Source organism: Loxodonta africana, chromosome 12, assembly GCF_030014295.1.
Source record: "Loxodonta africana isolate mLoxAfr1 chromosome 12, mLoxAfr1.hap2, whole genome shotgun sequence".
In the NCBI taxonomy this organism is placed as follows: Eukaryota; Metazoa; Chordata; class Mammalia; order Proboscidea; family Elephantidae; genus Loxodonta; species Loxodonta africana.
The window spans coordinates 49,535,963-49,608,051 of NC_087353.1; the positions used below are offsets into that span (position 1 = coordinate 49,535,963).

The window sequence follows — 72,089 nt, forward strand, 5'->3', positions numbered from 1 at the left end:
TTTTATGAGAATTTAGAGTCTGCACCCCACTGCTCTCCTGCTCCCTCAGGGGTTCTCTGTCATGTTCCCTGTCAGGGCAGTCATTGGTTGTAGCTGGGCACTATCTAGTTCTTCGGGTCTCAGGATGATGTAGTCTCCGGTTCGTGTGACCCTTTCTGTCTCTTGGGCTTGCAATTACCTTGTATCCTTGGTATTCTTCATTCTCCTTTGATCCAGGTGGGTTGAGACCAATTGATGCATCTTAGATGGCTGCTCACAAGCTTTTAAGACCCCAGATGCCACTCTTCAAAGTGGGATGCAGAATGTTTTCTTAATAGATTTTATTATGCCAATTGACTTAGATGTCCCCTGAAACAATGGTCCCCAAACCCCTGCCCCTGCTACATTGGCCTTCGAAGCATTCAGTTTATTCAGGAAACGTCTTTGCTTTTGGTTTAGTTCAGTTGTGCTGACCTCACCTGTACTGCATGTTGTCTTTCACCAGGGCCCTTCCTGATGTCCCTAGTTTCTTCTAGCAGGTTCCAACAAGAGCAGGTAATCTGTATCTCTGCTCAAGAAGCACTCGTTTGACAATGCCTTATGGTATAGTTATGTTTCCATAACTATACACATGTTATACATATGTATAACATAACTAAACATATATTATACATATGTTATGTAACCAGTTGCCATCAAGTCGATTCTGACTCATGGTGATCCCATGTGTTTCAGAGGAGAACTGCTCCATGGGTTTTTATGACTATGACCTTTTAGAAGCAGACTGCCAGGACTTTCTTCTGAGGTACCTCTGGGTGAGCTACAGTTTGTACCATCCAGGGAGCCTACACCACAACACTGCTTTCTGGCAATAAATAGAAATATCAAATTTTGATAGTTTTCTCTTTCTTAATAGTACATAAATAATGGTGTGTTTCATAATAGAAGACATTTTAGATTTATTAAAATGTGGTACAGGACCAAAAACTACCAAAAAAATTTTTTTTTGGTCCTGTACCATATTTTAATAAATTTACAAAACAATAATTACCCTTATTATGAGTAATGTTCTCTTATTTATTATTTTGTTCTATTTCATTAGAAAAAAAATGCAGGTCATAGTCCAGCAAGATGGGTCACACAACCTGCAGTTTGAAAAACTAAGGAAAACTGAAACATTTTACAGCCCCACAATAGGATTAAGACTGGCTAAATTAACATAACTTTACAATTCAAGTGTCTGCATAAACATAACTTTAATTCCAAGATATTCTTGCCCAAGAAGATAAGCTTGCCTCCTTGTCTCGCTCACACTCATCCCTCCGCAGGAACACTTTCCCCCTCACCTCCTCTAGTCTATAGCTCCTTCTTGCTCCAGCTGAAAGGCCACCCATGACATCCTCTCCAGGAAGCCTTCTGCCAGCTTCTGACAGAATTAGATTTTCTCAGCACTTGTCCTTTAATTTGGGTGTCCTTTAATACGTTTGCCTTGTACTTCAGCTCTTACAGCCTTTCAGTTGATCTTGAAGTCCGGCCTTCCTGCTCCCGCCTAGGCCCTGGAGGCAGAACGAAGGCCAGTTTGTTTTGGATTGGCCAATGCCTTGCATGTAGTAGGTGCTCAGAAAACGTTCGCATGTAGTTTAGTCACTTCGTGCCCTAGGCCGGGCAGGCTGTCTCGCAGAGGCCGGGCAGGCAGTCTCGCAGAGCCCGCCCAGCTCCCCCGCTTCCTGGCCAGGCCACAGCCGCAGCCCACCAGAGGAACTAACTCGTGCCCTCTCCGGCCGCCCCGGAGACGCGCGGAACCCAGTCACCGGCGTTGGAAATTCCGGTGCGTGCAGGCGCTCGGCCGGGCGGGGGAACCCGTGGAGTGAGCCTGTGACGTGACGGGGGCGTAACTCCCAGAGGCCCCGCCCTCTCTCGCGGGTCGGGGTTACATGGCGGCGACTGCGGCAAAGCGAGAGCCTCGGAGACGCCGCTGCCGCCAGCACAGCCGGAGACCTGAGCGGATCCTGGGGCTGTCTGCAGGCCCCGCACTCTCCCGATGAGTCGGAGAAGTCCCGTGAGTGTGTGTGTGTACGCGTGCGGAGCGGTCGGCGGGCGGCTCGGGAGGGCACCACGGCGGGCCCGGCGGCGGCGGCGCCGGCTCCCGCTCCCGCTCCCTCCTCCATTGTGTGTACCCTCCGGCAGCCGTCGCTCAACAAAGGCGCTTTTGTTCCGTCTCCCGCCCGCCCCCCTGTTCGCCAGTCCGCGGCTCGGGCCTGCCCGGCGCGGGCAGTCGGGCCAGGGTCCCCTCGTGGGGCCGGCGCGCCCCTCCCACTTGGCACGCCCCTCGCTGGCCGCCGGGCCCCGCAGCGCCTGGCTCCGGGACCAGCACTGCCCGCTGCGGAACCGCCTCCCGATCCCGGCTTCGCGGGTTCGAAGCCCGGCCAGGCAGCGGGCGAGGGGCGGCGGCCGGGAGGGGCAGTCCCAGGGCGCGGGAGGTGGCGCGGAGTATAGCCTTCCTGGCAAGCTGCCTTTCGAAATGCTCCCGCGTCTCCTCCCCCATCCCACTCGGTGACTCGGCCTCAGCTGACTCCTGCCGGGCAAAGTCTCCAGTGGACTCGGCCGGCTACGTAACGCGCGCCACTCACCCAGCTCGGCTCAGCCCTGAAGCCCTTACTCTGCCCAAGTTTTGAATCTAACCATAAATGAGGTACAGAAAACTCGTCAGAGACCGAATTCTTAAACACCTCCCCCCCGCCCCCCGCCTTTCCTTCGCATCAGCTGGACGTTGTTGAGTGGTGGGCTGTAGAAATACCCAAAGGAAAACTTGTTTTGCTCACTGAAAAGGTCTTCCTCACTTTGCTATGCATTTTTATCTGACTCGTGAGGTGCGTTGGAAAGTAAGGGTGTTTGGGCCGCCTTTTGTTCCTTGGCTTAGTAAGACGACTGATTCAGGTGTTAAGTAAGAGATCTCTGAAGAAGGATCTTTTGGATTCCTTTCCTTTTTCTTTAGCTCGGTCGTTGGAATAGGTCCAGTGAGGGGAACTGGTGAGGTGGAATTAGAAGCCTACTGTTTTAGAAGCAAAATTCATGTTCTTTCTTTCAATGCTAAAAATGTTCTGAAGTCAGTCTCAGTTTTAGTATTAACTCCTACGGGTACAGAATGATTTGTCAGGGGAAAAAAATTAACAAGCGATAAGATGGAGAGCAGATAGCTTCAAAGTAACTTTCGGATTGCTGCTGCTTTTCGCTTGTTTGTTTTCTAAAAGTTCTGATGGGAACTTTTCAACGTTGGTTAATCAACATTGGGAAACTAGGATGGAAAGAATGATCTGACTAGAGAATGAATGTAGGGTCGGTCCGATGATAGGACCTGGCCCTGAAGGGAAACTCCCTCGAGAGTTTCTTCTTAGAAATGTCAGGTTTTAATGTATGGAAAATAATTTTGAACTGGGTGGAAGAAACCTTAAGATAAGTTGTTCATATATGTTTATGAGTGCTTGCTATGTGCCAAGGGATGTAAAGTCATATATATTCTTATATGTATATGCATGTATATGAAATATATTACATCATTTAATAAGAATTGCTTTGTGAAACTTGTAAAATTGCTTGTTGGCATCTTAAATTCAGTAATTGGGGTTATCTAAGAAATATGCCAGGTTTGAGCAGGGCATGTTTAATCACCTCGATATTGTTTCCAGGGAAAAAAACCTGGAAAAGGGGGAATTGTTTTAAACAATATATGAGGATATTTTGGATTTAAGTTAATTTGCAGTAAAGGATTCAAAGTAGTCCTTGGCTACTTTAAATGATTAAAAAAGAAGTTTGAGAAAGATTGGTTTGAAGATCAGTTAAATTTGCAAAAGGAAAAGCACACATTCTAATGACAAGTGTTAGTAATAAAAGTGTTGCCACATTTTACATAAACTCATTTAAGCACCATGAGAATTCATAAACTGACAAAATAGTGAGGTTTGCTGACTTAGGGTACCATGCTGAAGGGGTTGGGTGTGGGTAGGAGGAAGCTTAGAAGTGGTGCAAGTTTTGAGTTTGGTGATGACTCATCCTGCCCAGGACTGCTACGTGGCCTTTTTTTTTTTTTTTTTTTTTAATATGCTGTATTTTTTTAAATGATAGGCTAAGTTGTTTAAATCCACACTGTAATTCTCTCCTCTTTTATTTCTCTAAGGAGTAACAGTGGTTTCTCTAGAAAAAAAAAAAGCAATGGCTTCTTAAATTTCATTTTAAAAGCTCTTTGTGTTGTGTTTGAAAATAAACCAAATGTATGTATAAAAAAAATTTTTTTTTCCACTATGTATATATATTTTTGTTTTTAGATAGCATTTACCCTACAGGTGGAATTGTGTAACATTTCTTGAGAGGAAAGGTAAGATCAATTGCTAGGCATTTGCTAAAGTTAAATGATAGATGGAATTACTGAAACATGATTATACATAGGGCTTGATCATATCATCTATATAAATTTTATGTTTTAGTAAAGACAACTTAAATAAGTTGTTATGGCAATAGTTTTTTATCAGCCTCATTTAATATAGGCCGAATGTACCGTTTCAAATTTAAGACTTAAGTTGAAATTTGGCAACAAGATATTTTGACTGATTTTAAAACAGCCCATATTTAGCAGGTTGGCTTAAAATAAAATTGAGAATGGCAGTTTGTTTTAAAAGTGAAAAGAGAGAACTCTCCACCCCCGTGTCCTAGTTTTTCTGTGTATACTGTTTAATTTTCCCAAAATGATTTATTTGAGGAGTTTTGTGGGCAGTGAAATGTATTGGTGTATTGTTAATGTGAATTCAGTCTTTGGAGAGTTTTTTTTTTTTTTTTGCATTGTATGATTTGTAATAGTAATTTGTAAATTTGTAGAAGTTTAGTTCAGACTTTATTGAAGGTTTTCAAAGCCATCCATCACTGATTATTGACTAAATACAGGTTGAACATGTATTTCCAGTGTTGATTTTTTTTTTTTTTTAAAGAATATAGATGATTGGCTGTATGTGTAATTTAGAATTTATAAACAAACCAGCCTGTCTCCTTTCTACAGGGTATTCCCTTCTAAAATGGTGAGCCTTTTCACCACTGCTATCCAGTTCCTTATTTGCATTGCCCATCTGAAACTTGTATTACTCTAGGGCCCCCTGTTAAAACAGAAGGTGCCTTAAATGAAGATTCTGTGTAGTGTCGTTGGCTGCCCTCTGTCAGCTCCCCCATCAGCCAGTTTTGTTGTCTGTCATATATAACACTATGGCTTGCTAGTGGTACAGGGATTTCGATCAGTTTTATTGTTCAGGGCCGTGACTGAAACTTTACAATAATAATAATAATGTTATGGTAGCTAATGGCTTTTTCCAGGGGGTTGCTTCTCATGTGGAGCTGTAACGTAGCAGAGCCTAGTCCTGGCATTGGTGGGGTTTTTTTTTCCTTCCATAAAGTGCATTTATGGAAGATATTGAATGCCCTTTGATAGAGTTTTAAAATGTTTTTCATACACATCAGCCTTTTAAATCCATTCCTTAAAAGTTGTACAAAGAGCGAATTGTTACATAGTAAATCATATTTTCCTGCCACTTTTTCATTTAAAAATATGTTTTCTTATAGGAAAAAAAAGTATTAAAAAAATAATTTATTAGGATCCTAGCATTTTCTTCAGGGAAGAGTCTGCTTCTGCAGAATGTGAAATCTGTATGAATTTAATTTTGTGCAACCATGTTGTTGTTGGAGACCCCAGATGTGCAGAGAAGAACTGCTTCATAGGGTTTTCAAGGCTGTAATCTTTTGGAAGCAGATTGCCAGACCTGTCTTCCGAGGTGCCTCTGGGTGGGTTCAAACTGCCAGCCTTTTGGCTAGTTGAGCACTTAACTGTTTGTGCCAGCCAAGAACTCTCTGTACACTGGTAAAACTATAAGACGTTAGTGTGAGAGAGGAGTCATGGATATCATCTTGCCCCGGGTGCATCATTTGACAGCTAAGCAAACTGAGGCCCAGAGAGATCTAAAACCATGCTACTTAAAGTTTGGTTCATGGATTAGCAGTATTAACATCACCTGGGAACTTGTTGGAGCCCTGCTGGCACAGTGATTAAGAACCATGGCGAGCTATGGCAGCTAACCAAAAGGTTAGCATTTAAGCCCACCAGCCGCTCCTTGGAAACTCTGTGTATGAGACAGTTGTACTCTGACCTTTTGGGTTGCCATAGGTCAGAATCAACTTGAGGGAAAACAGGTTGGTTTGGTTTTGGGAACTTGTTAGAAGCAGGGCTTTGAACCAGTTTGTTCTGGTTCAAACCCCTGCTGAGAATTTACATTTCTGCCCCAGATATACTGAATCAGAATCTACGGTTTAACAGTACCCCAGGTGATTCTTATGTATAACAAATTTTGAGAACCACTGCTATACTGGTGGTTCTCGGAACTGTCCCTAACCAGCAGCCTTAGCATGGCCTGGGAACTTGTTAGAAATGCAGATTCTCAGCGCGGATTCGAACCTGCGTTGGAAGCCCTGGTTGTAAGTGCAGAATCTTAGGCCCCATTTCAGACCACTGAATCAGAATGTGCATTTTAACAAGATTCTAAGGTGTTTCAAATGCACATTCAGTTTGAGAAGCACTGCTAAGTGATGTACACATAGTTGCTCAACTGGTTAGTGACTGATTTGGAAAACCCAGGTCTTCTGGTTTGCTCTTCCCTCTGGCCCTCCTGAAAAAAGTGAAATAAAAAATTGAGGCTGTAATTAGGACTGTCGAGTGGAACTTTCGGAGCCCTGGTGGCACAGTGGTTAAAAGCTTGGCTGCTAACCAAAAAGTCGGCAATTTGAACCCACCAGCCACTCCTTGGAAACCCTATGGGGCAGTTCTACTCTGTCCTGTAGGGTCACTGTGAGTCAGAATCGACTCAGTGGTGATGGTTTTTAATGGAACTTTCTGTGATGATGAAAGTATTCTGTGCTGTCCAGTAAGGTACCTAGTAACCTTGTGGGACTGACTGTTGAGCCCTTGACAGGTAGCTAGTGCAGCTGAGGAACTAAAGTCTTAATTTTGTTTAATATATATTTAAATAGCTGCATAGGCTTCCATATTGGCCAGCGTGGATCTGGGTGATCTTTGATAATTTAGTAGCTGAAGAAGCTCCATTTAGTTTTCCCCTCTTCATTTGCAAATTGGAGACATAGTAGGTTTTATAGCTGTTCCTTTTTGTTTTTTATTCTTATTTAAATAGATTGGTGACCCCGCGTTATGAAAACAGTCGCTTATTTGGATGATTTCAGGTTAACTTTCAGCTTTCATCTAAAAAGGGACAATTTTCAGTTCAACAGAGTAAATGCAGATATCTGGGAGCTCTTTTTGCTGTGTCATCAAAAACATTCTCCACCTGAAATGAGACATTATTTTGATGGAAAATATCCAGACTTTTGTTACATAAGTGTTTGCGTTTATGTTGTCTTTGATGGTCTATGTGTTGCAGTGGTGTGCGAGCACAGGCCAACCTGGTACTTTCAATTGAGTTTCAGTTATTGCTGCATGAGATATTTAAAGCGCCTGGTTATATATATACTTATTGGCCTTTAGTTCTCTTTTTTCTCTTTGTTTACATGGTGTATTAGAGAAAAGAGAGATTTCTTTGTTGGTTCTCAAAAGAATTTTCATTTTAGAGAAAATTAATCCTAAGAAAACAGCCATCATTTCCAGTTAGCCAATAAGATTTTTCATTTTTAATATTGTTCATATCCATCCCTTCCTTTATATCCTCATTGTCAGGTTTGAATCAGTCTTGAGTAGCCTGTGAGTTGTGTGGCCTGAGATATAATTTCAGAATGAAAGATTGGGAGACTGCTTCCCTATTGTTACTTTTCTAGTATGTCTGAATATTATTTTAGTGATTATTATAAAGCAGTGCTGATTTTCTGATTGACACTCCTTTGTTCAAGAAAATAGATAATCTGAGTTGAAAGAATGTGTACATTTTTCCACTTGCCTTAATCAAGATATTTTCACTTGAGTTAAAAAATAAAATAGCTGTTAATATTTTAGGTTTTCTTTAATTATCTCTTACATAGGGCTGAATGGAAGGCTTTTGCCGTTGGCCTAGTACCTCCAGGCCTGCTGGCACTTTTTGAGAGTGAATTGATGGGCCATTTGTTATGTTATTTCCAGGTGCAGAAACAGAGTGGTTCTTTACCTCCCCACCTTATGCAGTGGGAAGATTCTAACCTGAGAGTCAGACTGGTCTGTGTCCAACTTCTGGCTTATATATTTACTGTGCATGTGACTTTAGTTCTTAGAGCATCAGTGCTTTTGTTTGTAAAATGAAGTTTACAGGGTTGTAGTTAAAAGTAAAAAATAATTTGTCACTTAGAAAATGCCTGGCACGTAATAGATAGTAACTGTGAGTTACCTTCCCCTCCTCTGCTGTTTGGCTTTCGTAGCCTTCTGTAATTTAGTCTTATGCTTGAGATTCCAACCAGGCTTAAATATACATTTTGTTTTTAAGTCTTGTTGGTCCCCATCAGTTGCTCTAACTTCCATGTCTTCATCAATGTTGTACTGCTTGCAGATTCTTCAACTTGTGCTCTGGATTCCTTCTCTTGACATCTTAAGGACTCATCTCCTCCTTGCCTGCATCATGATTTTACCCTTTCGGTTGGATCATCTTCATTCATATACAAATGTGCTCTGAAGCTCCACTGTCCAATGTGGTAGCCACATGTGGCTATTTAAATAAAAATTAGTTTAAAAAAATTCAGTTTTCCTGCTAGCAAGCAGCCATCTAAGATGCATCAATTGGTCTCAACGCACCTGGAGCAAAGGAGAATGAAGAACACAGAGATACAAGGTAATTATGAGCCCAAGAGACGGAAAGGACCACATAAACCAGAGACTACATTAGCAGAGACCAGAAGAACTAGATGGTGCCTGGCTGTAACCAATGACTGCCCTGACAGGGAACAGATGCGGCAGGAGAGCAGTGGGATGCAGACCTCAAATTCTCAGAAAAAGACCAGACTTAATGGTCTGACTGAGACTAGAAGGACCCCAGAGTCCAAGGTCCCCAGACCTTCTGTTAGCCCAAGACTGGAACCGTTCCCAAAGCCAACTCTTCAGACAGGGATTGGACTGGTCTATGGGATAGGAAATGATACTGGTGAAGAGTGAGCTTCTTGGATCAAGTAGACACTTGAGACTATATGGGCAGCTCCTATCTGGATGGGAGATGAGAGGGCAGAGGGGGTCAGAAGCTGGCTGAATGGACATGAAAATAGAGTGGAGGGAAAGAGTGTGCTGTCTCATTAGGGGGAGAGCAACTAGGAGTAAATAGCAAGGTGTATATAAATTTTTATATGAGAGACTGACTTGATTTGTAAACTTTCACTTAAAGCACAATAAAAATTTTTTTAAAAATCAGTTTTTTAGTCGCGCTAGCCGTATTTCAGTTGTCCTGTGGGCATGTATGGCTAATGGCTACTGTATTGGAGCATCTCCATCATTGCGGAAAGTACAGCTGGACAGTGCTGCCCTAGAGAGGATCCCTTCTTAAAACCCTTCCCTGGTCCACATTCTTCTCTAGCTACAGCCTCATTTCCCTGATCCTCTTCCGAGGGATTTTTGAGAGTTGCCTTTGTGTGTTCTCTCCATTTCCTTTTACTCTTCAGTTTATTCCAGACTGTATTCCATCACCATCGTGTCAGTGAAACTGCTCTAGTCAATGTTACCATTGACTTCCTGAATTACCAAATCCATCTTTATTTCACAGGACTGCAAGCATTCAAAATAGTGTCCACTGTTGTTTGCATATTTACCTGCCTTTCTTGGCTTATGAGATAGATACATATTCTTTTATAGGCTTCTGTCATTAACTTGCCTATAAGAATTGACATATCCCAGGATTTAGTCCTGTGCTTTGTTGTTTCATTTTTCTAAATTCTTTCCCTCGGTTTTCTTATTCAACTTACTGTCTTAAGTACCACTTATATGCAGGTAATTTCTAAATTTCCCTGGTTTAGACTTCTCCGCTTAGCACCAGACACATCTATCCAACTGCCTAGGTGACATTACCACGTAGTTATCTAAATGTTGTTGTTAAGTGCTATTGAGTTGATTTCGACTCATAGCGACCTCATGTGACAGAGCTGCATAGGCTTTTCTAGGCTGTAATCTTTACAGGAGCGGATCTCCAGGTCTTTCTCCTGCAGAGCTGCTGGGTGAGTTTAAACCACCAACCTTTCAGTTAGCAGCTGAGTGCTTAACTGTGGCGCCACCAGAGCTCCTTAGTTATCTAAATAGGCAGCTTAAATATAACATGTTCAAAGTAGAACTCCTTCTCCCATATTGTTTTTCTCCCAGTCTTTCCATCTCAGTAAATGGCACTTAGGAGTTATCCTTGAATCCTTTTACAGTTAGTTTTATGTGTCAGCTTGGCTAGACTATGGTACGCAGTTGTTTGGTTAAAGACTAGTCCAGATGCTATTTTGAAGAAATTAACATGTGATTAAATCTGTTTGCCTCAAGTAAATTGACCTTCGGAATGTGAGTGGGCCTCATACAATCAGTTAAAGACCTTAATGGCAAAAAGAAAGTTTTCCTAGTGTATTCTGCCTTCAGACTATTAATAGACATTTTGCCAGAATTCTCTCACCCTCCATTCACCTGACCTCAGGCTTTTGGGACATAAGACTGTAGGTATCTGTAGCCTGTCATCTGACCTATGGAGCCAATTCCTTAAAATTAGTCAATCAGTACCTCCTCTCCCTATCTATCTGTATATTTCCTGGTTCTGTTTTTCTAGAGAACCCTGACTAAGACAACTTTCTCATATTCCTCATTTCTGATCTATTGCCAAGCTCTCTTGGTCTCTATAAATACATTTGAATCTGTCTTTTGTTTTACATCACCATTTCCAGCGCCCTAGTCTCAGCCACTCTCATCTCATCTAGCCTACTGAAATAGCCTTCAGTCCATTCTCTTCCTGGTAGTTGGAATCGTCTTTTAAAATGTTCCGTTTAAAATGTAATTATGGCAGTTGCCTACTTAAAACCCTTCAGTAGTTTTCTTTACATATAGAATACAGAGTCCTGGCCAGGATGTGTAAGGCCCTGCCTTGGATGTCTTTCCTACATATCCAGCCTCATCTCTACCTCTCTCCCCACTCATTTGCCTTAGGTGCTCTAGCCAAGCTGACATCCTTTCATCTTCTCCAGAATGCCAAGTCCTGTCCTGCCTTAGGTTGTGTGTGCTGTTTCCTTGGGCTGGAATGCTCTCTTCCCATCCCTTAGTAATGCTGGTACTCTCTCATTATTCCAGCCTCAGCTCCTCATATGGCCATTTCCAATCACAGCACAAGGCGAAATCCGAAAGTATGTTATTTATTAGTTCACTTATCAGTCTTTCCTCACTAGTATATAAGCTCTTTGGTAGCAGGGGAACCTTTACTGTCTTATTCTCCACTATAATCCTCAGTCAGTGCCTATCATGTGTAAATTTCTGTGGACTGTGTAAAACATTTGTTTTATTCCCTAAAACTTCTAAAGGAAAAAGTTACATTAAAAATTGCACTGTAATTAATATAGCATGTGATTCTGGACTGGGTCCTTTAGCTACCAAACACATTATTGGGACAATTAGAAAAACTTAAAAGTGGTCTGAGTGTTAAATGGTAGCTATATTTTTTCTTTTTTTTATATACCAGTGATAGTTTCCTGATTTTGGTGGTTGTATTTCTCAATCATTTTTTAAATTTTAGGGAATTTCCAACCAAGCATGTTGTTCTTTCCATTTGATGAGACTCCAGAAATGTTTTGTATGGCCTTGTACAATGTGGCCTTCTTCAGACCCTCATCAGGCTTACCTTGAAAACTACAGCAGTTAGATTTGATGTGCATTCTGAAAAGCTGTGGTGATAGATGCCATAGACCACGCTAGAATGGAATGAAGAGTAAAATGAGAGTAGGGTCAAGGTCCTGCATGATATCTACTTGGTATTGTATGGACTGATAGAATTTTTTTTTAATATAATTTTTATCGTACTTTATGTGAAAGTTTACAAATCAAGTCAGTCTCTCACACAAAAACCCGTATACACCTTGCTACACACTCCCAATTACTCTCCCCCTAATGAGACAGCCTGATTTCTCCCTCCACTCTCTCTTTTTGTGTCCATTTCCCCACCTTCTAACCCCCTCTACCCCCTCACCTATGCCAGCATAGCCTCCAGTGTCCACCTGATCCAAGAAGCTCACTCCTCACCAGCATCCCTCTCCAACACATTGTCCAGTCCAATCCATGTCTGAAGAGTTGGATTCGGAAATGGTTCCTGTCCTGGGCCAACAGAAGGTCTGGGGCCATGACCACCGGGGTCCTTCCAGCCTCAGTCAGACCATTCAGCCTGGTCTTATGAGAATTTGGGGTCTGCATCCCACTGCTGGCCTGCTCCCTCAGGGGTTCTCTGTCATGTTCCCTGTCAGGGCAGTCATAGGTTGTACCTGGGCACCATCTAGTTCTTCTGGTCTCAGGCTGATGTAGTCTCTGGTTCATGTGGCCCTTTCTGTCTCTTGGGCTCATAATCACCTTGTGTCCTTGGTATTCTTCATTCTTTGATCCAGGTGGGTTGAGACCAATTGATGCATCTTAGATGGCTGCTTGCTAGCGTTTAAGACCCCAGATGCCACTCTTCAAAGTGGGATGCAGAATGTTTTCTTAATAGATGTTGTTATGCCAATTGACTTAGATGTCACCTGAAAGCATGGTCCCCAGACCCCTGCCCCTGCTACGCTGACCTTCAAGGCATTCAGTTTATTCAGGAAACTGCTTTGCTTTTGGTTTAGTCCAGTTGTGCTGACGTCCTCTGTATTGTGTGCTGTCTTTCCCTTCACCTAAAGTAGTTCCTATCTACTATCTAATTAGTGAATGCACCTCTTCCACCCTCCCTCCTACCCCCTCTCATAACAACAAAAGAATGTTTTCTTCTCAGTTTAAACTGTTTCTCAAGTTCTTATAATAGTGGTCTTATACAATATTTGTCCTTTTGCAACTAACTAATTTCACTCAGCATAACGCCTTCTAGGTTCCTCCATGTTATGAAATGTTTCACAGATTCCTTCAGCGATGCGTAGTAGTCCATTGTGTGACTATACCATAATTTATTTATCCATTCATCTGTTGATGGGCACCTTCGTTCCTTCCATGTTTTTGTTATTGTAAACAGTGCTGCAATAAACATGGGTGTGCATATATCTGTTCGTGTAAAGGCTCTTATTTCTCTAGGATATATTCCAAGGAGTGGGATTGCTGGATCGTATGGTAGTTCTATTTCTAGCTTTTTAAGGAAGCGCCAAATCGATTTCCAAAGTGGTTGTACCATTTGACATTCCCACCGCAGTGTATAAGTGTTCCAGTCTCTTCACAGCCTCTCCAGCATTTATTATTTTGTGTTTTTTTGGATTAATGCCAGCCTTGTTGGAGTGAGATGACATCTCATTGTAGTTTTGATCTGCATTTCTCTAATGGCTAATGATCGTGAACATTTCCTCATATATGTGTTAGCTACGTGAATGTCTTCTTTAGTGAAGTGTCTATTCATGTCTTTTGCCCATTATTTAATTGGGTTATTTGTCTTTTTGTAGTTGAGTTTTTGCAGTATCATGTAGATTTTAGAGATCGGGCGCTGATTAGAAATGTCATAACTAAAAACTTTTTCCCAGTCTGTAGGTAGTCTTTTTACTCTTTTGGTGAAGTTTTTGGTTGAGCATAGGTGTTTGATTTTTAGGAGCTCCCAGTTGTCTAGTTTTTCTTCTGCATTCTTCATAATGTTTTGTATACTGTTTATGCCATGTATTAGGGCTCCTAACATTGTCCCTATTTTTTCTTCCATGATCTTTATCATTTTAGAGTTTATATTTAGGTCATGGATCCATTTTGAGTTACTTTTTGTGCATGGAGTGAGGTATGGGTCTTGTTTCATTTTTTTGCAGATGGATATCCAGTTATGCCAGCACCATTTGTTAAAAAGACTGTCTTTTCCCCAATTAACTGTTTTGGGGCCTTTGTCAAATATCAAGTACTCATATGTGGATGAATTTATGTCTGGATTCTCAATTCTGTTCCATTGGTCCATGTATCTGTTGTTGTACCAGTACCAGGCTGTTTTGACTACTGTGGCGGTATAATAGGTTCTAAAATCAGGGAAAGTAAGGCCTGTGACTTTGTTCTTCTTTTTCAGTAATGCCTTATTTATCCGGGGCCTCTTTCCCTTCCATATGAAATTGGTGATTTGTTTCTCCATCTCGTTAAAGAATGTCGTTGGGATTTGGATCAGAATTGCATTAAATGTATGGATTGCTTTTGGTAGAATAGACATTTTTATAATGTTAAGTCTTCCTATGCACGAGCAAGGTACGTTTTTCCACTTACGTAAGTCTCTTGGTTTCTTGCAGAAGTGTCCTGTAGTTTTCTTTGTATAAGTCTTTTACATCTCTGGTAAGGTTTATTCCTAAGTATTTTATCTTCTTGGGGGCTACTGTAAATGGCATTGATTTGGTGATTTCCTCTTTGATGTTCTTTCTGTTAGTGTAGAGGAATCCAACTGATTTTTGTATGTTTATCTTGTATCCCGATACTCTGCTGAACTCTTCTATTACTTTCAGTAGTTTTCTGGAGGATTCCTTAGGGTTTTCTGTGTATAAGATCATGTCATCTGCAAATAGAGATACTTTGACTTCTTCCTTGCCAATCTGGATGCCCTTTATTTCTTTATCTAGCCTACTTGCTCTGGCTAGGACTTCCAGCACAGTGTTGAATAAGAGTGGTGATAAAGGGCATCCTTGTTTGGTTCCCGATCTCAGTGGGAATGCTTTCAGGCTCTCTCCATTTAGGGTGATGTTGGCTGTTGGCTTTGTATGAATGCCCTTTATTATGTTGAGGAATTTTCCTTCTATTCCTATTTTGCTGAGTTTTTATCATGAGTGGGTGCTGAACTTTGCCAAATGGCTTTTCTGCATCAATTGATAAAATCATGTGATTCTTGTCTTTTGTTTTATTTATGTGGTGGATTACATTAATTGTTTCTCTAATGTTGAACCATCCCTGCATACTTGGTATGAACCCCACTTGGTCATGGTGAATTATTTTTTTGATAAGTTGTTGAATTCTATTGGCTAGAATTTTGTTGAGGATTTTTGCATCTGCATTCATGAGGGATATAGGTCTATAATTTTGTTTTCTTGTGGTGTCTTTACCTGGTTTTGGTATCAGGGATATGGTGGCTTCGTAGAATGAGTTTGGTAGTATTCTGTCCTTTTCTGTGTTCTGAAATACCTTTAGTAGTAGTGGTGTTAACACTTCTCTGAAAGTTTGGTAGAACTCTGCAGTGAAGCTGTCTGAACCAGGGATTTTTTTTGTTGGGAGTTTTTTGATTACCTTTTCAATCTCTTTTGTTATGGGTCTATGTAGTTCTATCTCTCTTTGTGTTAGTTTAGGTAGGTAGTGTGTTTCTAGGAATTCATCCATTCCAGGTTTTCAAATTTGAGTACAGTTTTGCATAGTAATCCGATACAATTCTTTTAATTTCAGTTGGGTCTGTTGTAATATCACCCAGCTCGTTTCTTATTCGAGTTATTTGCTCCCTCTCCTGTTTTTCTTTTGTCAGTTTGGCCAGAGGTTTATCAATTTTGTTGATTTTTTTTTTTTTTTAAAAACCAGGTTTTGGTCTTGTTAATTCTTTCAATTGTTTTTCTGTTTTCTATTTCATTTAGTTCAGCTCTAATTTTTATTATTTGTTTTCTCCTGGTGCCTGTGGGTTTCTTTTGTTGCTCTCTTTGTTCAAGTTGTAGGGATAATTCTTTGATTTTGCCACTTTGTTCTTTTTGGACGTGTGCATGTATTGATACAAACTGGCCTCTGAGCACCACTTTTGCTGTGTCCCAAAGGTTCTGATAGGAAGGGTTTTCGTTTTCTTTGGATTCTCTGAATTTCTTTATTCCATCCTTAATGTCTTCTATAATCCAGTCTTTTTTGAGCAGGGTATTGTTCAGTTTCCAAGTGTTTGATTTCTTTTCCCTGCTTTTCCTGTTACTGATTTCCACTTTTATGGCCTTATGGTCAGAGAAGATGCTTTGTAATATTTCAATGTTTTGGATTCTGCTAAGGCTTGCTTTATGACCTAATATGTGGTCTATTCTAGAGAATGTTCCATGTGCACTGGAAAAGAAAGTATACTTGGTTGCTGTTGGGTGGAGTGTTCTGTATATGTCTACGAGGTCAAGTTGGTTGATTGTGGCATTTAGATCTTCCTTGCCTTTATTGAGCTTCTTTCTGGGTGTCCTGTCCTTCACTGAAAGTGGTGTGTTTAAAATCTCCTGTTATCGTGGAGCTGTCTATCTCACTTTTCAATGCTGATAGAGTTTGTTTTATGTATCTTGCAGCCCTGTCATTGGGTGCATAAATATTTAATATGGTTATATCTTCTTGGTTATTATTGTCTTTTTAATCATTATATAGTGTCCTTCCTTATCCTTTCTGATGCATTTCACTTTAAAGTCTATTTTGTTGGAAATTAATATTGCCACGCCTGCTGTTTTTTGATTGTTGTTTGCTTGATATATTTTTTTCCATCCTTTGCATTTTAGTTTGTGTGTCTAAGGTGTGTCTCTTGTAGGCAGCATATAGACAGATCTTGTTTTTTAATCCATTCTGCCACTCTCTGTCTCTTTACTGGTGCATTTAGTCCATTTACATTCAGGGTAATTATGGATAGGTATGAATTTAGTGCTATCATTTTGATACCTTTTTTTGTGTGTTGACAGTTTCTTTTCCCAGTTTGATTTTATGTGCTGAGTAGATTTTCTTTATATATTGTCCTTTCCTCATATTTGTTGTTGTTGATTTTGTTTCTGCTGAGTCTGTATTTTTCCCTTGTATTTTATTTTGATGAGTAGCATAGTTTGTCTCCTTTGTGGTTACCTTATTAATATAAAATTATATTTTACTGCTTTTTTTCTAAATGTTAAACTTTTATTTCTTTGTATCACCGTATCTTCCTCTCCGTATAGAAAGTGTATGATTACATTTCTTAGTCCCTCTTTATTATTTTAATGTTGTCTTTTTTATAATAACATTGCCGTTACCCTGTGTTGGGCTTTTTTTTTTTTTCTTTAAATCTTGCTTTGCTTTTTTGGATTTCCCTGTCTGGGTTGACTTCTGGTTGCTCTGGCCAATGCTGTAGTCTTGGGTTGATACCTGATATTATTTATTTTCTAACCAAAGAACTCACTTTAGTATTTCTTGTAGTTTTGGTTTGGTTTTTACGAATTCCCTCAACTTGTGTTTATCTGGAAATGTCTTAATTTCACCTTCAAATTTAAGAGACAGTTTTGATGGATATATGATTCTTGGCAGGCAATTTTGTTCCCTAAGTTTTTAAAATACGTCATTCCATCGCCTTCTTGCCTGCATGGTTTCTGCCGAGTAGTCCGAGTTTATTCTTATTGGCTCTGCTTTGTAGGTGACTTTTCATTTATCCCTAGGTGCTTTTAAAATTCTCTGTTTACCTTTGGTTTTGGTAAGTTTGATTATAATATGTCTTGGTGACTTTCTTTTCAGATCCACCTCACGTGGAGTTTGATGAGCATCTTGGATAGATATCTTCTCATCTTTCACAATATCAGGGAAGTTTTCTGCCAACAAATCTTCAACAATTCTCTCTCTATTTTCTCTACACCACACAGCTGAAATGGTTAGAGTTTGCCAACAAGGGCCTATTCTCCCGAAATAGTCCCACAAAGGTCCATGCAGAAGGGAAAGTTGCTCAAGGTCCATGGACGGTTTATGCCTGGACAGGAGCCGCTTCTGTCCTGAGCTCCACTGGTTAATGGAGCTAGCAAATTATCTTTTCCCCCAAATTGCAAATTTTTTCCTTCCCCAAGGCCGGGAGGATGGCTCTAGGTTCTCAACAGGGCATATCTCAGGCCCAAGGATTCAGCCACTGAAGCCGGCTTGGGGGTGGGAGCGTGGTAAAATATATGCAAGTACTTAGCTTTTGCTGAGAGCGCTGTTCTTCTCAGGTTCCGGAGGTGTGAGTAGGCTGTGCAGCTGGCTGCTTCTCCCTGAGGAAACTGCATCCGAACACTAGTATCAGCCCGCTGTCGCCCCCGCCACTGTACCGGGAATGGTGCTTGAGGGCTCCCCGCAATTCAGGTCCAGTAACTCCTCTCCACTTCGGAACGGTCCCTTCCTCTCCCTGCCCCTCAGTTCGTTGTCTAAGCTTGCCTTTGATGCTCAGCACTCCCAGCTTGTCACAAATGTACTCGTTTCAACTGTGTTGTAAAGAGGGCTCGCCGGAAGCGTCTGTCTATTCCGCCGGCTTGGCTGCTCCTCTGATAGATTTTTTTATAGAGTCTTTGCTCATCCGGTTACATAGGACACTATTTCTGTGGCACAATACCTCCCCTACTACCTCAGCAAAACAAAACAGCTATAGCAAAGCTTAAGAGTTTTTGTTACTTTTCAGTATGAATGGGCTGAAATCAACTGCTTTCTTCATACTCTTGGCAGACCTATGTGTATACTATAGGATGAGGCGCTCCTGGGAAATGCCTGGGAAGGAAAGTAACATATCTAGGATCTTCATTGAGTTTTCTCACGAAGAAGTCCTTCCTTCATTGAGGGTAGTACTTTTCCAAAACTTCCTACTATCAAGTAGAATAGGGTACCTACTGTGTACCAGGTACTAGGCCCAGAATACGTCGGTGAAACTACGTAATTCCAAATCTTTTATTTTAAAACAGAGCTACAAAAAAAGGGAGGAGGAGGGCACCCTGGAAAATGAGAGTGGAAGACCTGAAGAAGAAGGATTAGATTAAATGGGGAAGGATGAGAAAAGACTAGGGAAAGAGAATGCTATTAGAGAAGAAAGGAGAAAGAAAAGTGGGAGAGGGAGGAATCTATTACAGTGCTCTAGGAATATATGCTCCATAAGGTCAGGGTTTTGTTTTGTTTTCATTATTTTGACCTTGTCTGTACCTTAATGCTTGAAATGATGTCTTGCACATGGCAAGCATTCAGTACAATTTTGTTGGATGAAAATGTAATGGATGGATGGAAGAGTCAATTAAAGCTGTTGAAAACATCTTGGTTCTCTTTGCTTCAGGATCCATTTTGGGATTGCACTTCCCCACTCTCTTGAAGTAAGTGTGGCCGTGGGACTTGCTTTGGTCAATGAAATACCAGCAGAAGTAAACTATCATTTTTGAATGGAAGCTTTAGGAGCCAGTGAGATAGTCGCACTTCGTCTTTCCCTTTGGCACATTGAGTGTCAAGTGTAGAGATGGTAGCTTCTTAGACAGCTTAGATGACAGCTATGTTGGACATGTGGCATGAGCAAGACTTCAAACTTTGTTCTGAGTCACTGAGTTTGGGGCTGTTTGTTACGGTACCTATTCCGATTGCTATAAAAGTTTATATTTTTATCTGATTGGGATCCTCAGATGTCTGTTGGCACTGGGGAAAAGAGGCTGCCATACGTGTCCTGATCTGTATTTGCTCCAGTGTTTCCTTATGTTAGTTAGGTGAGGAATCTTAGAAATGAGGGCTTGAGCAGTTGGAAGAGAGGGAATGGGGTGAAAGATTATTATCATTATTTTTAAACCTCTAGCCAGAAGTTTGTAGAAGGGATTTTATCTGTTTAATGTTTAGTATACTTCAGTTTCAATCATATCTTGCCCGTTCTGGGCATACCATCATAAGTGCTTTATAACCAAACCCAATGAAATAAATGACTTATTTTTTGCTTTTGTGGATCACAGACTTCAGAATTGGAAGGGTCTTTAGAGGGCCATTGACAATTAGTTTATGTGGTCGGTAAAGTTTCGGTATTCCAACATGAATACACCCTATATTAAATACCATCTAGGGATGGGCAACAAAATAAACATAATGGCTTTTTTTTTTTTTTTAATAATGGCTTTTTAAACAGTCCAAGGGAAATGAAAACCCCTAATGTTAAAATGTATTTAGGCAAGGGTTCAGATAATTTCAGAATAGAAGTTTGGAGTTGTGTTTGTCTGTTTTTTAAGTTGGATACTTTGTTAAAAAAAAAAAAAAAACTTTGTTAGCCACTATATAATCACCTGTCTTTGTCTAACTTTGAAAGTTTTCTCTGTAGCTGGGAGTAGTTATTGATCCATCCCAGGAAAAACCTGTTTGTCTCTGATGTTTTAAGAACCCCCTCCCCCCAAAATTCCTAAGATCTTTCACTGATACTAGTTTATACTGCCACCTTCCTTGAGGTCCAGATCCTGAAAGCACTCCCTTATCAATCTTAGGACCACCCTGTGTTTAGGAGAAAGGGCTCTGTTAAGAATACAGATGAGCAAGCTGCTAAGTGTAACCCTTGGCCTTCTCGGCCCTAGAAATTTAGTAGCTTTGATGAGTAGCTTGAGACTTGATCTTAGGGACAGGTGAATTTGCTGTAACAACACCTCTCCATGCCAGAGTTAGGAGACAGTCCTAGGTGAACATAAGTAGAACTCAGTCTTTCCAAAAGCAACTGGGTTCTTGGCTGAGGAGATGTGTGGCTGGCTGATTCCAGTTAACTCAAATTACTTGACTCCGGACAAGAGCAAAATAAGCAAGAGTGGGTGAGAATTGGGGGAGGGGTGGTGCTGTTAGTGAGTGTAAGCAGGCCAGATGACCCGTGTCAGCATTCAACCTGATAAGCAGCAGAGCAGATGGTAGAAGAGGAAAACAGAAAGCCTTTAAGACCCTTACCTCTCAAACTTGCTTTTTGCACATTCAGACTCCCTTTCTGACACAGGCTAAATTATTCCTGGATAAGAAGGAAAAGAAAATCAAGTTTTATAGAGTGGGGCAGATAGAACAGAATGAAGAAGGTATTCTGCCTTTTTTCCTTTCTTTTGGCATGGAGATAGGCCAGGAGGTAGTTCTGGCTAGGCAGTTCCAGGGAAGGGGTGCCCAGCCTGGCCTGTCTAGGGAGCTTTTACTTCCTTGTTATGGCAGACAATTGAAAGAAGGCTCGAGGTAAAATATAAAGCCAACTTCATTCTTGCAAATCAATTTATTTACCAAATTGTTGTTAAAGCATTGACCCAGCTAACTGAAACTTAATAATCCCTCTCCAGGCAGCACAGAATCAGCACTGTGGTTGTTAAGAATGGATGACATTTATTTTGGGGCAGAGAAAGTGGAAGGATGTTGGGAGAGGTAGTTTAAGTTACTGTCTTAGTGTTCCTTTTGCTCTCTTGAAGTGTGACGGAAGTGCCAAAGGAATAAGGAACCCTAGTTCTTTCCTGAATCTAAGCTCTGAACAGGAAGGTGATGGAGAAAATGGTGTAAATGTGACATTGGTAGAGGTTACTGATGTGGTTGGAGGTTGCCATGGCCAGTAGTCTGCTGGTCCAGTTTGGTTGTACCTGCATGCCTTCCTTTGGCTGAGGAATTGGTTGGAGAGATCAAGATTTGGAATTTGACTGCTGTAAGGGTCAAGGTGATAATGGGGAAACTTTTTTTTCTCTAAGGTCACTAAGAGTAAGCACAGAAGGCCTCAGCTTTTTTATGGCTGCCAGAGGCACACACCCTGACCTCCCTAATGTTCCTTGTTTCCTGTTGTAAACAGGGAAACTCCATGACAGCAAGGGCCCACATCTATTTTTGCTCAACATTTTATCCCTGTTGCTGTTAGTTGCAGTCAGGTCAATTCCGACTCATGACAATCCCATGTGTATCAGTGTAGAACTGTGCTCCATAACAGTCTTTAATGCTGTGTGACTTTTCTGAAGCAGATTGCCAGGCCTGTCTTCTGAGGTGCCTCTGTGTGGGTTCAAACCACCAACGTTTCAGCTAGTAGTTGAGTGCGTAACTGTTTGTGCCACCCAGGGAGGCCTAAACCAAAACCAAGCCTGTCACCATCAAATTGATTCCTACTCCCTAAAACCAGAATACCAAACCTGTTGCCATGGAGTTGATTTTGACTCATAGTGACCCTGTAGGACAGAGTAGAACTGCCCCATAGAGTTTCGAAGGAGCAGCTGGTGAATTCTGACTGCTGACTTTTTGGTTAGCAGCCTGGGCTCTTAACCAGTGTGCCACCAGGGTGCCTAGTACCTGGGATATTGACTGGCTCGTAATACTTAGAAAATAACTTGCTGAATGAGCCGTGGCCAAGCTGCAAACACTTACGTGTATCCACTTTGTGATGCAGAGGTATAGTATTACCCCCAATTTACTGATTAAAATGGACTTAATTTCCAAGCTCCTGGTTGAAAAGGTGCTCCAGTAACTTTTTGTATAAATGGCTGTTGAAGATGCTGGAAAATACTATTCACAGAGCAGTGAAACAAAATAAACGGGCAAAGCACTGCTCTCGTAAATAACTTTTTTTTTTTTTTAATTGTTACAACCCTCTCTAGAGGAATTACAGTTTTTTTTTTTTTTTTTTTGATAAATACTACCTTCTCGCTTTAGGAGGAGCCCTTGGGGTGCAGTGGTTAAGCACTTGGCAGTTTAAACCCACCTCTGCTTTGTGGGAGAAAGATGTGGCAGTCTGCTTCCATAAAGATTTCAACCTTGGAAACCCTATGGGGCAGTTCTGCTCTGTCCTATAGGGTTGCTGTGAGTCAAAATCAGCTCTATGGCAATGGGTTTGGTTTGGTTTGGTCTCACTTTAGAGTGGTCTCGTATTTCTGGAAAGATTCTGATACAGTCTTGATCATCTGAGTACATAATGAGGACTCCATAGTTCTCAGCCTAGGCACAAGCTCCTTACCTTCCCCAATGTGAATTTTTACCCACTCTTTACCCATGTTGACCAGTCATTGAGATTTCTGGTAGGGGTTTTCATCACTGTAATTGTTTCTGGGTTGTGGTGTGTTTTGTTCTTGACCAAAATTTATTGTGGCAGATATAGAAGGAGGAATTCAGTAAGGAATCCCTCATTCTTGTGGCTACCTATAATAATCTCGTTGCAATTTGTACTATAGTGCTATTCTGTCAGGTACTAGTGGTGCCGTTTTTGGCAAAGCATTATTTAAAAGTACCTGAACATTATTGCTGTTATTAGTGAAATTGAAGCTTAAGAGAGAACAAAAGAGATTTTACTGTTGTTTCAGTTTGAGTCTATAGAACTGATTTAAAAATGTAAATTTATCAAAAACTTAAAAGTTGACTGAGTTTTAAGGGGTTGCTAGAAGAAGGTGGATTTGAACAAGCATTCTAGTTCAGGTGAAGTCTAGAAATGCAAAATTTCAGAAATATTGGAGTCTTTGAAAAATACTGTTTTTCTAGAGTATTTGCTGGGGAATAGGAAATATCAAACTGTAAAAATTGAAAACATGAATATGCAGTATTATTTAAAGCCCTTTAAAAATCTGAAGTATTTTTTAACTGAAAAGTTTATTTAGTGCAGACTTTTAACTTTTTTAATGTTTTACTACAAATAGACTGGTAAACTACAGAATTTTGAGGAGTCTGCTTTTTTTTTTGGTCTGCCTTCTGAGAACCAGGCAAAAACTTGCAAACAGAAGAAACCATTTCTTTAATAGTAAATCAAAGAAAGCTGTTATGCTATTAATGTCCTTTACAAGAAGCACTCATATATTTATTGAAAGAACTAAGGGATAATGAGTATACATTTTTATTAAATAAAATTGGCATAAGGAACATTTATTTACTTACAACTTCTGTGTTACCAATATCCTCAGTTTTCTCTTTCGCACATTTTTAACATTTGTGCATTTGTTAAAATTGAACGTTTGCTCAGTTTGAGGCAAATGTGGTTCCTTTTACTACATTTCCCACAAACTTGCATTTCCACATGTGCAGTATGTAAGAGGGCAAATCAGGCACGGGTAAAGACAGATTCCCTGCTGTGCAGAAAGCCACCCCTCTGTACTGCACAGCTGATGTTAGAGAGGCCTAGCAGTCTTTTGAAACATCTCAAGGTGTTTGAAAGTCATCACACCTTCAAGTCAAGTTCAGAATAAGCTGCTTTATTTCATAATCTGACATAGTTTATCCTTGCCTTTAAATGATTAAAAAAAAAAAACCCAGTGCCGTCGAGTCGATTAACTCTTTGAATAATGTTATACTATATCTTATTCCCAATCCCATTAGACTCAATCAGAAAATAATACTGTATATACACCTGTACCAGCTTCTAGATCAAAAATCAGCAACAGAAACCTTCCCATTTGAGAGTGATGCTGTATTGTCTTTATATTCTTAGACACTTAAACGAGATACTACACTGGCATCCTTCTTGGTTCTTGAACATGAGACACACACCCCCTTCAGTGGCTAGTCCTGTCTGAAACACTTTTCCCACCTGGCATCCCTGTGGCCCATGCATTCCCTGACTTTCCCCTTTAGCGTTTTCTCCAGTACCACTTTGTCAGAGAGGTTTTCCCCAACCACCTTCCTACCCAGCCCTTTCCTGCTTCATTTTTCTCCATAGCATTTATTGTCATCAGATATCTGCATATTTTGCTTATTTGTTTGCCACTCTTCCCCTACTACAGCATGAGCTCCATAAGGGGGAGGGATTTTTGTCTATATCCCCACACCAAGAACATTACCTGATATATCGGTAACACTGTAGGTAGGGGCTTGTTAAATACTTGTTGAATGAATGAATGACTGCACTCGTGTTTTATATGAATAAGAACTATATAAATATTTTAAACTATGAATATGTATTGGATAATTTGTGATCTTAGAATATTAGAGGTTGGGGTATAGTATAAGTTATGTGCCTTAGTTCATTATTCAAATGAATGTAACTCATTGTCTATTCTGTTGTTGAAAGTTTAGAAAGTTTGTAATTTTTTGCAATTACAGAAAAAGAGAAGAAAAACATTTGTATGTTCATTTGCAAGCATTTACCTAGGGAGTATACCTTGAAGAAAAATTGCCAGGATATAAAATAGGGTATCTATTTACTTATTTATGCCAAGTTGCTCTTTGAAGTTCTTTTACTAATTTAAATTCCCACCAGTATTTGTGTAAGTTTCTATTTTTCTTCATTCCTCCTCAAACTTGACATAACAAGTTCTAAAAATGTTTTTCCAAACTGAAATGTTATCTTCCTGAGGTAATTTGATTCTTCTGGCTACCAGTGACATTAAACACCTTTTCATAGGTTTATTCACTGTTCAGGCTCACTCTTTTATTAATTGAGGAGCATGCTCTGCACATTTATCTCATTTGTACTGTTAGATATTTGTTCATTGGGTATTGATAGGCATGCTTAATAAAAAATCATATTCTTCAATAAATTGACTAACACATTGCAGGATTATTAAATGTTCTTTTAGAGAAATGTTACTAAATTTTACCCCTCAAAAAATTCTAAAGGGTTCTGTAAAAATGTTATAAACCCTCCCTGTACTTAAGAAATGATACAACGTGATGGGTCTAACTGTTAAAAAGAATCTAGTGAGGTGAGGTCTAGAGCCTGGGTAAACGTATGAGTTGCTTTCAACATGAATAACTATTTTCGATTAAGGGTAATATTTTCACCTAAGGAGTATAAATAAGTTTAATATAACAGTAGTAGTTTATAGCTAAATGCACAATTCTTGGCATGTTTTTTATGTGGTAACTAATATATCTAATAAATTGTTTGCATTCATGACATTTTATAAAGTTGAAGAAAAAGTACATTTCCTGCAGTTGTGACTCTTCCTTCTTTTTATCATCCCCTAGGTTGTATCAGAGTAAGATGGACGGTAGCTTTGATTGTGATTGTGGTGAGGTGGAACCACCTGATCACTAATAAAAGACATCTGTTAACCAACAGCTACCAGGGCTTCCTGTTGAAATATATAGCAACAAAGGAAGAAAAGAAGCAAAACGGAAATAGTGCTTACCAGCACCTTAAAAAGATGCTGCTCAGGACCAGTCCAACACTGAATGTATCTGCACTGTGAGGAGAATGTTCATAGAAGCCTGTTGTGTGCATATTTATTCACATTTTTGTTAAATGTTAAATCGTTTAGCACAGTAAATCTGAGTGCATAGTATGTCATTTCATTCCGTTTGAGTTTCTTGAGTGTTTTCTTTAAATGTCTGCAGAGTTGCTGCCCCTTTCTTGAGCTATGAGTACTGCAATCTTTTTAATTCTCAGTATGAGTAGAGCTTTTTGAGCTTTTAAATCTAAGGGGAACGCAACGGGCCTGGTTGGCATATGCAATGAACATCAAGAAACCATCTTGCTTTGGAAGCAAAATTATTTTTCTTCTCCCTTTTTGAAAGATCTTTTCCTTTAATGCCTGTTTTCTTCCTTGTTTACACAAGTTCAACAGTTTGTAAGGAAAAGGCAATAGTGGGGGTTTCAAAATGGCGGAGAAATTTGAAAGTCTCATGAACATTCATGGTTTTGAACTGGGCTCTAGGTATATGGACTTAAAACCATTGGGTTGTGGAGGCAATGGCTTGGTTTTTTCTGCTGTAGACAATGACTGTGACAAAAGAGTAGCCATCAAGAAAATTGTCCTTACTGATCCCCAGAGTGTCAAACATGCTCTACGTGAAATCAAAATTATTAGAAGACTAGACCATGATAACATTGTGAAAGTGTTTGAAATTCTTGGTCCCAGTGGAAACCAGTTAACAGACGATGTGGGCTTTTTAACCGAACTGAACAGTGTTTACATTGTTCAGGAGTACATGGAGACAGACTTGGCTAATGTGCTGGAGCAGGGCCCTTTACTGGAGGAGCATGCCAGGCTTTTCATGTATCAGCTGCTACGTGGGCTCAAGTATATTCACTCTGCAAACGTACTGCACAGAGATCTCAAACCAGCTAATCTTTTCATTAATACTGAAGACTTGGTGCTGAAGATAGGTGACTTTGGTCTTGCACGGATCATGGATCCTCATTATTCACATAAGGTATGTGTAAAGCCATCTGAGACAAGCCTTTAAACTGGTACACATCGCCAAGCATAGTTACTCGTATGTCCTTTGTATTTCGTTTCAGAATTTTTTTTGTCAATCGTATTAAACTTTACATTACTATCTGATACAGATCTACTTTCTTTCACAATCTCCCTGTGTTTGAAACAAAGATGGAGTGAGATCCTAATTACATACAAATTCCCAAAACTGTATACAGTAGTTATTATAATGAGTTGGTGAAAAATACTGGAATTCTCCTATAGTTATTTAAGAGTGGGATATGTTTTATCTGTTTGAGGCATAAATGTGGTCCAATCTGAAGGTAGATTTTCAATCTCTTTTGAGTCTATACCTACTCATCACTTACAGACTGTCTCATCTGACATTTCACATTTATCACGTTAGTAATAAAATCTACTCTCCAACTATTTTGTGCGTTAACAACGTACATCTGGCAGTAACAGATGCCAAGGCACAAGGCAAGAGTAACACTGGATGTGATGGTTATGTGTCAGCTTGGCTGGGCTGTGATTCTCAGTGGTTTGGCAGTTATGTAATGTAACTTAGCAGCAATGTAATGATGTATTCATCCTCCATTTTGTGATCTGATGTGATCATCCTCTGTTTTTGCATGATGCCAATTTTCACATAATGACCTGGTCTTTGGAACCTAACCATGTCTATAAGTGAAGACTGGGTGTATACTGTTCAGATATACGTTCTTTAAGCAAACCTAATTTAACATTCCCCCATGTGTGTCTGTCAGTTTGTTGTACTGTCGGGGCTTGCATGTTGCTGTGATGCTGAAAGCTATGCCACCGGTATTTAGATACCAGCAGGTGGAGGTCAGGTTTCAGCTGAGCTTCCAGACTAAGACTAGGAAGAAGGACCCGGCGGTCTACTTCTGAAAAGCATTAGGCATTGAAAACCTTATGAATAGCAGCAGAACATTTATATAGTACCAGAAGATGAGCCCCCCAGGTTGGAAGGCACTCAGAAGACGACTGGAGAAGAACTGTCTTCTTAGAGTCGACCTTAATGATGTAGATGGAGTAAAGCTTTCGGAACCTTCATTTCCTGATGTGGGACAACTCAGAATAAGAAGAAACAGCTGCAAACATCCATTAATAATCAGAACCTGGAATGTATGAAGTATGAATCTAGGAAAATTGGAAATCGTCAGAAATGAAATGGAACATATAAACATCGATACCCTAGGCATTAGTGAGCTGAAGTAGACCAGTATTAGCCATTTTGAATCAAACAGTCATATAGCCTACTATGCAGGGAATAACAGCTTGAAGAGGAATGGTGTTACATTCAGCATCAAAAAGAACATTTTAAGATCCATCCTGAAGTACAACACCGTCAGTGATAGCATAATATCCATACACCTACAAGGAAAACCAGTTAATACGACAGTTATTCAAATTTAGGCACCAACCACTGAGGCCAAAGATGATGAAGTTAAAGATTTTTATCAGCTGCTGCAGTCTGAACTCTATCGAACATACGTTGAGGATGCATTGATAATTATTGGTGATTGGAATGTGAAAGCTGGAAACAAAGAAGGATTGATAGTTGGAAAATATGGTCTTGGTGATAGAAACAATGCCGAAGATAGCATGATAGAATTTTGCAAGACCAACGACTTCATTGCAGATACCTTCTTTTACCAACATGAACGACGACTATACACATGGACCTCACCAGATGGAACACACAGAAATCAGATTGACTACATCTGTGGAAAGAGACGATGGCAAAGCTCAATATCATCATTCAGAACAAGATCAGGGGCTGACTGTGGAACAGACCATCAATTGCTCATATGCAAGTTCAAGCTGAAACTGAAAGAAATCAGAGCAAGTCCATGAGAGCCAAAATATGACCTTGAGTATATCCTACCTGAATTTAGAGACCATCTCAAGGATGGATTTGATGTGTTGAACACTAACTGACCAAGACCAGTTGAGTGGTGGAATGACATCAAGGACATCATCCGTGAAGAAAACAAGAGGTCATTGAAAAGACAGGAAAGAAAGAAAAGACTAAGATGGATGTCAGAGGAGTCTCTGAAACTTGTTCATGAACATCGAGCAGATAAATCAAAATGAAGAAATAATGAGGTAAAAGAACTGAACTGAAGATTTCAAAGGGCAGATCGAGAAGACAGAGTAAAGTATTACAATGACATGTACAAAGAGCTGGAGATAGAAAACCAAAAGGGAAGAACATGTTCTGTGTTTCTCAAGCTGAAAGAGCTGAAGAAAAAATTCAAGCCTCGCATTGCAATAGTGAAGAATTCTATGGGGAAGATATTAAACAATGCAGGAAACATGAAAAGAAGATGGGAGGAATACACAGAAGGAATACCAAAAAGAATTAGTCGATGTTCAACCATTTCAAGAGGTGGCATATGATCCGGAACTGATGGTACTGAAGGGAAGAAGTCCAAGCTGCTCGGAAGGCATAGGTGAAGAACAGGGCTTCAGGAATTGACGGAGTATCGAGATGTTTCAACAAACAGATGCAGCGCTGGAGGTGCTCACTCGTCTGTGCCAAGAAATAAGGAAGACAGCTTCCTGGCCAACTGACTGGAAGAGATCCATATTTATGCCTATTCCCAAGAAAGGTGATCCAACCGAATGTGGAAATTATAGAACTATATCATTAATATCACACACAAGCAAAATTTTGCTGAAGATCATTCCAAAACGGCTGCAGCAGTATATCAACAGGGAACTGCCAGAAATTCAGGCCAGTTTCAGAAGAGGGCGTGGAACCAGGGATATTGTTGCTGATGTCAGATGGATCCTGGCTGAAAGCAGAGAATACCAGAAGAATGTTTATCTGTGTTTTATTGACTATGCAAAGGTATTTGAGCGTGCGGATCGTAACAAATTATGCGAAGAATGGGAATTCCAGAACACTTGATTGTGCTCATGAGGAACCTTTACTTAGATCAAGAGGCAGCTGTTCAGACAGAACAAGGGGATACTGATTGGATTAAAGTCAGAAATGGTGTGCGTCAGGGTTGTATCCTCTCACCATACCTATTCAATCTGTATGCTGAGCAAATAATACCAGAAGCTGGACTGCATGAAGAAGAATGGGGCATCAGGATTGGAGGAAGACTCATTAACAACCTGCGTTATGCAGATGACACAACCTTGCTTGCTGAAAGGGAAGAGGACTTGAAGCACTTACTAATGAAGATCCAAGACCACAGCTTTCAGTATGGATTGCACTTCAGCATAAAGAAAACAAAAATCCTCAAAACTGGACCAATGGGCAACATCATGATAAACGGAGACAATGTTGAAGTTGTCAAGGATTTCATTTTACTTGGATCCACAGTCAACAGCCACGGAAGCAACAGTCAAGAAATCAAAAGATGCATTGCATTGGGTAAATCTGCTGCAAGAGACCTCTTTAAAATGTTGAAAAGCAGGGATGTCACACCTTGAAGACTAAGGTACACCTGACCCAAGCCATAGTATTTTCAACTGCATCATATCCATGTGAAAGCTGGACAGTGAATAAGGAAGACCGAAGAAGAATTGACGCCTTTGAATTGTGGTGTTGGCAAAGAATATTGAACATACCATGGACTGCCAAAAGAACGAACAAACCTGTCTTAGAAGAAGTACAACCAGAATGCTCCTTAGAAGCAGGGATGGTGAGACTGCGTCTTACATACTTTGGACATGTTGTCAGGAGGGATCAGTCCCTGGAGGAGGACATCATGCTTGGTAGAGTACAGGGTCAGTGGAAAAGAGGTATACCCTCAACGAGGTGGATTGACACAGTGGCTGGGATAATGAGCTCAAGCATAGCAACGATTGTAAGGATGGTGCAGGATCAGGCAGTGTTTCCTTCTGTTGTGCATAGGGTCGCTATGAGTCAGAACCAACTTGATGGCACCTAACAACAACAACAATTTAATTTGAAATCTAAATTGCCATAAAGATAAAATAGGCAGTAAAAATTAGTTAAAAGGATTTATAGCAACTTTCTCTCAGGGTTACAACCTACCTTTGAATAAGAATTTAATAATATTTTTCAAGCAGGACCCTGGTCTTTTAGTTTTCAAATGAAATCTTAGCTGGTACCCTGATGTTTAAAATATAAAAATGTAGCAGCTTTGGTTGTAGCGAACCTTGGGAGTCCTGCTTACTTCACTTGCCATGTTTTTGCTAGTTGCTGTTGAGTTGATTTCGACTCATGGCAACCCTGCAAGTTGCAGAGTAGAACTGATCTGTAGGATGTTCTCGGCTATACTCTTAACAGAAGCAGATCTCCAGGCCTTTTCTTTTGTGGTACTGCTGGGTGGGTTTGAACTGCCAACGCTTAGGTTAGCAGTGGAGTGCAAACCTTTTGTATCACCTAGGGACCTTGACTTCCTATAATGAGTCTAAAACAGCAAACAAGCTAGAAGAAAAAACCTTGACTCATATGAATCATCTCACATTAAGTATATCTTAATATTTTAAAAACTTTAACATAGAAATTAAGTATTAAAATGAAATGGATGACTACATCCTTTTTTTTTAATTTTTTTATTGTACTTTCGAATAAAGTTTACACAGCAAACTAGTTTCTCATTAAACAGTTAGTACACATATTGTTTTATGACATTAGTTAGCAACCCCACGACATGTCAACACTCCCTTCTTGACCCTGGGTTCCCTACTACCAGCTTTCCTATCCCCTCCTGCCTTCTAGTCCTTGCCCCTGGGCTGTTGTGCCCCTTTGGTCTCATTTTGTTTTGTGGGCCTCTCTAATCTTTGGCTAAAGAGTGAACCTCAGGAGTGATTTCATTACTGAGCTAAAAGGGTGTCTGGGGGCCATACTCTCAGGGTTTCTCCAGTCTCTGTCAGACCAGTAAGTCTGGTCTTTTTTCGTGAGTTAGAATTTTGTTCTGCATTTTTCTCTAGCTCTGTCCAGGATCCTCTATTGTGATCCCTGTCAGAGCACTCGGTGGTAGCTGGGCATCATCTAGCTGTACTGGGCTCAGCCTGGTGGAGGCCATGGTAGGTGTGGTCCATTAGTCCTTTGGACTTATTTTTCCCTTGTATCTTTAGTTTTCTTCATTCTTCATTGCTCCCGAAGCAATGGGTGAGACCAGTGGAGTATCTTAGATAGCCACTCACAAGTTTTTAAGACCCTAGAGGCTATTCACCAAAGTAGAATGTAGACCATTTTCTTTATAAACTATATTATGCCAGTTGAGGTAGATTTTCACTGAGACCATGGTCCCCAGAGCCCTCAGCCCAGCAATCTGGTCCCTCGGAGAGTTTCAGTGTGTTTGGTAGCTTCCATGACCTTGTCTTATACCTGTGTTGGCTTCCCCAGTATTGTGTACTGTCTTACCCTTCACCAAAGTTACCACTTACCTACTGTCTATTTAGTTTTTTGCCATCCCTATCCCTCTCCTCCCTCATAACCATCAAAAATTATTTCTTTTTGTGTGGAAACCTTTTCATGAGTTTTTACAGTAGTGGTCTCATACAGCATTTGTGCTTTCATGATTGACTTATTTCACTCAGCATAATGCCCTCCGGATTCATCCATGTTATGAGATGCTTCACAGATTGATCTTCGATCTTCATTGTTGCATATACTCCATTGTGTGTATGTGCCATAGTTTATCTATTCACCTGTTGATGGGCATCTAGGTTGCTTCCACCTTTTTGCTATTGTGAACAATGCTGCAGTGAACATGGGCGTGCATAGGTCTATTCATGTGACGACTCTGACTTCTCTAGGATCTATTCCTAGAAGTGGGATTGGTGGATCCAGTGGTATTTCTATTTCTAGCTTTCTAAGTAAGCGCCATATTGTTTTCTAAAATGGTTGTATCATTTTGCATTCCTACCAGCAGTGCATACGAGTTCTATCTCCCGCAGCTTCTCCAACACGTGTTATTTCCTGTTTTTTTGATTCGTGCCAGTAATGTCAGTATGAGATGGTATCTCATTGTGGTTTTGATTTGCATTTCTCTAATGGCTAGTGATCTCGAGCTTTTCCTCATGTGTCTGTTGGCAGCTTTAATGTCTTCTTTGTGAAGTGTCTATTTCCTTTGCCCATTTTTTAATTGGTTTATTTGTAATTTTTAGACAATCCCAGTTATTTCGCCTATCTTCTGGAGTTTGTGTTGACTGCACCCTTTTTATGGGTAACAATAAGGCATAGTGGATAGAACACTGAGCTAAGAGTTACACTATCTAAAATTGTGTTTCATTTCTACATCTAACTAGCTATATGACCTTAAACATATCCCTTAATCTATCTCAGTGTTATTAAAACCAAAAAATCAAACCCATTGCTGTCAAGTCAGTTCCGACTCACAGTGACCCTATAGGACAGAGTAGAATTGCCCCATCGGGTTTCTAAGGAGCGGCTGGTGGATTTGAACTGCCAACCTTTTGGGTAGCAGCCAAGCTCTTAACCAGTACGCCACCAGGGCGCTCCCTAAGTGTTATTACACCTGTAAAATGGAGTTAATATCTACCCTCATGATTTCTCAGGGTGTTTTCAGGATTAAATGATTCAATATATGTGTAAGTATTTTTGTCAATTACTCTATAAAGTATTAAAATAGATTGGTTAGGAATGAGCTATATAATAGAGCCAGGTACCCTGGGTTGTCAGTAAGGTGGTTGACACTGTGGATAAGTTGCATCTCTGGTGCTCTTCCCTATCCTTCTCCCACATACCTAAAGAATGTCTGCTCCTTCTAGGTCCTCTTCTGAAGTGTGTTTTGAATGCATGGCCTACAGTTAACACTAAATTCTTACAATGCATTTTGGTCATGTGACTGTCATCTTACAGATGATACATCCATCCCAGGGAGAGTTTAACTGCGTTCAGCCTCAAAAAGTGCGTAAGCCTTGAAAACAGGCTTAGAAATCAACAGTCTTGTTTTAGGATTTCACAATTACTGTGTTTTTAGATTAAGGATTCTTTAATGAATCAAGTGTTATGTACTATTCTTTGGCTAAATTAAAATACGTTTTTTGTTTGTTTTTTAGGGTCACCTTTCTGAAGGATTGGTTACTAAATGGTACAGATCTCCACGTCTTTTACTTTCACCTAATAATTATACTAAAGCCATTGACATGTGGGCTGCAGGCTGCATCTTTGCTGAAATGCTGACCGGTAAAACCCTCTTTGCAGGTTAGAAATTTAAAAATATATTATGTGGGAAAAAAATTAAGTTGTCCCAAAGAGGCATAATTTTGCACGTGTCTATGAAGCAAGATCTGTATAAGATTTAAAACAATGTATTGTAGTCTGGAATATTAAAATGAAAATATCGCATTGTACTATTTAAAAAGTTTATAAAACTTAATCAGATATTTACTGATTTGGTCATTTAATTTAGTCACAAGTCTAGTTTTTTTTTGTATATGGCATCTTATTTCATAAACATAATTTCCTGTTTTGTGGATCCGTAATACTTGTTGGTAATCTGTGTTAAACAAGTTGATAATCTGTGTTAAACAATACCTGGGTTGTATGGTGTTGTCAGTGTTAGTCACTTCCTGTGAAATTTTTTATTGTTGAGAACCCATTCTCTTGGCCATCTATCACTCCTGGGTGGATGCTCCAACTTCCATATCCTGTCATCTCACTGCTGTGATCTTTCAGAAACAACCAAACAAGTAATTTTTTGCTGGGTTTGGTGCTGTGAAGGAGTCTTAAGGAATTGTGAAAGAGTAAGCTTAACCAAGATGGGAAGAGATGAAGCAAAGTACAAGTTTGTGTAAAACTATTTAGTTTAGACTGTAAGAGCCATAAGCTTAGAGAGGAAATATCAGTGATGGCTAGAATGGAAGGCATAATGGAGTCAAAAGAACTTCCACTACATAGGAATAGTGAAGAATTTTGATACAGGGAAAAGGAGAAAAAGTGGTATTTATCTAAAGGTACCATATAAATAAAAGCATGATCCTGGTGTATCTATGAAATGAGTGAGAAAAGTTTGATGAAAGCAAGGTTAATATTAAAGATACTTACGGCTAGCTAAGATGAAGCCAGAATGGTAATTCTGAGAAAGTAGGCAGAGGAGTCTCCATTTGAAAAACTAGGAAATAGTGGGGTACCGAAGAATTGTGGGAGTCCCTGGGTGGTGCAAATGGCTAACGTGCTCAACTCCTAACCAAAAGTTTGGAGGTTTAAATCAGCCCAGAGGCACCTTAGAAGAAATGCGTGGCGATCCACTTCCAAAAAATCAGCCTTTGGAAGTCCTATGGAGCACAGTTCAGTTCTCCTCTGACACACTTTGGGTTGCCATTAATCAGAGTTGACTTGATGGTAACTGGTGTTGGGAGATTTTTGAGTTAGGGAAGTGACTTGATGGTGATTTAGGACCTTTCTTCTCTTTTGACATTACTTTCTTTTCTCTCTGACCAGTTTTCAGAGTGGCCTTCTCATCAACACAACCCAGATTGTGTTAAGAGCAAAAGCAAGGGAGTGGGGCAGTCTGTGTACAAAAGAAAGATTAATAAAAGAAAGGTACATAGAGGAGAGCATTGATGAAGAAAAGGCAGTGTGCATAAATGCCCTTAAACATTTTTTTAATGCCGATACTTGTTACACTGTCCAGCTTACGTAACATTAACCAATCCTTACAATATTTTCTCTGTACTTCTTGGAAATTTCTTTCATGATATGTGATAGTGATAGGGTTTCAATTTAGAAAGTTATGAGAAAATACCAGTGATTCCTGGAAACTAAATGGTTAAGTTGACTGAATTTTTCCTAGGAACAATATTGTGATTAGAAGTTACATTCATATTCTCATCCCTTTTGGCATATATAAAATAATTATTATTTGTTGCTGCATAACATATTACCCTAAAACTTAGTGACTTAAACAGCACATATTTATTATCTCACAGTTTCTGTGGGTTAGGAATTTGGGAGCAGCTTAGCTACATGGTTTTATTTTACCTCAGGTTCTCTCAGCCCTAAAATGTTGGGTACGGCTGCAGTCATTTGAAGGCTTGATTGGAACTGGAGGATCCACTTCTAAGATAGCTGACTTACATGACCATTAGCCAGAGGCCTCAGTTCCTCACCACGTGGGCCTTTCTATAGGACTGCTTGAGTGTTTTCCCAGTATGGCAGCTGGCTTCCCCCCTCCAAAATGAGTGATAAGCAAAGAGAAAACCAAAAGACCCTTTTTTAAAAACAGTTTTTTTGAGATATGATTCATGTGCCATGTACTTCACCCATTTAAAATGAATTTAACAGTTCAGTATTTTTTAGTGTATTTACAGTGTTGTGCAGCAGTTACCACAATCTAATTTAAAACATTTTTGTCCCCCCAAAAGAAACCCTGCAGCCATTAGCAGTCACTTCACGTCCCATCTCCTCCTTCCGCCACCTTCTAGCAATAACTAATATACTTTGTAGCAATACTTAATACACTGTCTCAGTAGATGTCTATTCTGGACATTTCATATAAATGAAATCATGCAGTATGTGGCCTTTTGTGATGTGCTTCTTTCACTTAGCATAATTTTTTCAAGATTCATCCATGTTGTAGCATGTATCAGTACTTCATTCCTTTTTATGGCCAAATATTCTACTGTATGGATATACCACATTTTGTTTATCCATTAGTCAGTTGATGGACATTTGAGTTGTTTCCAATTTTTAGCTATTCTGAATAATGCTTCTGTGAACATTTGTGTACAAGTTTTGTGTGAACATGTTTTCAGTTCTCTTGTGTATGTATACTTAGGAGTGGAATTGCTGGGTCATATGGTAACTCTAGTTTAACTTTTTGGAAAAAATGCCACACAGTTATCCAAAGCACTCCTTTCCCGCCAATGAAGGTTCCAGTTTCTGCAGATTTTCCTCAACACTTACTATTGTCTGTCTTTTTGAGTATAGCCATCCAAGCATGTGTGAAGTGGTATCTTTTGTGGGTTTGATTTCCATTTCTCTAATGACTAATGGTGTTGAGCATCTTTTCATATATTTATTGGCCATCTGTATATCTTCTCTGGAGAAATGTATATCCAGATATGTTGCCCATTTTTTAAATTGGGTTATATTTGTCTTAAATATAGAATTATTAGAGTTCTTTATATATTCTGCATGCAAATCCATTATCAGATATATGATCTGCAAATATTTTATTCCGTTCTGTGGGTTGTCATTTTATTTTTTTTAGGTTATACTTCTTTTCATTTTTACTATCATTCATTGTTGTTGCTGTGAGCTGCCGTTGAGTCGGCCCCCTACTCATAGCAACTGTGTGTGTGACAGAGAAGAACTGCTCTATAGGGTCTTCTTGGCTATAATCTTTACAGGAGCAGATCACCAGGCCTTTTGTTTTGTGGAGCCACAGGGTGGGTTTGAACAGCCAGCCTTTAGGTTAACAGCCAGTTGCAAACCACTTGTTCCACCCAGGCTCCTCTCCTTTTTGCTTAATGAGCAACATCACGATAAACAGAGAAAAGATTGAAGTTGTCAAGGATTTCATTCTACTTGGATCCATAATCAACAGCCATGGAAGCAGCAGTCAAGAAATCAAAAGACTCATTGCATTGGGTAAATCTGCTGCAAAGGACCTCTTTAAAGTGTTGAAAAGCAAAGATGTCACCTTGAAGACTAAGGTGCGGCTGACCCAAGCCATGGTATTTTCAGTCGCACCATATGCATGTGAAAGCTGGACAATGAATAAGGAAGACTGAAGAAGAACTGATGCCTTTGAATTGTGGTGTTGGCGAAGAATATTGAATATACCATGGACTGGCAAAAGAACGAACAAATCTGTCTTAGAAGTAGTACAGCCAGAATGCTCCTTAGAAGCAAGGATGGCGAGACTGCATCTTACATACTTTGGACATGTTGTCAGGAGGGATCAGTCCCTGGAGAAGGACATCATGCTTGGTAGAGTACACGGTCAGCAGAAAAGAAGACCCTCAATGAGGTGGACTGACTGACACAGTGGCTACAAGAATGAGCTCAAGCATAACAACGATTGTAAGGATGGCTCAGGACCAGGCAGTGTTTCCTTCTGTTGTGCATAGGGTCGCTATGAGTCGGAATCGACTCAACGGTGCCTAACAAGAACAACAACATGGTGTCTTTTGAAACATGAAAAAGTTTTTAATTCTGATGAAGTACATTTTATCTGCTTCTTTTGTCAGTTTTACTTTTAGGGTCATATTTAAGAAACCGTTGCTTAACCCTAGGTCATTGATGTTTACTCCTGTGTTTTCTTCTAAGAGTTTTATAGTTTTAGCTTTTACATTTCGGTCTGTGACCCATTTTGTGTTAATTTTTTGTATGGTATGAGGTGGAGGCCCAGCCTTAGTCTTTTTCATGTGGATATCCAAATAAAATTGTGTTGCCACCCTTGTCAATGGATGCAAAATATCTTTTTTTGAACTAATCTCAGAAGTGACACACTGCCACTCAGCTTTTTTCTCTGCATTAGAAATGAGTCATTAAGTACACCTCACACTCCAGGGGAAAGGAATTTCATTCCACCTTTTGAAGCGAGGAGTCTCAAAGAATTTGTGGACATATTTTAAAGCTACCACAATAATGGATAACATATCAGGAAAACAAAGAGAACAAATTTGAAGTCTGTGTAATTTAAATCATTAAGTGATGGCTCCAAGTCATATAAAATGGGGCCAGAATCCATTTGGCATATTCAGACATTGTTCGAGTATAGCAATAGAAAGAATCATTAAAAAAAAAAAAACTCTAAGGTAGCATAATTTTGATCTTAAATCCATGTAAACTTTAGTTAATTAGTAAGAATTGTTTTTGAAATGCTTGAAAGATCCAGGTTATAGTTCTCTTCTTGCTGCTAGATGCTTTATTGGTAAATTGGTAAGCCTTTCGATAAAAATGGCATGAAGGAAGATCTAAGTGTTTAATTAGGCCTCAAGAGGGTATGGCAATAAAAGTCAGGGATTCAGCCTTTGTTGGAAATCTGTATTTTTAACTTACAGGAAGTGTCCTAGACTTAGTTTTCCAGTGCATTTCTGTTGTGCATCTAGCATGTTACTTTGTCAGTGCTCCCATCCAAGCACAGCCCTTCCACCTGTGCAGGAGATGCCTTCTTCTCTCCCCTACTCCAGGCTTTTGATCCAGCACTTTTTTTCTTCTCCTAGATCTTCATTTTACCCCCTCTACTGGATTATCGTTTTTTATTTTTTTAGCTTTATTGTGCTTTAGGTGAAAGCTTACAGCTCAAGTTAATTTTTCATTAAAAAAATTATACACATACTGTTTTGTGACATAAGTTGCGATCCCCACAATGTGACATCACACTCCCCGTTTCCATCCTGGGTTCCCTGTGTCCATGCATCCAGCTTTCCTGTCCCTTCCTGCCTTGTTGTCCTGCTTTTGGGCGGGAGTTGCCCATTTGGTCTCATATATTTGAACTAGAAAGCACATTCCTCACGTGTGTTATTGTTTGTTTTATAAGCCTGTGTACGTCTGACAAGTGGGCTTCAGGAGTGGTTTCAGTTCTGAGTTAACAGCGTGTTCAGAGGCCATAGTCTCAGCAGTACCTCCAGTCTCTGTCAGACCAGTAAGTCTGGTCTTTTTTCATTACTTTGAATTGTGTTCTACATTTTTCTCCCGCTGTGTGTCCAGGACTCTGTTGTGTTCCTTTACAGAGCAGTTGGTGGTGGTAGCTGGGCGCCATCTAGTTCTTCTACTGGATTATTTTTATCAGTATTTGAACATGCTATAAATTTTTCAGTCCTACAAAACACAGTATCTCTCTCCTGATGCCACGTCTTCCTCAACTAGTGCTACATTTTTCTGCTCCCCATTTAAAGTAAAACTCCTCAAAAGATATGTGCACAAAAAGAAACAATCTTTGATGGTTACAGGAGAGGGGAGGGGTGGGGATGGAAAAGCACTAAATAGAGAATAGATAAGTAGTAACTTTGATGAAGGGTAAGACAGTACATAATACTGGGGAAGCCAGCACAGCTTGTACAAGGTAAGGTCATGGAAGCTCCATAGATACATCCAAACTCCCTGAGGGACCAAATTGCTAGGCTGAGGGCTGCGGGGACCATGGTCCTAGGAAACATCTAGCTTAATTGGCATAACATAGTTTATAAAGAAAACTAAAGATACAAAGGAAAGATTAGTCCAAAGGACTAATTGACCACATCTACCATGGTCTTCACCAGGGTGAGTCCAGTACAGCTAGATGGTGCCTGGCTGCCACCACTGACTCTCTGACAGGGATCACAATAGAGGGTCCTGGACAGAGCTGGAGAAGAACGTAGAACAGAATTCGAGCTCAAAAAAAGACTAGACTTGCTGGCCTGACAGAGACTGGAGAAACCCTGAGAGTATCACCCCCAGACACCCTTTTAGCGGTAATAAAGTCACTCCTGAGGCTCATTGTTCGGCCAAAGATTGGACAGGCGCATAAAACAAAACAAGACTGAAGGGGCACACCAGCCCAGGGACAAGGACTGGAAGGCAGGAGGGGACAGGAAAGCTGGTAATAGGGGACCCAAGGTTGAGAAGGGAGAGTATTGACATGTCGTGGGGTTGTTAACCAGTGTCATAAAACAATATGTTTACTGTTTAATGAGAAACTAGTTTGTCATCTAAAGTACAATTTAAAGAAAAAAAAGGTGCATTCTTGCTTGTCTTTAATTCCTGTTCTTCCATTCTTTCTTGACCTCTCTCCAGTTGGGCTTTTGCCCTCCACCATACCACCAAAACTGCTCTTGCCAAGTTCACCAATGATAATTCGCAGTCCTCATCTTAAGCTATCTCCAGCATTTGTCACAATTCATCTTTGCCTCTTTTTGAAACGCTGTTTCATCTATCTTCTAGCACACCACTTTCTCAATTCTTTTCCTTTCTCAATGGCTCCTCCTTTCAGTCTTCTTTGCCAAGTCTTCCCTTTCTCCTTGTCCTCAATTTTAGGATATCCCAGGTTCAATCCTTGGACTCTTTTCTAGCCACGCTTATTTCCTGGGTGATCTCATTCTCTTTCATTATTTCAAGTAACATTTATATCTTTGTGAGACCAGTGAGTCTAGTTCTTTTGTGTGTGTGTGTGTGTTAGAATTTTGTTCTACATTTTTCTCCAGCTCTGCCTGGGACCCTCTATTTTGGTGACAGCTGGGCAACATCTAATTCTAGACTCAGTCTGGCGGAGGCTGTGGTAATTGTGGTAGTGTTCCAAATCATACCTTCAGCCCTGGCCTCTCTGAATTTCAGATTCATTAACTCCTACATAATATCTCCACTGGAATATCTAATGGGCATCTCAAATTTAACTGAACTCCTGATGTTTCTTTCTCACACTTTCTCTTTCTGCTGTACTCCTTATCTTGGTAAACCAGCAGCTGCATTTTTTAGTTGCTTAGGCCAAAATGTTGGCTGTAAGCTGTTTCCTTCAAAATATGTCTAGGATCTTAACTGCTTGCTATAATCTTCACTACTACCACCCTGGTACAGTCAACCATCATGTATTTCCTGGTCTAATACAGGACTTTCTAACTGGCCTTCCTACTTCCGTATTTGCCTTCTCTGTTCTGGTTACCACATAGCAACCAGAGTGTTCCTCAGATCATGTCATGGCTCAGCACTCTCTGGTGGCTTCCCATCAAACTCAGGGCAAAGCAAACTGATCTCATCTCCCATTACTTTCACCCCTTCTTACTCCTCAGCCACTCTACTTGAGCTACACTTGGCTACTTGTTCCTTGGACACACCAAGCCCACTCTCTCCTCTGAGCCTTTGCGTCTGTTTTGCCACCTTCCTGAAATTTTCTTCTTCCATATGAATGCATGGTGTGTACCTCACTTTCTTTAGGTGTTGTCTTCATTTTTAGCTTTTCAGTGAGGCCTTCCTATGTCATCCTATATAAATTAACAACCCTATCCCCAACCCCAGCACTCTCTTTCTTAGCTTACTCTGTTTTTTCATACACTTTGGTATTATTTTTTATGCTTTAGATGAAGGTTTACAGAGCAAATTAGTTTCTCATTAAACAGTACACATATTGTTCTATGACATTGGTTGCCAACTCCACAACATGTCAACATTCTCCCCTTCTTGACGCTGGGTTCCCCATTACCAGCCTTCCTGTCCCCACCTGCCTTCTCCTCCTTGCCCCTGAGCTGGTGTGCCCATTTAGTCTCATTTTGTTTTATGGGCCTGTCTAATCTTTGGCTGAAGGGTGAACCTCAGGAGTGACTTCATTACTGATCTGAAAGGGTATCCAGGGGCCATACTCTTGGGCTTTCTCCAGTCTTTGTCAGATCAGCAAGTCTAGCTTTTTTTTCTGTGAGTTTTTCTATATTTTTCTCCAGGTCTGTCTGGAACCCTCTATTTTGGTGGCAGCTGGGCACCATCTAGTTCTGAACTCAGTCTGGTGGAAGTTGTAATTGTGGTAGTTGTGGACCATTAGTCCTTTGGACTAACTTTTCCCTGTGTCTTTGGTTTTCTTTATTTTCCCTTGCTCCAGACAGGGTGGGACCAGTGGAGTATCTTAGATGGTCATGCAAAAACTTTTAAGACTCCAGATACTACTCACCAAAGTAGGATGTAGAACATTTTCTTTGTAAGCTATTAATGCCAGTTGAGCTAGATGTTCCCCTGAGACCATGGTCCCCAGTCCTCAGCCCAGTAATTTGGTCCCACAGGGAGTTTGGATATATCTATGGAGCTTCCATGACCTTGCCTTGGTCAAGTTGTGTTGTCTTCTCCATTACTGTTGGCTTCCCCATTATTGTTTACTGTCTTATGCTTCACCAAAATCAGCTTACTCTATTTTTCTTCATAGCATTTGTCACCATTTGCCAAGCTGTATGTTTACACAGTTATTATCTGTCTTCCTTCACTAGATTGTAAGCTCCAAGAGATCAGGAACTTGTTCTTATTTGTTTCAAGTGCTCACAGTTGATGATCAAGAAAAATTTGAATGTTAAATGAATTTCTAGAAATTAGCGGAAAAGCAAACAACCTTTTTTGTTGCCCATTTAGCCTGAAGTTTTGCCTCTTATTTAATAGTGGGTCTTGAATTAGAAATGCTAACTGAGCCTAACACATAATTATAAAAGCTCCAATTTCACAAATCTAGTCGTTTTATTGATGATGAGATAAAGTCCTAGAGATGTTAAGTATTTGCCCCAATGTTATAGCCAGTTAATTAGCGGTGTAGTTGAAACTAGAATCCAAGACTCTTAAATCTCAATTCACTGTTCTTTTCACTACTTTCTGGTACTTTAATGTGAGGCCAAACTTCCAAGAGTTGATTTCTGTGTGGAAACAAAGCAGCTAAAAGTAAACATTAGTGAGCAGGAATAGAAATAGAAATGTGTTTTAGCAGATTGGTGATATTGATACCTGCTGATGAGTGATTCAGCTAAAGCCATTTCCCCCAGTGGTTAGGTCATTGCACTATTTTAGTTTCCCATAGTTTCAGTATGTTTACAGCCAGATAAGCAAACATTGAGGAATGTTTGTATTTATGTTGTATTTGGTGTTTTTTAATCTCACTCAGGTGCACATGAACTTGAACAGATGCAGCTGATTTTAGAATCTATACCTGTTGTACATGAGGAAGATCGTCAGGAGCTTCTCAGCGTAATTCCAGTTTACATTAGAAATGACATGACTGAGCCGCACAAACCTTTAACTCAGCTGCTTCCAGGAATTAGTCGAGAAGGTATTGTGACTCAAGAGTAACTAGTGCGCTAATGTGTGTGTGTGTTTGGGGGAACTTCAGCCTTTTATCCTTATGTATGCTGCTTTCTCCCAGATAGTCTTTAGATACTTAAGATGCACCTAAAACTTGAGTTCTCACTTCCCCTTTCTTGACCTATATTTAGTCTGGGATCTGTCTCTCTGTTCTTCTGAATAATTTTCCAGATTCCAGAAGTGTACCTGTTCTTTCTCATTCTAATCCCATATACTCTTCCAGTTTATACCTCTGATTACCTACCACAGGTGAGCATATTGAAGCACTGGCTCTCACTAAGGTAGAATGGGGTTCTTTGAGGGTTATATGATAAGTAAGTATGGGTATTAATGTGATTTAGATGTGAAAAAGAAAATTGGGTCAGGGGAAAGCAAAGGCTTCAGGGCAAGGGAGAGTTAGAGGGAAGAGCAAAACACAAACAAAAATAATGTGTATGACTGTGCATTAGTCCATATAAGCAAAACAGATTACATAACAGATTGCGGATTGTTGTGTTAGGGAGTATTAGGTGCCAAATGAGAGAATTTGTGCAAACTTGAAAGTAGTAGGAACTTGGAGAGAGTCAAAACTTCATTTTGATATGTCACTCAAAATGGAGTGATCTATCTTTGTGTCCTAAATCTTTAAAATTATATTAAGATACATCAAGGCAAGAGTTAGAGTTCTTATCAATCAAAAAAATTATGAATGTATAGTTTCTTAAACATCTTAAACACACACACGCACACAAACACATATGCATATATATTTTAAATCATTATATATGGTTAAGGTTAGTCATATTAAAGTGTTTTAAAGTAGGAAGTCCCAGTCTAGGTGGGCAGTGCTAGGTGGGAAGTGCTTAGGTGTTTCTTCATATGCGTGGTTTTAACATAGTTTAGAGACAAAGTGGGATTTTCTTCATCATATCTTAATATGCTTAGTTTTACATTTATCTGGAACATAGTTAAAATTTTATCCAGTACACCTCTAGCTATACCAAAACATACACTATCAAGGTGATGGATGCCCTAATGCTTGGGTGGAAGGTTTTAGATTGGGTGGTAGGTGTTGCTGGGCTCCCACCTATTATGTACAGGGTACAGATAGAGAGTTAAGTCTCTACCTAGGAAGAAGCAGAGGATACCAGTATTGAAACTGTGAAGCCTGAGAGGGTGGATATCATCAAGATAGGGTGCAGTATCATGGTGTCTGATATATCTTACTTTCAAATCTTTCAGCAAAATAATACAGATAACGCAAATATGGCAGAATGTTCAAAAGCATGCATCTCCTGAGAACAAAGACATTTTCACATAACCACAATGCCATTATCATATATAAAGAAATTAAAATTCTCTGTTTTCATTTAATATCTCATCTTATTGAGTTTCTCTGTCCCCAGAATGTTTTATTCATAGTTTTTTCCCCAGGTTAGGCTTCAGTCAAGGATCATATATTAAAATTAGTTGTTATGTCTCTAAACTCTCTCAATCTAGAACAGATCCCTCCCACTCCTACCCCCTTCTTCCCCTCCCCCCCCCTTTTTTTTCCGACATTGTGTTTTCAAAGAGACCAGTCTCATAGATTGTCTCACAGCCTGGATATGATTTTTCCCTTGTGGTGGTAATTTGTTCCTTTCTTCCGTATGTTTTCTATCAATGGTAAGTTGGGTCTACAGACTTTTTAAAAAATACTTAGATTCAACTATTTTAACACGAATATTTCCTAGGTACATGTACGAGTGCAAAGCAATAGGAGTCTGTGTGTCTCAAATTCACTGGGTGTTGGGAGCTCAGCCTGGTTAGTTTCTTGGCCACCTCTTCCTCTTCCCACCTGCTGCCCCACAGTTCCCAAAGGCTAGGAATTTTATAGAGTATTTTCTTCTTGTATAAAAAAAAAAAAAAAACTTTTTTTTTTTATAGTTGGGTATATATCCCTGTATATCCCCCTTCCCTCTGAGAATGGTAGTCATCCTGGGTCACCTATCCATAACACTGTACTTTAACATAGCCACTGAGCTAATCAAGACTGTCTCTTCTACAGGAGAACCAAGGCAGCTTGATGGTACTGTGAAATGACTTCTGGATTAGGGTAATGTAGTAGAGAGGAGCAGGAAAGAATATGAGGGAGCATAGGAAGGAACCTTGGCCCTGGCCACAGAAGGACATGAAGAAAAATGAGCCTGAGGTTTCTTCTCTTTAGTCTTTGTTGGACTGATTTGAGGATTGAATGAGATAATGTATATAAAAGTGCTTTGTAAAATGTAAACTACAAAAATGTCAGCTGTTGTTCATATTGATGAGTGATTGGGAATTGAGTGCAAGGTCTTTCTAGAATACTGGTTAATTTTATAGAAAGGCTATCTTTCCCTTTGAGATAGGTAAGAATCTAAGGATAAGATGTCTGAGAGACCATAGTGAAGAGATGGGAACTGAGATAAATGTGAAGTGGGCTTATCTGTTGAGAATGATAGATTAGATTGATAACATGAAGAGATTGGTGTGGAACATTGCCAAGCAGTAGTAGCAAAGGCCCAATTGAAATTCTACAGCATGAGTTTGTAGTAAGTCAGATCTGAGTGGTTTTGCATCTAGCTTTCCTCAGTGCTGTACGTATGGCCAGGGAGCAGAGAAAGTAGATGGTGGAGCGGAACCAGGCATGGGGATTGTTGTAAGTCATAAGGCACAGGCGTGTGCAGGTAGCATAAGGGCGGCTGTCATGTTAGCGACAGTGTGGTTCAGGCTGGGTCAGGAGCTTAGGAAGGCCTAACGGACTCAATTCGTGGGAAGAATTGAGTGTGTGAGCACCCCACCAGAGCCCTAAAATGATCAACTGCAGTATGTGAACTCTGCTGGAGTGTGATTGATGTGAAGCAGAGATTAGTAGGACAGAGTCAACGGGGAGGGAGCAGGGTAATGGGAACGGACTTTTATTATTAAGTACTAGACAGTATGCTTTCTTTTCTTTTCCATCAGCTCTTTCCATAGATGTAGTCAGTTTGATTTCTGTGTGTTCCATCTGGTGAGGTCCATGTGTATAGTTGCCGTTTATGTTGGTAAAAGCAGGTATTTGCAACGAAGAAGTCGTTGGTCTTACAAAATTCTATCATTTGATCTCTGGCATTGTTTCTGTCACCAAGGCCATATTTTCCAGCTACTGACCCTTCTTCATTTCCAACTTTTGCATTCCAATCGCCAGTAATTATCAATGCATCTTGATTGCATATTTGATCAATTTCAGACTGCAGCAGCTAATAAAAATCTTCTATTTCCTCCTCGGAATATACCCTAGAGATACAAGAGCCTTCACACAAACAGATATATGCACACCCATGTTTATTGCAGCTCTGTTTACAATAGCAAAAAGCTGGAAGCAACCAAGATGTCCGTCAACGGATGAATGGGTAAATAAATTGTGGTATATTCACACAATGGAATACTACGCATCGATAAAGAACAGTGACGAATCTCTGAAACATTTCATAACGTGGAGGAATCTGGAAGGCATTATGCTGAGCGAAATGAGTCAGTTGCAAAAGGACAAATATTGTATAAGACCACTATTATAAGATCTTGAGAAATAGAAAAAATGGAGAAGAACACATACTTTTGTGGTTACAAAGGGGGGAGGGAGGGAGGGAGGGAGAGGGCTTTTTATTGATCAATCTGTAGATAAGAACTGCTTTGGGTGAAGGGAAAGACAACACTCAATACAAGGAAGGTCAGCCTAATTGGACTGGACTAAAAGCAAAGAGGTTTCCAGGATAAAATGAAAGCTTCAAAGGTCAGCGGAGCAGGGGCTGGGGTCTGGGGAACTTGGTTTGAGGGGACTTCTAAGTCAATGGGCAAAATAATTCTATTATGAAAACATTCTGCATCCCACTTTGAATTGTGGCACCTGGGGTCCTAAATGCCAACAAGCGGCCATCTAAGATACATCAATTGGTCTCAACCCACCTGGAGCAGAGGCAAAGGAAGAACACCAAGGTCACACGACAGCTAAGAACCCAAGAGACAGAAAGGGCCACATGAACCAGAGACCTACATTATCCTGAGACCAGAAGAACTAGTTGGTGCCCGGCCACAATCGATGTCTGCCCTGTCAGGGAGCACAACAGACAACTCCTGAGGGAGCAGGAGACCAATGGGATACAGACCCCAAATTCTCATGAAAAGACCATACCTTAATGGTATGACTGCGACTAGAGGAATCCCAGAGACAGTGCTCCCCAGAACTTCTGATGGCACAGGACAGGAACCATCCCCGAAGACAAATCATCAGGCATGAAAAGGACTGGTCAGTGTGGGGGAGAGAGATGCTGATGAAGAGTGAGCTAATTAAATCAGGTGGACACTGGAAAAAAAAAAAAAATCTTCTATTTCTTCGTCTTGGCCCTAGTGGTTGGTGCATAAATTTGAATAACAGTTGTATTAACTGGTCTTCCTTTTAGGCGTATGGATGTTATTCTATCACTGACAGCGTTGTACTTCAGGATAAATCTTGAAACGTTCTTTTTGATGATGAATGCAACACCATTCCTCTTCAAGTTGTCATTCCCAGCATAGTAGACTATGCATTGCAAATACCTTCTTTAACCAACATAAACAGTGACTATACACATAAAAAAAAAAAATTTTTTTTTATACACACGGACCTCACCAGATGGAACACACAGAAATCAAATTGACTACATCTGTGAAAGAGACAATGGAAAAGCTCAATATCATCAGTCAGGACAAGGCCAGGGGCCAACTGTAGAACAGACCATCAACTGCTCATATGCAAGCTCAAGCTGAAACTGAAGAAAATCAGAGAAAATCCACAAGAGCCAAAATATGACCTTGAGTATATCCCACCTGAATTTAGAGACCATCTGAAGAATAGATTTGACAAATTGAACACTAGTGACTGAAGACCAGACGAGTGGTGGAATGACATCAAGGACATCATCCATGAAGAAAGCAAGAGGTCATTGAAAAGATAGCAAAGAAAGAAAAGACCAAGATAGATGTCAGAGGAGACTCTGAAACTTGCTCTCAAATGTCAAGCAGCTAAAGCAAAAGGAAGAATTGATGAAGTAAAAGAACTGAACAGAAGATTTCAAAGGGCAGCTCGAGAAGACAAAATAAAGTATTATAATGACATGTGCAAAGAGCTGGAGATGGAAAACCAAAAGGGAAGAACATGCTCGGTGTTTCTCAAGCTGAAAGAACTGAAGAAAAAATTCAAGCCACGAGTTGCAATAGTGAAGGATTCTGTGGGGGAAAATATTAATGGAGGAAGCATCAAAAGAAGATGGAAGGAATACACAGAGTCATTATACCAAAAAGAATTAGTCAGTTTTCAACCATTTCAGGAGGTGGCATATGATCAGGAACTGATGGTACTGAAGGAAGAAGTCCAAGTTGCTCTGAAGGCATTGGCGAAAAAAAAAGGCTCCAGGAATGGATGGAATATCAATTGAGATGTTTCAACAAACAGATGCAGCATTGGAGGTGCTCACTCGTTGGAGGTGCTCACTTGTCTATGTCAAGAAATATGGAAGACAGCTTCCTGGCCAGCTGACTGGAAGAGATCCACATTGATGCCTATTCCCAAGAAAGGTGATCCAACTGAATGGAAATTACAGAACAATATCATTAATATCACATGCAAGGAAAATTTTGCTGAAGATCATTCAAAAACGGCTGCAGCAGTATATCGACAGGGAACTGCCAGAAATTCAAGCAGGTTTCAGAAGAGGACGTGGGACCAGGGATATCATTGATGATGTCAGATGGACCCTGGCTGAAAGCAGAGAATACCAGAAGGATGTTTACCTGTGTTTTATTGACTATGCAAAGACATTCAACTCTGTGGATAACAAGTTATGGACAAACATGTGAAGAATGGGAGTTCCAGCACACTTCATTGTGCTCATGAGGAACCTTTACATAGGTCAAGAGGCAGTTGTTGGGACAGAACAAGGGGATACTGATTGGTTTAAAGTCAGGAAAGGTGTGCCTCAGGGTTGTATTCTTTCACCATACCTATTCAATCTGTATGCTGAACAAATAATATGAGAAGCTGGATTATATGAAGAAGAACGGGGCGTCAGGATTGGAGAAAGACTTATTAACAACCCACGTTATGCAGATGACACAACCTTGCTTGATGAAAGGGAAGAGGACTTGAAGCACTTACTAATGAAGATCCAAGACCACAGCCTTCAGTATGGATTATACCTCAACATAAAGAAAACAAAAATCCTCAAAACTGGACCAATGAGCAACATCATGATAAACGGAGAAAAGACTGAAGTTGTCAAGGATTTCATTTTACTTGGATCCACAGTCAACAGCCATGGAAGCATCAGTCAAGAAAGCAAAAGACTCATTGCATTGGGTAAATCTGCTGCAAAGGACCTCTTTAAAGTGTTGAAGAGCAAAGATGTCACCTTGAAGACTAAGGTGCGGCTGACCGAAGCCATGGTATTTTCAATCGCATCATATGCATGTGAAGACTGGACAATAGGGAAGACCAAAGAAGAATTGATGCCTTTGAATTGTAGTGTTGGCAAAGAATATTGAATATACCATGGACTGCCAAAAGAATGAACAAATCTGTCTTGGAAGAAGCACAAACAGAATGCTCCTTAGAAGCAAGGATGGCGAGACTGCGTCTTACATACTTTGGACATGTTGTCAGGAGGGATCAGTCCTTGGAGAAGGAGATTATGCATGGCAAAGTACAGGGTCAGCGGAAAAGAGGAAGACCCTCAACGAGGTGGATTGACACAGTGGCTGCAACAATGAGCTCAAGCATAACGATGATTGTAAGGATGGCTCAGGACCGGGCAGTGTGTTTTGTTCTGTTGTGCATAGGGTCACTATGAGTTGGAACTGACTCGACAGCACCTAACAACAACAACAACAGACACTATGCTTTACATTTAATTTTTATACCTTAGTAGTTATATATTATCTCCATTTTATACATGAAGAAACTGAGGTTTAGCAAGATTAAGTAACCTGGTCAGGTGTACGTAGCTAGTAAATCAGTTAAGCTAATGAGTTGCAGAACTGGGATTACCCGTATCCGTTGCCATCGAGTTGATCCCAACTCATGGTGAACCCATGTGCTGCAGAGTAGAACTGTTCGGTAAGGTTTTCTTGGCTGCAGAAGACAAACCACCAACCTTTAAGTTAACAGCCGATTGCAAACTATTTGTACCACAACCATATGAAATTGCTGTTATTTGACTGTTTTAACTGACAAAAATGGCAGTTTCATATGGTTTACCTTAATAGGTTGATTCCAGAATCTCTTTTCTTTCGGTTATAACTTGCTATAATATTATGACCAAATTGGGGTAGGTACATTTAAAAATATTTACTGTGGTCTTTGAGTAAATGTGTTCTTAAAAATCTGTAAATCGGTTAAGTTCATTTTATTTCTCTGACAAAGCTTAAATTAACTTACTTTTTAATTGTGTAGTCCATCTTTTCCTTTATAGGTTGACGGACCTGTAGTACAATTCCTGTTGTATAGTATGAAGGAGTAAGGTAATCACTTACTTGGTCATTTGAGGACATGAGACTGAAGTTTTCACGTTTTCTGAACATTAGCAATTTTTCTCAAAATATTCCTCCTTCCTTCTGCAGCACTGGATTTCCTGGAACAGATTTTGACATTTAGCCCCATGGATCGGCTAACAGCAGAAGAGGCGCTCTCCCATCCTTACATGAGCATATATTCTTTTCCAACGGATGAACCGATTTCAAGTCATCCCTTTCATATTGAAGATGAAGTTGATGATATTTTGCTTATGGATGAAACTCATAGTCACATTTATAACTGGGAAAGGTAAATTGATCCTAAATTAGAAAAATATTATTTGTTAAATTTTCAGTGAACCATAATGTAATCAGTTTTATTTTGAACTATATATGATAAGACAGTACAGAAGTCTCTTTGGGTTTCTGTTAAACTTATTGTTAAGATCTTTGAATAGCCTTGATGTAACTGAAATTGTTCCTGGTTAGAATAAACATAATAGGAAAAGTTAAATGCTACTTTGAAACATTTTCAAAGTCATAAAGTCATAAGGCATCTTTAGCTAATAAAAATTAAAAGTCTTTTAAATGCGAAGATTTGAAGGTTGGAAATCTGAAACATTTTAAAATATTGCTTTTATTAGTGTCATGAAAACTTAAGATGTTGGATGACAAAACTCAGTCTTATCCAATAAAGTGTCCCTATAGTGTTTTACTGTATCAGTTATGTCTTAGGATAGAAATTATTTTTGACCCATGGTATATGCCGTATTCAACTTGGGTTAATGACATAAAATGAATTTTGGAATGTTCGACATAGGTTCAGTATAAGGCACTTCTCTAGTCTGAACAGTATTAAACATCACAGTGGAAAACGTTGTAATTAAAGAATTTCTTTCCTTAGCCACCTTTTAGGATTTCTAAATTTTAGGGGAACTTTAGATTGAATTCTACTTTGAAGTAGGGTGGTAGCGTATAACAGCGAATCAGCATTCTGTAAAGTCTTCAGGTGACTGAGTTGTGCAGCTGGGTTTAGGAATCACTAATAACAAGCTTAAAACTTTGTAAGATTTCACGTATTTCTGTGTTTAAAAAGATTATTTTTAATTAGTAATTAAAGAAGTAGTTAATATTGAAATCACTGTGTTTATTCATTGGTGCTTTTGACCCTCCTAAAAGGTTAAGATATTTTTAAGTATTTTTATACACCAGCCAGTGTAGTCTTCCAGCCATTTATTTTTTCTCCACATGTCCATTTCTGCCATCTACATATACTTCTATCCCCATATACCCAAATGTTTTCCAACCTCTGTTTTCTAATAAATTTAGTTAAGTCATCTAATCTTTTTTCTGTTCCCTCCTCCCTACCCCCAACTATTTATTTTTGTGTCTCTCAACCTGCCCCTGCTTGGACATGGTGTGGTCAACGTGTTGTAATGTGTCAGCAAGAGAACACAACTTTCATTACCATAAATAGTGAAACCCATGAGAGCCAGAACTTGACAGGACTGTCGTGTTTTTGCCAGTCTCACAAGTTTTCTATCCTTGACAAAGTGCGATCTTACCACTTTCCTATCACTTGTTTTAGTGGAAACTATTCGAGTTTTCCTTCTCTGACAGGTTTCCACCTTACACAAGTTCCAGCTTTCACAGGTTTTACTGTATACATGGAGAGATTTTTTTTTCTATTCATGATGTTGAGCTCCAGAAAGGCTTCCTCTCTTGCCTAGACTGCCTGATTACCAATGGGGTGAAAATTTATAAGATGCCTGACTAAAATTAGAGTTACACATTTTTTGGCAGTAAAGTGGTTTTCCCTGTGTGAAACTGTATTGGAATAGAACTGCAGATACATCAGCCACCCAGATATTTATCTGCAGCTATGTTTGAGGTGGATGAGGTAACAAAGCAGAGAAAAGTGAGAAATGATGGTTGATCCTATTTCAGAGTTCCTCATGAAATTACGTACTTCATTGACAATTACCAAATATTGCCTTGTATTGCTTTATATAGTAACATGTCTTACATATTCAATAAGATAAGTTCCTGGAGAGCAGGGAACGCTTGTGGCTTACACTTGTATTAGCTCCTCCTAATCCTAGCAGAAAAACCCAGTGCTGTCGAGTCGATTCCGACTCATAGCAACCCTATATCAAAGGGCTGGCAGTTTGAATTTGCCAGGCGCTCCTTGGAAACTTTATGGGGCAGTTCTCTTCTGTCCTATAGGGTCGCTATGAGTCGGAATCAACTCGACGGCACTGGGTTTTTTGTTTGAATCCTAGCAGAGTGTTTCTCATAAAAGGTGCTCATGAATTTGATAATGAAATTATACACATGGATTAATACTAATGTATTAAATTTTTCAGGTACCATGATTGTCAGTTTTCAGACCACGATTGGCCTATACATAACAACTTTGATATCGATGAAGTTCAGCTTGATCCGAGAGCTCTGTCTGATGTCACTGATGAAGAAGAAGTACAGGTGGATCCTCGGAAATATTTGGATGGAGATTGTGAAAAGTATCTGGAGGATCCTGCTTTTGATACCAGTTACTCTACTGAGCCTTGTTGGCAGTACCCAGATCATCATGAAAACAAATATTGTGATCTGGAGTGTAGCCATACTTGTAACTACAAAACGAGGTCATCATCATATTTAGATAACTTAGTTTGGAGAGAGAGTGAAGTTAACCATTACTATGAACCCAAGCTTATTATAGATCTTTCCAATTGGAAAGAACAAAGCAAAGAAAAATCTGATAAGAGAGGCAAGTCAAAATGTGAAAGGAATGGCTTGGTTAAAGTCCAGATAGCACTAGAAGAAGCATCACAGCAACTGGCTGAAAAAGAAAGGGAGAAGAATCAGGGATTTGATTTTGATTCCTTTATTGCAGGCACTATTCAACTTAGTTCGCAACATGAGCCTACTGATGTTGTTGATAAATTAAATGACTTGAATAGCTCAGTGTCCCAACTAGAATTGAAAAGTTTGATATCAAAGTCAGTAAGCCGAGAAAAACAGGAAAAAGGAATGGCAAATTTGGCGCAATTAGAAGCCTTGTACCAGTCTTCTTGGGATAGCCAGTTTGTGAGGGGAGGGGAGGACTGTTTTCTCATAAATCAGTTTTGTTGTGAGGTCAGGAAGGATGAACAAGTTGAGAAGGAAAACACTTACACTAGTTACTTGGACAAGTTCTTTAGCAGGAAAGAAGATGCTGAAATGCTGGAACCTGAGCCAGTAGAGGACGGGAAGCTTGGGGAGAGAGGGAATGAGGAAGGATTTCTGAACAACAGTGGAGAGTTCCTTTTCAACAAGCAACTTGAATCCATAGGCATCCCACAGTTTCACAGTCCAGTCGGGTCACCACTGAAGTCAATACAGGCCACATTAACACCTTCTGCTATGAAATCTTCCCCTCAGATTCCTCATAAAACATACAGCAGCATTCTGAAACATCTGAACTAGAACACTCAGCAGACATTTCTTTTTGTATTCTTTATGAGATGTGCTTTGTCTTTTTTATTACTAGTATTTAAGTCATTTTTTACTTGAATCAGATGGTGTCATTTTAGTAAGGATTTCATTAGTTCTTGGTTTTTAAAATCCAGACTTATTTTCTACACGTGATATAGTTTTCATTTTAACTGGCATGTCGTTTGCACACAAAAATAAAGGATAGAACAAAATAACGCAATGCAAGAGGAGACAAAAGAAATGCACTAAGACAAGTAAAAACATTCTCTCATAGAACAATGATCTGTTTTACAGGAAACAAATCTTGCCTTGAAACTTACATACACAGTGAGACTATACATAATTGCATGAAAATATTTTCTTAAAACATTTTTCATTCATGAGTATTTTCAAGTTTTTCATACTGTACACATTTCTTAAAACACATGATACCAGCAGCAACTGAAAATGAATGCCGAATTTGGTACACATGTGTTATCTACCTCAAGGTAACAAAAGTATGTGGCAGAGCATATCCATCCTAGTGTTTCACGGTCTGCACCTCTGTTTAGCCAGCGCTTATTGCAGTAAACTGTTCTTCATAAGATTCACTCACTGTAAATGTTCTAGTATACATTCTTTATAAGAAAATGTTAATACATCACCTCTTATTTATTGTAGCAAATCAGTATATTTTCTGTATTATAGAAAGTTAACTTAGTTTTTGAAATCTATTTGCAAATACACTTTTTCCATTTGGCACTATGGTTTGTTGCCTACCTAGCTGAGTATATATAATGTCAGCTTATTCTAAGGCTGTCTACGTACTTAATTTACTTAAGTGTTCATTTTAAGTAAAGTGCTCACTGTGTATAGGAATTTGTATTTTGGAGGTGCTTGATCTATCTACAAAGAAAAATTAGGAATTTATTATAAAATGCTCCTAGAAGTCTTAATTGTGTTTATTTAAAAAAAAACAAAAAACAAAACTAATGTAAGACTTGTGTGCATGGAAGTAATTAAGGTACATCATTATTGTAGTTTAAAAGTTGTACATAAGACATACTTTGTTTTTACTGAATGATCTATTCCCCATCCCAAGGCAAGCATGAATAAAATTAGGTTAAATGTAGCATGTGGCATTCCAGTCTCTTAGAAATTTGTTTTCATCTATTTTATTTTATTGAATACTCTCTGTATCTTTGGTTATCCTGTTTGAAGAAAAAGGACAAATAAAATATGGTCAGCAAATACACCTCCAGCCTCACTACTTAGGTAATGAGAATTCTCTGCTAGAGTGAAAGCTATAGCAGAATCTTTCTCTAGTTCCACTTTTTTGGTTATATTGTAGCTATAGTTAAACTCTGCTAGTCAAAAAGGCTTAAAAGAAAAAGGTTCTTTGTATCCACACGAAAATCTCTTGGCTTGATTTACCTTCACACATTAAAATGGAATAAGGCTTTATTTAAAATAAATGTTTGCGAGAGTTGTGAACGATTTAGTCAGAACCCTTCTTTAAATGTATTTGCTCTACAGTACATTTTTCCTTAGCTCAAGAACCTATCCTTTCCAAATCTAAAACCGTCCTTCTCTTTACCTCACTTTTTTGTCTTCCATCCCTGCTTTTGTACAAAGCCAATTCTATTCATGTCTCTGGACTTCTAACTTCTCAAGGAATTATTCATTGATTTCATCTGGATTCAAAAAACTTTTTAAAAATGCAGATATTTTCTGGGTGAACAAAACCTGTCAGTCACATTTTATGATTTTAAACATGCTCAGGTTGCCTTAAAAAGGCAGGCTCTGACGTGCAGTAATGAGAGAATTGATTTGTGGGGAGAGAGATACGGAAAAGAAATGAGGAAAGATTATTTGAATAAAGAGGGGAGGCATTTGAGAGCTGGGCAGGTTGCTGAGTGTGGGGATTTAAGTCTGATGAGCATCGGGCACATAGGAGGCCAGGGAATCAGATGGGCAGTGCAGGTACTTGGCTCTGTCACAACCCTTTTTGCTAACCTAAATTTGTTGTGAAAGTCCTGAATCCCTTGAAGAACTAAGATGCTTTGTTACCTGAGGCAGGCCTAGGACTATATTTTCTTACTGGGAAATTTGTTATCCGTATTTATTGCTACCACTTGGGTAGTTTCATGGCTATCAGTAATGGTCTGACTTTTGTTACTATAATTTAACTTTTTGAAGTCATCAAAAAAGGAAATAGAATGTAAATACTTTGAAACCCTTTATATAAAATATGCCTAGCCTTAAGAGTCCCAGGCCAGGTATTAAGTTGTAAAATCAATTTCTAGTAAGAACTAGATAAATTGCTATTTTTTCCCCTCTTGGGATCTAAATGTCTTCTTTGTATGATAATGAAGATGATTGCCTCTTTTAAAAAAAGGTGGGAGTGTCTAAAAAGGTGTCCTGAGATTAGAAAATAAGTGACAGTAGGGGCAAAGGACATGAACTCTGTTTATGGCAGTGAACTGCCAACACCAAGGTATGCATCTCATATTTTTCAAGAATTAGCTATTTAATGACTAATTCTGACTTAGAAGAGTTTCAGCTGTCATGCAGCTTTCAGACTTTTGGAATGATCTATGACATGAGACTTGTCACAGCTCTGAATTGATGGACTAGGATCTCACTTTTTAGAGAGATTTCTGAAGCTTAAGTATTAGACTTAATTTGGAACAAGTACCCCTTTCTCCCCTCCACCCTTTTTTTTTTTTTTTTTTTTGGTTGCTTTTTTAAATGAGATGTCAAGCATACAGAGAAAGTGCATGGGATGATTTTTTAAATGCATACCTTTGTGTATTGAATTCATCTAATGTTGATTTGAATCAGATAAATACCTACAGATAAAATTGAAGCCCTCTTCCCTGCCTCCTAGAGGTAGACACTTCTGAATTTGGCTTATCATTCTCATGCATAAGTTTTATACTGTTACTTATATATGATTTTGTAAACATTTTGCATTTTTTAAAATCACATGAGGCATATTCATATTCGCAACTTGCATTTTCACGCAACATCTGAAATTTATGCCGATACATGTAGCTGTAATTCCATTTTACTTGCTATATCATAATGTACCCATTTTTAAAAAGGACATTTAGGTTGTTTCCAAAATTTTACTCCTACAAACACCTTTGCAGTAGGCACTCTTGAACGTGTGCAAGAGTGTCCTTGGAGTACAGATCTAGAAATAGAATTGTTGGGTCACAGATAAAGTGTATCTTAAGTCTATGAGATGCCATACTTCTGTCCAAAAGTGACTGTCCTGCTGCACACTTCCACCCCAGTGTATGAGAGCTCCTGTTTATCCACATCCTCCCAACTAGGTCTTCCATTCAATTAATCCTACTAACTTGCTGTGTTTGGTTTACTTTAACTACAGTAGAAATCAGACTTTAAATTCCAAACAACTGCATGACAGCAGGTCATGACTCCACCTTTGGGATCCTTAGGCAGCCATTCCGATGATAATGAGCTAGTCTTGTTTCTTACTTTTTTTTTATTGCTCCAGTCACTGTAGCTTGGGAGCGGATTGTTTAAATCTAACAAGGTGAGGCAATTATATAATTTACACTGAGATTCTTATCTAAGGAGCAAAGGAGAGCACGATGAAGCAAATAGTGTTTTCAAAATAAAACCCAATGTGGCATCACTTTTGCTTTTAGGTTAAAAATCTGCTGCATAGGGATCACGATAGAGGGTCCTGGACAGTGCTGGAGAAAAATGTGGAATAAAATTCTAACTCACATACACACAAAAAAAGATCAGACTTACTGGTCTGACAAAGACTGGAGAAACTCTGAGAGATGGCCCCTGGACACCCTTGTAGCTCAATAATGAAGTCACTCCTGGGGTTCACACTTCACCCAAAGATTAGAAAGGCCCATAAAACTAAAAGAGGCTAAATGGGCATACTAGCCCAGGAGCAAGGATGAGAAGGCAGGAGAGGACAGGAAAGCTGGTAATAGGGAACCCAAGGTTGCGAAGGGAGTGTTGACGTTGTGGGGTTGGCAACCAATGTCACAACATATTTGTAATGTTTAATGAGAAGCTAGTTCTGTAAACCATCTAAAGTACAATAAAAGTCTGCATAGTATTGCACCATATAAAAGTATTGTTTAAAAGTACTGTTTTACATCAGATGCTGTGGTGTGTATCATATAGCATCCATGGGCTGGTTGTCACGTTCCTAGACTGAACCACTCAGTCCCTTAGCCTTTTCAGCTCCTGTTTACTCTTGAAATCAAAGCCAATAGAGGCTCTATCCTTGGATGTGTCTTATCATGTATACAGTATTAGCTCTATGCCTGTTCATGTTAGGACTGCTTATCATTCAGACATAGTATCTGATATTAAAAGCATCTGGGTAGAGCAGAAAGAGGACTGAACTGGGAATCGGAAGATTAGAGGTCTAGATTCGGTTTTACCATTGACTTGCTCTCTGTCTCTTGAGTGTCACTTGTCTATGGGCCTAAGCTCCATATCCAGAAGATGCATATTACTTGAACCTAACGAAACAGTCTACAAGGGGCAGCTTCAGAACAGTACCTTGTTGAGTTCTAGCCCATTACAGTAGTCATAATGATTAACTCTTGCCAGTATGCACTGCTTATAGGTCTTATTTCTGTATCTGTATTGGAGTGTGTGCATTAATGTGCCTTTTAAGCAGATTAAGAATGAAATTTTGTGTTCAGTGCACCCTTACTAGTTGACTGGTGGAGAAAAAGGCTAAACTTTGGAACCCCAAGGTGGTTTTGAAAGAACAGTGTGAACCCACTAAGCTTGCTTTTTCATAGGGCCTGGGGCAGAGAAGTAATCTTTGTGAGCTCTTCTAACATTTGGAATGTAACAGTGTCTTAGAGTCAGGAGGGAAGTTTATCATTCATGTAAGAACACTACAGTGCAGAGGCCTGATGATCAAATTCCATTGAAGTCCCATGCATGTTTATCTTCAGTGCTGTTAACAAACCTAGCTAAAGAGAGTGCTTACTTACCTTCCATTAAAGTTGTCAGCATCTGCAGTACCTTGCCTAGTTATAGGAAGAAATGTGTTTATATATATAGAGAGAGAGAGCCCTGGTGGTACAGTGGTTAAGAGCTCAGGCTGCTAACCAAAAGATTGGCAGTTGAATCCACCAGCAGCTTCTTGGAAATCCTATGGGGCAGTTCTACTCTGTCCTATAGGGTCACTATGAGTCGGAATTGACTCAATGGCAATGGGTTCTTTTTTGTGTGTGTGTATATATATATACACTCTCCTACACCTGGGAGGCACCTTCAGACTAGGGCAGAAAGAAGCCAGGTAAACTGGTGTTGCCGCAGTTGGGCAAGTGAGGACACTGGCGCCAGATCTGAGATGCAGCTCCCAGTCTCCTGGTTCAAACTCCAGTCCAAGCCTGTTTCTTCATGCTCACCTTAACCACTAGCTTTGATCCATGTCTGTACACTTGGACTCTGCTTCTACCTGTGCCTACCACACCCCACACCCACCTGACATGAACCTCTGAGATGACTCCAGCTGCCTGCTGAGACACTGAACCTTGCAACATTGCATTTTTTTAAGCACACATGCTTCAAGAGTCAGATCTAAGCTTAAGCTTAAAACTGCGTTCTTCTGTTTAGCAGCCATGTGGCCTTGCATAGGTTATTCAATCTTCATTTCCTGATTTGTAAAATAGAGCTAAGGGTATCTAATTCACATGGTTATTGTAAGGATTAAATGAGATGCTGTGCACAAAGCCTTTTTGCACAATGCCTGGCACTTAATAAATTATCATTGCTGTTGCACTGTTTGAATTGTTCCCCATGTTTCCCAAATTGGACTGAAACTCTTATCTCTGATCTTGACTTTGCCTCAGTATTGCACTCCCTATCTAGGTATCTTCTGGCCTTGACCTACAGTTGGCTTTCTGCTCTAGCCATACTGCTCATCAGGTCTTCCCAACTCCTGGCTCTAGCTTTTGGTCACTCTTCACCAGCCCAGACTCTTGCCTGAACCAGTTCAGCACAGACAGCTCTCAGATCTCTAAAGACTATACTGAGTTCACATCCATTTTCTGTGTTTGCTATGAGTAGTCTGATTTAATTCTAGAACAAACATCTTCATTTGAAAATCAAAAGCCTTGGAGTCATTTTACATTCCTTTCTCTGAAAAGCCACATCCAATCCATGAATGACTCTTTTGACAATTTTTTGGGGATATATCCAGAATCTGACCACTTACCATGTCCACCACTCTAACGTGATCCAATCCACCATGACGTATCTGCTGTACTATGGCAATAGCCTTCTAACTGGTTCTCCACTATTACCTTTGCCCCTTACAGTTTATTCTCAATACACCAGCCCAAGTGACCCTTTTAATCATGTCACTCTGCTAGGTACTCGAAATGCAAATGGTTTCCCTCCTCAGAGTAAGTCTTTACCAAGCACCCCAACAACAAAAAGACAACCCACTTAAAAAATGGTCCAAGGACATGAATAGACACTTCGCCAAAGAAGACATTCAGGCAGCCAACAAATACATGAAGAGATATCTGCTCACGATCATTAGCCGTTAACCAAAAACCAAACCCATTGCCATCGAGTCTATTCCAACTCACAGCAACCCTATAGGATAAAGTAGAACTGCTCCATAGGGTTTCCAAGGAGTGGCTGGTGGATTCAGACTGCCACTTTTTGGTTAGTACCTGAGCTCTTAACCATTATGCCACCAGGGCTCCCATTAGCCATTAAACTCATTGCCACCAAGTGGACTCTGACTCATAGCGACCCTATAGTACAAGGTAGAACTGCCCCATTGGGTTTCTAAGGAGCGGCTGGTGGATTTGAACTGCTGACCATTTGGTTAGTAGTCGTAGCTCTTAACCACTGGCCACCATTAGCCATTAGAGAGATGCAGATTGAAACAACAGTGAGATAGCATCTCACCCCAGCAATAATGGCAGTGATCAAAAAAACAAAACAAATGCTGGCGAGGGTGTAGGGAGATTGGAACCCTCATACACTGCTGGTGGGATTGTAAAATGGTACAACCGCTGTGAAAAACAGTATGGTGCTGCCTTAAAAAGTTAGAGATATCATGTGATCCAATAGTCCCACTGCTGGTATACACCCTAGAGAAATAAGAGCCATGATACGAATAGATATATGCACGCCCATGTTCATCACAGCATTATTCACAATAGCAAAAAGATGGAAACAACCTAAGTGCCCATCAATGGATGAATGAATAAACAAACTATGGTACATACACACAATGAAATAGTACGCAACATTAAAGAAGAACGATGAATCCATGAAATATCTCACAACACGGATGAACCTGGAGGGCATTATGCTGAGTGAAATAATCACAAAAGGACAAATACTGTATGAGACCGCTATTATAAAAAGTCAAGAAAAGGTTTACACACAGAAAGAAATGTTCTTTGTTACCAGGGATGGGAGGGAGAAGGAGGGAAAGTGAATAACTAACTAGATAAAAAAAAAAAAAACTAGATAGTAGACATGTATTAACTTGGGTGAAGGGAAAGGCAATACGCAATAAGGGAGATGTCAGCACAATGTAACCAAGGCAAAGGAAGACACTGGGAGGTACAAAAGAATAAAAGGCAACAATGGTAAATACTATTACATACACAATCCACAATAACAGTAATAACAAACTAGTGGATACACAGGTAGATATGTAAGCTGAACAGGTATGGGATGGCATATGGGAGTACACCCACCAGCATATATAAATTTGGCAGAGGATATTTCTACATACCCATTTGTATGTGCTGCAAGATATCCATGCATATAGTAGAGCACACAGGGGGCAAAGGTATGAAAACTTTCTAGGCATAACCAAGTACCTTGAGGGATGAGTCACTGGGCTTGAGGGCTTAGGACCATAGTCTTGTGGGACATCTAGGTCAATTGACATAACATAGTCCATAAAGACAATGTTCTACATCCTACTTGGGTGAGTAGTGACTGGGCTCTTAAAACCTTGCAAGTGGCCATCTAAGATACAACTACTGGTCTCTTTCCTGTCCAGAGGAAAGAAGAGTGAAGAAAATCAAAGACTCAAGGAAACAATTAGTCCAAAGGAATAATGAACCACATGAACCACAGCCTCCACTAGCCTGAGACCAGAATAACTAGATGGTGCCTGGCTACCACTACCAACTGCTCTGATCAGGATAACAATAGAAGGTCCTGCACAGACTGAGAGAAAAAATGTAGAACAAAATTAAAATTCATAAAAAAAAAGATTAAACTAACTGGTCTGATAGAGACTGGTGGAACCCCTCCCCGCTCCCGGGGGTCATCTTTCAGCCAAACAATAGACAGGCCTATAAAGTGAACAGCAACACCCTTGAGGAACATCCTCCTCAAAACAACCACATGAGACCAAAAGGGCAGCATTTGCCCAAAAACAAAGTTCAGAAGACAGGGTGGAAATGGGGAACCCAGGGAGGAAGTGGGTAGTGTGCTCTCACATTGAGGGGATTGCAACTAATGTCACAAAACAAAACGTGTATAAACTGTTGAACGGGAAACTAATTTGCTCCGTAAACTTTCACCCGAACCACAATAAAATATTCATACACAAAAAGTCTTTACCGAGGACTACAAGGCTCCTCATGACCTCCCCGCTTCTCTCCACTACTCTTCCCGGAGCTTGCCTGGCTCCCACCACGCTGGCCCAGACCTGCTCACACCTCATGGCTTTTGCCCACTCTTCTCTCTACCTGGAAAGCCACTCAGAGGGCTGCATCACTCAGTCTCTGCTCAAATGTCACGTTATCAGAGAGTCCATGCCTGGCTGTGAATGTAAAATACCACACATCCTTCACTCCCTATGTCCTGCCCTGCTAAATTCTTCTTCACAGCACTTCCACCACTCAAACCAAACTGTTGCTGTCGAGTGGATTCCGACTCACAGCAACCCTACTTTATCTGTGTATTGTCTCTCTCCCTTGACTTAGAACATAAGCTCCTTGAGACAAGGACTTTATTGTTTCGTTCACTGCTGCAGCTCCAAACCGGAACGCAGAGTTTGGCACACAATAAGTACTCAGTGTTTGCTGAATGGATGGATGAAGGCATGAAGGAAACTCATAGTGACTGCTGTTTTCTAAATTCTTTCTGAGTCAATGGAAATCAGGAGCAGTGAGGATCTATTGATAGCTCTGGAGTTTGCTTGTTAGTTTTTGGGCTAAATTATAGTATTCATAGTTCTCTAACTTTCTATAACTTGGAGGGGTGAGTCTGCAACTTTGGAGTTCCTTAGATGTGACCCTCCAGAACCAGGAAGCTCTAAACTGCAGTCACAAGCACAGTTAGAACTCAGAAAATGTGGCCTGATCCAGCAGGTTTATGATCCTTAATCATGTTGTCAAATGTGGGTGCAGTTAAGGTTAATGATTGTATTGCTCGAGTCAGATGCTTGACTGTTCTCCTTGCTGGAATGACTGTACCTGTCAGGATTGCACAATATGTTCATGACCCAGTTAAGACTGTGCAAGGCAGCTTGTTTTTTAACTGCCTTTGCATTATTTCTGTTAATCATAACTCTGTCAAATGAGCCAGGCCTAGATTATGTGTTTAGTTAAGGCTCTTTAGCAACAGAAGCCATCTTGTGCCAGCCTTCGCAAAAAAGCAAAATTTATGAGGATTTGAGGGTCACTCCTGGAGTCCAAGGACTGGGCCTTGGGAAGAACCAGAACCAGGCCAGAGACCACCAGAAGCCCAAGGAGGACTGTGTTTCTTATCTCTGCTTCTCTTTGTAGAGATCCCAGGGGCTTCATCCTTTCTTTACCCATTGGGCTTCCTGGACTAAATGGCTGGCAACTTTATAGCTCCAACTTCAAATATTACTAATTGTCCTGTCTATTCATCCTTCTGTTTCTCCCAATTCAAAGTTTCTCTAAAAGAAAATCCTGTTGACCCATCCCTAGTCCTGTTACCTATAGTCCAGTTACCTGTGGCCAGGCGTCAGAATTACGTTGAGAAAATATGGCTGCTAGGATCAACCCTGGTTGATGGGGTGTGGAGGGCACGTAGGACGGTTATTGTTATTTGGCAGTCCCCAAATGTACCTGTAACACATAAGCTATTTCTTCCTTGTTATTCGTAGTCAGCTGTCAACAATTCTGTAGGGCCCTGCTTCTCCTATTGGACCCAGTGGGCTCCTCCCAGCATTGATTCCACTGGCTTATCTACTGTTGGGCTCATCAGGACAATCTATAGCTTTATCAACTGAAATCCCTTGAATTGTATAGCATTTGATGATTTTTAAAGTTCATGTCTATACTTCTTATGAGTATCCCTATGAAGTCAAGTAGAACAGATATTACTATCCCCGTTGGACAGTTGCTGTTGTTAGCTGCTGTTGAGTTGGCTCCTGACTCATGGCGATTGCATGAACAACGAACAGAATACTGCTCATTTCTGCACCACCTCCATGATAGGCTGTGGACTGGACCGCTGTGATTCTTGTTTTCATTGGCAGATTTCCAGAAGTAGGTTGCCAGGCCTTTCTTCCTAGTCTGTCTTAATCTGGAGGCTCTGCTAAAACCTGTTCAGCATCATACCAACATGCAAGCCTCCACTGACAGACCAGTTGTGGCTGTACTTGAGGTGCATTGGTGGGGAATTGAACCCAGTTCTCCAAGATGGAAGGTGAGAATTATACCACTGAACCACCATTGCCTCACATCTGAGAGTTAAGGATACAGAAATAGAGAAATTAAGTACAATGAAACCTGTGAAAGGCAGAACTCAGTGGGACTGCCTTGTTTTTCCGGGTCTTGCAAGTTTTCCACCTTCGACCAGGTGCAGTCTTACCACTTTTCTATCACTCTCTATTACTGCAAAATATTTTAGTTTCCTTCTCTGACAGGTTCCTGCCTTACACAGGTTCCGGCATTCACAGGTTTTACTGTAACTTGCCCAAGTTTGAACAGAGGTGGAATGAGGACTAGAATTCAGACCACCCAATTCTTGTTGTTGTTCCCTGCCTTCAAGTCTGCGCCCAGCTCATGGCGACCCCATGCACACAGGATTAGACTGTTGTGATCCAGAGGGTTTTCACTGGCTGATTTTTGGAAGCAGATCACCAGACCTTTCTTCCTAATCTTAGTCTGGAAGCTCTGGGGAAACCTGTTCGATATCATAGAAACATGCAAGTTTCCACTGACAGATGGGTGGCAGCTGCATATGAGATGCATTGGCTGGCATCAACCAAGGTCACCCGCATGGAAGGCCAGAATCCTACTACTGAGCTACCCCTACCCAATTCTTTTTTCTCTTTTCTTATATAAATAAAGCTTTACTTAGCTGTCTGTTAGATGTTACACCATTTAACATATTTCTTTTTTTATTTTTGTTAAATTTTAAACTATTGATTTAGTAATTTATTTTAAAATTTGTGAATATTGTTTCCATTTAATTTTTATACATGTATTGCTTTTTTATTGCTTTATAATTAATTATAATTCTTAAATTGTATGTGTTTAATATTTTTTACTTACTTAATTTCTTTATACATTATCACAGTTGTGTATTTTATGATTTACCAACATATTATGCCTACAGCTTATTATCCTCTAGAATATAAGCACTACGAGGGTAGGGATCTTTGTAAGAGTTGTTCACGGATGTACCTCAACACCTAGAACAGGGCCTGCATATATAGTAAACCTTCAAATATTTGTTAAATCTACTTTTGACTTAACATGAATGCATAAATGTCATTTCACACAATTTTAGTGCTTTTTATTTTCTTTGCTTGGCTCTCCCCAGCTATCTACCTCCCCTCCCCTTCAGGAACCCCCACCATGCATGCCAGGTAATCATATATAGTTACATATTGTTCTCCATTACACACACTTCTTAGAATTTAATAAATCATTGTTTTTCAAAAACGAGATATTGTTAGAGTAAACTTTCCCATACACACTGCTTTATGGCAAGGAACCTGCCTGAGCCATTGATTCAGTTTCATGCACAAGAGAAGAAAAGGCAAAGGAGCTCTGAGACTTCTAATAGATTAAGATGTTAATTTCTGTACCATACGGACTCATAAATGTTAATTTGAGTTCTGTTGTCCATAATTATCAATTAGGATAAAAGAAGTTTAGAGATTCAAGACCATGAGATAGATATTAATAATTTGAAATCCAGACGTCTCAAGAGCGATTTTGAAGGACACTTTCATGATCACAAAATACATGACTTTGGATTTCATATAATTGTTTCTGTCACCAACTCTCTTGGCAGTATTTCTAAATGGCTTTGTTGTTTTGAATTCTATTTCCTTCTGCACCTGCCTTTCCTTCACTGTCCAGCTTTTGGGCAGAATGGCATGGGGGACATTCTTTTACTCCTATTTTTTTTTAAACACAAGTAATACAAGCTCATTGTTGAAAAATTAGAAAAAACAGATAAGCAAAGGGAAATCACTCATAATCCCATCACCTAAGGATAATCACTGTTAATCACAATTATGTGATATTTTGAGCTTTCCCGCCCTTTCCCTCCCATCTCCCTCCTCCTACCCCTCCACAAGGTAATTGCTTTATTTTGTCTGTATTTACAAAAGTGTGAAAGTAGTTCAAAAGTGCACTAAACAATAACGTCTTCATTTTGCTCTCTCTGTCCTGTCTGCCCTCCAGTTATCCTGGTCTTCACAGGTAACTCTGCTCACAGTTTGTTGTGCATTTGTCCCGATTTTTTTATATGCATATACAAACTTACATACTTTTTTTTCAAAATCGGGACCACATTATAATACTGTTCTGCAACTTACTTTTCTTCTTTAGCAATACATTTCAAGCATCAGTGTCAGCAGTAATTAAGCTGTTATTCTTTTTTTTGCTATGGTAGTGGATTTTTTTTTAATTTCAGTAAACATATGTTAACAAAACATTTGCTATTTCAGTATTTTTTACATGTTCAATTCAGCAACATTAATTATGTTCATCATGTTGTTCAACCATCACCACAGTCCCTTTCTATGTTCTGCTTTTTAATGGTTGCATAGTATCAGACTCTGAGGGTGCACCATCATTTATATAACCAACTGCTCTGGCTAGAAACTCCAGTACAATGTTGAATACAAGTGATGAGGTTGGACATCCTTGTCTTGTTCCTGCTCACAGGGGAAAAGCATTCTGTCTTTGACTACTAAATACGTTACGTGTGACTGTTTCATAGATGGATTTCACTCAGTTTAAAAAATCTCTTTCTGTTCCTGTTGAGCATTTTTACCATGAAAGGATATTTTATTTTGTCAAGTGCTTTTTATTAAGGATGATAATACAGTTTTTGTCCTTTATTCTATCAATATGATGTATTACATTAATTTATTTCCTAATGTTAAATGAACTTTGCCTTCTTGGGATAAATTCCACTTGACCATGGTATATAATCTCTTTTATATGTTGCTGGATTTAGTTTGCTAATATTTTGTTGAAGTTTTTTTTTAATCTTATATTCATAAAAAGCCCTGATGGTGCAGTGGTTATAGTCCTCAGCTGCTAACCAAAAGGTCGGCAGTTAGAACCTGCTCCTTGGGAGAAAGATGTGACCGTCTGCTTCCATAAAGATTACAGCCTTGGAAACCCTACAGGGCAGTTCTACTCTGTCCTACAAAGGTCACTATGAGTAGGAATCAACTGGATGGCAATGAGTTTTTTGTTGTTGTTGTTTGTTTTATATTCATAATAGATACTGGTTTTCTTGTCATGTCTTTGTCTGGTTTTGGTATCAGGGTAATACTGAACTCAGAATGAGTTGGAAAGTGTTCCTTATTAGAAGTTTTCTATTTATTAGAAGTTTGTGAAGATTTGGTATGAATTCTTTGAATGCTTGATGGAAATCACCAGTGAAGCCATCTGGGCTTGGGCTTTTCTTTTTTCTTTTTAAATAATTACTAATTACCAGATTTGTTTTTGTGTGTGATGTTAAGGTGGGAACCTAACCATTTTTTCTAAAGAGGTAGCCAGTTTTTCTAACACCATTTATTGAATAGTCTACCTTTTCTTACTAATTTTAAATGTCTCAAAAACTTCTCTAGACCGTTTTGAATCTTGCTTGCAACCTTACTCCTGATAAGGTACAAATAAATGTGCTTTATCTGCAGCTGTAATGTTTGAGCCTTGAAAAATTCTTTGTCCTGGTGGGAATGCGAGGTTGGGAAGCAGAAGGGCCAAGTTGGGGCTCATGATGTCCCTGCCATCACTGTGGATGTGTTGGTGTGATTGGACTGCACACAGGCCTACCAGCACCCCCAAAGCTTTGTCCCCCAGGTTGGAAGCATGTCTCTTGGAGGTCTGCCAGCCCATTCTGTGGCAGAGTTCCAAGCTGGGCCAAGGGTCACCACCTGGTCTGCTGGCCTTGCTCTCGTGGCCTGGTTCCATGCCTAGGTGACTTCCTGGACTCTGGAGTCAGCTTGTCCTGCTGGGACTACCCATCTTTCCTGCCCCTCCCTGTATCTGCATTCTTCTCAGATCTTGAACTTGGCTTTCAATGCAGATCACAATGCCCATTACTCCTTCCACCCTTGGGAGCAGTGAGTTCTCGACTCTGCCTTCTTTCAGTTCCGGGCACTGACTGTGCTAATTGGCAACTCTCCTCACCCTCCCATACATGCCTCTGCTTATCCTGGGCTCCTCATCCTGACCCTCTCTGCTCTAACCCATGTCCCATTTAGCCATGACACCCAGGAGATCCAACACTATGCTTGATTCTGTACCATCCCCTCTCCCCTGAAAAACCAAAAAAACCAAACCAGTTGCCGTCAAGTCAGTTCTGGCTCTTGGTGACCCCACATGTTACAGAGTAGAACTGAGCTCCCCGGGGTTTTCTTGGATGTAATCTTTACAGAAGAAGATCGCCAGGCCTTTCTTCTGCAGATGAGTTCAAATCTCCAACCTCTAGGTTAGTAGTTGAGTGCAAACTGTTTGTGCCACCCAGGGACCTTCTCCCCTGATACTATCACATAACCTAGCTAGTATCTGAAGCCATGGAAATAAATGAGGTGGTTGAGAGCAAGAAAGAACAGTGAGAAGGCCCAGGACTGCACCCTACAGAACACCAGCATTCAGAGGTCAGAAAGGGGAGCAGCAGCCAGCAATGGAGCTGAGAAGAAGTAATCAGAGAAGTAGATGGGAAATTAGGAGAGTATGGTGACTCAGAAATCACGGGACAAGAATGCTCGAGGATGGAGAGGTCAGAAAATGCGACCAAGAGAATTCACAGAAGAAAGGTCATTGGTTCCTTTATCAAAACTCCACATCAGTAATCAGGTCATTCCCTTGCTTAAAACCCTTGAAGGCCTCTCAGGTGTCCTCCAGATAAAGTTCCCTGCAATCCAGCTCACCCTCTCACCACCTCCACACACTCACACCAGGTCCCAGCCATGCCGAGCTACTTGCTTGGACAGCTGCCATGTTCTTTCTTGCTCCTGTGCTGTTCCTTTTGCCTGGAACTCTTTCCTCCCCTCAGGCTCCCATATGTCATTCTGGACTAGCTCAAGGCCACCTCCTGAGATCAAGAAGCCTTCCCTGATTCCTCAGGTTGGCCCTGTCTCTTCCCAGAGCACCCTGTTTCAGCATGAATAAGGCACACTTCCCCCCAAAAGGGCATGTCTTGTCCACCTTTGTTCTCCAGCCCTCTGGCCAGGGCCTGACCCACTATTTTCAGCGCTTTCAATGAAGCAAATTTGACTGTAGGGGGTGGGTACATCCAGCTTCCCTCTGATCAGATAGTTAGATAGTTGCAAGTCAAAATGGCCAGCAGGGACAGAGTGGCTGTGTCACTGCCGCCAGCCACAGATGCCTCTTTGGTTTCACAAAGGTCAGGTTTGCTAAGAGACCTGGGCCAGGTGTGTAATTCCAGGCAACCTGGTCCTGGAGGTCATTAGGTTGCAAAATCCCCAGTGCCATCCAGGTCAGAGGCTCTTCAAGGCAGGGTGCCTCGCGTGCACCCTGACCTCTGCACAGCTCTCCCTCTCTCACTTGCATCACCCGCACTCATTCTTCAAGGATCTGATAACATCCCACCCCTCACCTTTGCTACTGCATTATTAATCTCTTTTGGAGCTTCCCTTTCCCCTACCCCTTGCCCCAGCACCTGAGGTCTCCCCCTTCTCTCCCAGGCGCTTATACTATGAATGAGTAACTATGTGTTTGGCCTCTCCAATTAGATTGTCAACCCCACAAGGTCAAGAAACATGCTCTTTCTTCTAGTATTTGCTGAGTTCAAGTCTTGATACACTCTACTTGCTAACTGATTTCAGGGGAATGAACTTTTATGTCATTACTGACCAAGGAGGTAGGCTTTATGAGTGCTAAAAGCTTTCAAACCATTCTGGGCAAGGTTCTTAGGTGGGGAGGTGGTGCTGAAGAGCAGGGGGTTGGGTGAGACTTACCTTTTACAACACCACCACCAGTTGTCCTCAAGTCCATCATAAGTCATGATGACCCCATGTGTGTCAGAGCAGAACAATTTTAATAGCCAACATACCACCCAGGAACTCCCCTTTACGCACCAAATAAAACAAAACAAAAAACCCAAAGCCAATGCCTGTGAGTGATTCTGAGTCATAGCACAGCCCCCCTAAAACTGGCTCTTAACGCAGAGCTCAGCTGTTTTGTTACTTGAAGGCAAGGCGCCACCTCAGAAAGGTCAAAGACACCTCCACCATCTTTGAGAAAAACCTTCCTGGGATTAAAGGGTAGATTAACTCTGCTTTTTAAAACACATAATAATGTATATTGTCTTATCCCTGGCAGTAAAACTGTGCCTACTCATGTTATAAAACTTAGAAAATATAGCAAATAAAAAAGACAAAATAAAAATAACCACAATTCCACCTTCTACAGATAATCACTGCTGACATTAAGGTGTATTTTTCTTCTATTCTTTTTTTTCTATGCAAATATATAAAATCTGTATACAGTCTACATAAGGATATATGTATAATATAAAAAATGTGAACATATAAATTCAACAATTGAGGTCATAGGTGTATTTTTTTTACTTCTCCAGATACCAGAATGACTAAGCCCTAGCACCTTCAATCTTTAGGTCAAATGTCACCTATCTACTTACCCTGTTTAGGCCTGTAACCTGCTCTCTCCCCCACTCCTCACACTTCGAGCTTTCCTATTTGGATCTACTTTTGTAGATGTTAAGATTATATGAGCCTTTCATTTTTCATTATTAAAAATATTTGTAACTACATGTAATAAATAAAAATGAATAATGTTCTATTATATGTCTAGGTCATGACTTATTTAGGACAAAAGGCCTGGCAATCTATTTCTGAAAACTAGCCAGCGAAAACCCTATGGAGCACAATAGTCCAATTCCATTGTGCGTGGGGTAGCCGTGAGTTGAGGGCAACTCAACAACAACAGCAACATGATTTACTGCACCATTTCCCTAAGGTAAGTCATGTAGGGCTGCCTAAGGGGAACAGGGTCACCACAGCATGGAG

General features: G+C 40.0%; 1 protein-coding gene across 4 annotated transcripts; it reads left to right on the forward strand.

Moving 5' to 3' along the window:
• The first annotated feature begins 1,924 nt into the window (after positions 1-1,924).
• MAPK6 (mitogen-activated protein kinase 6) lies at positions 1,925-56,074 on the forward strand. 4 transcript variants are annotated; one of them, XM_064295228.1, is made up of 7 exons: positions 1,927-2,038; positions 8,532-8,810; positions 25,682-26,869; positions 33,913-34,057; positions 43,407-43,571; positions 51,230-51,431; positions 53,488-56,074. In XM_064295228.1, exons 3-7 carry the CDS (start codon positions 26,315-26,317, stop codon positions 54,587-54,589), a joined length of 2,169 nt encoding a protein of 722 aa, XP_064151298.1. In that variant the 5' UTR covers positions 1,927-2,038; positions 8,532-8,810; positions 25,682-26,314; the 3' UTR covers positions 54,590-56,074. The 4 variants fall into 4 exon arrangements, with proteins under 4 accessions (XP_003420577.1, XP_064151298.1, XP_064151297.1 ...); XM_064295227.1 differs by lacking the exon at positions 8,532-8,810 and adding an exon at positions 24,815-24,904; XM_003420529.4 differs by lacking the exon at positions 8,532-8,810 and having other exon boundaries at positions 1,925-2,038.
• Positions 56,075-72,089: the final 16,015 nt, after the last annotated feature.

Excerpts from the sequence above, each read along its gene's own strand:
- MAPK6 (XM_003420529.4), top strand. The coding sequence starts at position 26,315 with ATGGCGGAGAAATTTGAAAGTCTCATGAACATTCATGGTTTTGAACTG. Across the intron at positions 26,870-33,912 it reads ATCCTCATTATTCACATAAG|GGTCACCTTTCTGAAGGATT; the intron begins GTATGTGTAAAG and ends TTTGTTTTTTAG. Across the intron at positions 43,572-51,229 it reads TCCAGGAATTAGTCGAGAAG|CACTGGATTTCCTGGAACAG; the intron begins GTATTGTGACTC and ends TTCCTTCTGCAG.